Raw genomic sequence first — 72,089 nt, forward strand, 5'->3', positions numbered from 1 at the left:
ACAGATCGGGAATGTTACCGAGCATATTTACCTGGTTCGATGAATACGCAAATAGTCACCCATTCCCCGGTGGAGTGCGATCGTCTGGTTTCGAATGACACGGTGAATTCCTGACCGGGCGGCCTCTTTTTGCACAGTGGCCGAGCATCCGCAGCCATGATTCGCTGGAATTCACCAGCCAGTACCAACACGACCCAGCGCCAACATATAGGACGAGCAGCGCGGTAAAATGGACCGCGCTAATTTCAGCCGTGATTGGCGCCCCTCGGAGCGGTTTGCGGGGAGCCTGGCGGTTGCCATGACCCAATTACTGCACCATAGCTGACATGTGTGAGCACTGATGACACCGGCGTCACTGCTGGCGTCCAAACTCCGTCAGCGGGCTGAGGACGGGCTGCCAAACGTGGGGAAAATCGCCGACGCTTCTGTTTCCGGCCGTCATTTCGATGTCAGTCTCCGGGCAAACAGCACGAACGCCAATACATTCATAAAGTTATTCAAGGTCCTATTGTGAAACGTTGTCCTTTGCAATTGCAGCACTTAGCGAACGTCAGCCATCAAAGTTTCCGGCCACGGTCTGTGGTTAGAAATGGCCCGATGCCAAATGGTTCTCAATGATGCGGACCCATTACCCGGATTAGCGTTTGACAGAAATCGCCCCCACGTCACCGTTGCTCTCCCAGCCGTCTGTTCCACCCACGGCTAGTTCCAGCGGTCACCGACAGGTAGCGTCACTGTCCGACCTACCGTCAGAAGCCGACAGAGACCACTGTGGCTTACAGCACGCGAATTAATTTCTGCCGCCGACTGAGACGCCGCTCGACCGGATTCCGTCACGTGCCTGCACCGGAACTTAGGCGGCGTCCGCCCCCGCCCCCGCCCCGCTCTGGCGGCACAGCCGCGGGCGGGTCGGTCAGCTGGACGGGCGGACAGTCGGACGCCGTCCGAGGTGGTCATCTCGGCGCACGCGCGTCGAGGAGTGGCGCGTTGCATGTCGCCGGCGCAGGGTAAACAGCGTCCGGCCAGCGGGCCGCGCCTCGCCGTCCGCCACTTTCATTCATGATTTCTCCCATTCAAGAGGCGGCGCGGCGCGCGCGTGACTGGACTGGCGAGTAGCAGTGGGCGTCTGGCAGCGGACGCCCCCCACTGGGACCGCCTCCGGCTGACCCTGGGCCGACGGCCGACCGGCAGCGCACCGCTCACTCTTCGAAACAGATCGAGAGAAGATATGGGCAATGGGCATTGATTGTACTGAGAAGTTGCGCCAAGTTTTGTGTGTAGAATAATTTCGGAAGGAGTTCTATGCATCATGAGGCTAAGCTGATCACAATTGTCTTCGCTGCAAACGTGCCGCGAATTTTTCTGTCGTGCAATGTGAGCAAAAGGAATAAGGCACAGTCTTTGTGCCAATGTGCCTTATTCCTTTGTTTTACATTTGTGCGAAACAAATTTGAATTTCTTAAGCACCTCTTCACGCGAGTGAGAACGACAGCTTTGGTCGCAAGTGTGCTGCCCGCGAATAGCAGACGCGCAGAGTTATAGATCGGGAGAATCGCAAACTCGAACCGTATGCATTGTCAGGCTGATCACAACTCTCCCGGAAAAGTGGAATATCCACAGAGTGATGAAGCACTCTCGAACATCAGACTACCACGGACAACCCGGGATTGATAGAGACCCTGCTGGCGGTCGGCACTGCGGAGTTGACCGTGTCACTGAGGCGCCTGCCGGTGACGGAGGCGCCGCGAGTGATGTAGCGGCGCGAGCAGTGAGGGAGCGCTCCGAGTGATGTAGCGCGCCGCGGCCCGGCCGGGACAGCGGGCCGGTACAGACGGTACAGATCACCGCCGTGTTGGGACTGGTGTACCGCCACGGCCACCGGCAGATGATGGATGGACGGCAGCCGTCGACTCGTCTCCGTCACAGCGGCCCTGTCGTGTTCGGACCGAATCCGGCGGCGCTGAATACAGATATCTCACAGACCAAGGCAGCCCCAATGTCGCACAGACAGACAAGGACGGCCACGGCTGTACTTACAAAAGCAGGTAAAGTATTGTGAACCATAGACGACTCCGAACAGAAAACCCAGACAGGATGCAAAACAAATCACATTCATATTTCCCTTGACAGATACATTTTTCATTTTGAAGCATTATCGTATATCCAATGTGGCAATTTAACAAATCACTTCGAATTCTAAGGTTCACTTGCAGCAAAGAGAAACTACAACATTTATCAAAGGAAGGAGCCGCTCCATAATCCATTGCTTTGAATTGATCACCCATGTACTGGTATACACTAATTCGTACTCGCTGTTGATATTCGAAGCTTTTATTGGGTGACCAAATTTGCATTATTGTCTAACAATAAATCAAATTTAACACATATCAGTATTACACTCACCAACAATTAGATCCTTCGGCATTATGTATCTACGTCTGTGAATACTATTCCGCAATAGGGGAGAGTGGGGTAAGATGCCCAGGGTGGGAAAGACGCCACACCCCCTCTAGCGGCGAAACAAAGAATCGAACCTGGAAATTAATGTTCTTAGCGTAAAGCGGAAGCCTGCCTTGTTAACTGCACAAAAATTTGCGAAGCTCAGTTGGTCAACGGCTGGCTGGTGATTGCATGTTTTTTATTTGCTGCTTTCAAAAAATATTTTGGTGTCAAAACATTGTAAATATCAAAGAAGGTAGATAATTTTTGAGCCCCTTGCTATAGTGGTGATACATTAACATGCGTGTACTGTGTCCCAAATAGTTTATTTCAGGGTGTAGTTTTAACTTTTATGGCTAACAAATTGTGCTGATTTAATGTTGCTTCGGTACCTTGGGGTAAGATGCCCCCTGTCCTGATGGGGAAAGACGCCCCCCTAAATCCGTATGCTGTCCTTCAAGCAGCCCGTCAAATCATTTATTACATACTTGTGATGAGAGACAAAAGCCGATCTGGGACTATTGAGAGTCCAGTACGGTCGGGTGCTCCCCATGCCGGTCTCTCGGCACACACAGCGACTTTTTGGGCGGCATCTGACTCTGAGAGCCCTCACGACGGCCTCTGTGGGCCCCATTATTGGCTCCAGGGCCCCTCACGACATCCTTTGAGGGCTCCCACGTTGGGTCCACGGGCCGCGCTGGTATCTGCGGTCCCCACGATGGGCTCGAGGGCCCTAAAGCATCATGAAGACCTATAACGGCCCCACAGTGCTCTCCGAACGCCACCACGGAGGCTTGTTTTGCCGCGCTGGACTAAGATGGCCCTAACGATTACCTCTGAAGCCCCTTATCGACTTCTTTTGAGGGCCCTTACGATGACGTTTGGTGTCTACTGCAGGCTCGAAGGGACTACTGATTCGTTCAGGCGATTCACGTGCTCATTTATGTCACTTATAGTGCAGGGGGCATCTTACCCAACGCCAGGGGGCGTCTTTCCCACCCTGTGGGGTAAGATGCCCCCTTCACTTCTTCAGGAAAATGCTTAATAGCAAAAAAAGTTATCATATTTCAGCCACGGAAGTGTGATATTTTTGGAGAAAAATGATGTCGGCTTCCGTTGAAACTCCAAGTTTTTGCTTTCCGATCGTCATTTTCGAATAATATATGACATAGTAAAACCCTGGGCATCTTTCCCCACTCTCCCCTACAAGCGCCTGCGGTTAGACTGTTCCGCAATACAGAGCCTTAGGATAGACTGTTCCGCAATACAAGCGCCTGTAGTTAGACTGCTCCGCAGTACAAGGGCCTGTCGGTGCGAGCGACTTTAGCGAGTGTCATTTGAGCGAACGTCATTTGAGCGAACCATTTTCAGCGAATGGCAATTCAGCGATTATCAAGTTCATCGATTATCAAATATAGCGATTATCAATTTTAGCGAAAGCTATGTTTCAGCGACATCTATTTCGTCGACTACAATTTGAGCGACTGTCAGTTCAGCGAAACATTTCATCGTCCTGTAACGGTGATTTTGAATTTTTTCTTTTGCGAGCGTATGCGTACGAATGTTTCCGGAATTTCCCATGGTTATCCGGAACTGGATGGCGGATGTCGTGCGTTCAAAGGTCAGACATTGAGCTCCAAATTTAATGCTACATTTGTCAAAAATTCCAACGGTTCAATTTCACCCCCCCCCTACCCCACCCCGCCTTTTGTCAATAATGGTGACCAAACGTTTGTTCAGAGATCAATATTGCTTGTGCTTTTTTCGCGAAATTGCCCCGCTTGAATTTGGATCAGTTCCCCATGTTGTAAAATTTGTTCTTGCCTCAAGCACCGTACGAATTTCCAGATATTTGGGTGAGGTCCCTGAAAAATAGACTGGATTCCCCTGTGCCATCTCTCTAGTTTATTATTGGTCCTTGGCATTCCTTCCGTCGCCCTAGCTCTCACGTTTCACATTTTCAATTCAAATTTTGCCCGCCTCCTTCCCCTCCCATGCACCCCTTGTTGGTCGTCCGATGTATGTACATATGTGTCTTCAAAATTCAAATGATGCGTAAAGAGGTGCAATAATTTCCGAAAAGTAGCAAATGATTGACTTTCGTCGCGTTCGGTCATTCGCTGTAGCTGCATCGCTCAATTGGTATCCCACTGACCACCATATATTCGCTCAATCTGGTTTCGCTGATTCTGGTCCTCGCTTAAGTTGATAATCGCTGTGATTGAATTCGCCGACTTGACAATCGCTGAAAAAGTCAATCGCTTAAATTGATAATCGCTGAAAATGTTTCGCTCAAATGTCGTTCGCTGAAATGACGTTCGCTCAGGTGTCGCAGAACCGTCGCAGGGCCTGTAGTTAGACTGTTCCGCAATACAGGCGCCTGTAACTTGGCTGTTCCGCAACATAGACGCCTGTGGCCGTATGAACAATCACAGGTTTAAGGGTATAGGGGTAGGAGTAACGGGTAACGGGTTATTTGGGAGTGTATTTTATACAACCAATACCAATTGCGTTTTTTCACATATACACACAACCCTGCCGAATACATCCACTAACCGCTGCGTCCCACCACTTCTAGCGGAAAAAAAACGGTCCCACCACTACCGCACCCAGTTTTCACGTACATGATAGCAAGGTGTAAAAAATATAATGCCCGCCAGCGCCTGATAAGTGGGCCGGGGGGTGTTCGCGAACGAAGAAGGGAGCGACTGCGGCCGGGCGCAGGGGTCCTGGACCGATCCAGCACCCGGCGGCCGGCGCCCCTGGTCGCTGATTGGCGGAGCCGAATGACCTGCGGCGGGTCAGACCACCGCTCGACGAGCCGCGCCGTTCCGGTCACCAAGCAGCTGGTTGATGTCGATCGATGGAAAAATCGCCTAATAAGGTCTTATCAGGCATGAATTTTTGGGGCTCGATTACCCTAAATTTGAACCCGTATTCACAAAGAAAATCTCACTCTCACCCATTCGAAGACAATCAGTAGATAGAATGATCCGCGATACAATCGCCCGTGGTTACAATGTCCCGCAACATAATGGAAACAGCCCCTAACCCAAGCACCTGTGGTAAGGCTGTTCTGCATTACAAATGCCTAAAGATAACCACTGCTCCACGGGGCACGGCACATGTGCCTAGCAATAAATTGTGCACCAGTTCGTCTTTGATGTTGTGCTACAGTAACAATTGCTGATTCCCTACTGTCCGTTATTTGTGAAACCCCAATTTTCTTCCTCCATACGACTCCTTTCAGCAACAGACCCTTCTCGCTGTAACAGCATCAGGCCTTCTTGCGCCGTACCCATGCCACACCACAGGGCGTGTTGGATTTCCCCGAACTGACGTCGAGCGATGGACGCCGGCTGAAGTAGCCCAGCTCGCTCTTTATATGACAGTGGTGCTTAATAAGTGCCTCACCCAGTCCTCTGCGGACGTTGGCAGGCTGATTCACCGCAACCGGACTCTGGAGATCAGACGCCGCTCAACGACTGATGAAAATGAACAGCAAGTGGCACATCCCTTCCCTTTAGACGGCAGCTCAACATCTGAACAACATTTACGTCACCCCACTGAGCCGATTACTGCAGCATTCGAATTCATTCAGTAAACCTGGAATCTTCGCTGAGTGAATGGAGGTGCCGAGTGTCGCCCCTGGTGTCACCGTGGCGCTGAGACATGGCCTCGGAGGTGCGGGATGACGGGGAGCGGCCGTCCCACCTGTCTGACCCTGACTTCAGACGGTCGGTCCACCCTCACCCCCTCCCCAGTCCCTCTGTATCCCCCGGCGACGGAAAGTCCGGGCTGTATCCCGAGCACACCTTGTTCTACAGTGGGTTACGGGAGGCGTCTATGGGTGAAGCTGTGGCCAACCAAACTAACGCAACCGAATGTGTACCGTGTGCGCTTGTTTACGCACGGGAGGACAGCGCTCATGTTGCGCCATGGGGGCTGCCATGCGTCGATGCGGCCTGTCGACATTGTCCGCAGCCACGGACAGGCGGTCACACACGGCGGCAGAGCCAGGGGTGCGGGCCGGCGGCCGGACGCGGCCACTGCCATCACGAGTGTTGACTCGGCACTGCCGCCGGTTATCGCCTGAGCAAGCCGTCGCCGCGTACCGGGACGCGCCTCGTTTAATGAATGAAAAAGCCTGGCGCCATTGAGAAGGCGGTGGCGTCTGGCGCGCGCTCAGCGCTGTCAGTCGGCGGGGAGGAGGGCCAAATGGGGTCAGAGGTCATGTGCGGCACGACGCACGCGCTGTCGCCGGCCGGCTGCTAATTGATACTGTGCGCCGCCCGGTGCGTCGCTCGGCTGGCGCCGCGGCGGCGGGCCGAGCTGGCGGTCCTGTCAGCCGAGTGGGGTGCAACGGGCGCCGGCACACTTGTACCCACCCACCGGCGGGCCGCCCCCGTCCGCCCTCGGCACGGCACCTCTGCGGGGCGCGGATTACAGGGATGGACGATGCAGCGCCGCCCGGCAACGGTTTATTGCCCCGCTGACCTGTTTAGGACGGGCGTAATAAAGAGAGCTGATTACAGGCCTCTGTGATTATATTTAAAAACATTAGAGTAATTAGAGATCTCCCCGGCCATTATTTGCAATGTACATAACCCGCGCCGTGCTGGTGGCCTGAACTTTCCGCCGAGTGCTGGGGGGGGGGGGGGCGTTTTCACGCCCCCCCCCGTCTAACTCGGCTCCTGGGCCACGTAGCGACACGCGGTAAGCGGCAATCGAAAGAGCGTCAAAAATAAGGACGAAAACACTTCGGTCATTTTTTGGGTCAGGTCAAAGGTCAGGTCACCAGAGGTCACCAAAGGTAAAATGTTGACTATTTCAACATTTTGGAAACTGCCAACGGCTATCTCGGGAACCGATAGAGCTACAGCGCCGCGGAAAAGCGCATTCGATAGCCCTTTTACAGACCTTTCTGAGTAATGTTCTCAGATTTGACCTCAGGTCAACGGTTTAGCCTCTAGAGGGCAAAAACTCCAAAAATAGCCGTTTTTACGAAAAACGTTTTTTCGTCAATAACTTTTGACTCATAAGCGCCATGACATTACTTTTGCCAGCATCGTGTTCCTCTCGTCGAGACGCGTCGAATGAACTATTTGTTGACCTTGAAAGGTCATTTTGAAAATTTGACCTCAGGTCAAGGTCATGACCTGACCGAAAAGGGTCATGTTGCATATCAGTCGATCCGTATCGTCGAGCTGAACACATCTGACGTGTTTTCACCGCTCTAGCACGTCTCTATCAAAAGTTATAGCCAAAAAACTGCTGGCGACCGTTCATGACCTGAGATGACCTCAGGGGCACACAGAGGGGTCACAGGTGCATTTTTCCTATTCAGTGTGTCATGTTTACCTATGAACCGATGTTTGAGAGCGTTTTGAACGATATTCGTCCAAAAGAGGCGCATTTCAATTTTCTCCCATTGACTTATAATGGAGAGGTCGCAAAATTGACCTGACCTTAGGTCACAGATATCAAAAATCCGAGATATACATTTTATACATACTGTTACTCATATCAATCGCTGAAAGTTTCAAAGTGATCGTTCAGTCGGTGTAGCTATAGCGAGCCTTTGAACTTTTTCTGAGGTAAGGTCACTTGACGTGACCTGGTGACCTGACCTTGAACGGCCTAGGTCTGAAATTTTCACAACATGTGCGGAAATGATGTAGGAACACGTGTACCAAAAACGGCGGCGCTGCGCGCCGCCGTTTTTGAGATATTCGCGAAAAACCTGAGGGGGGGGGCGTAAAAACGCCCCCCCCAGCACGGCGCGGGTAAATATAAGGCAGCTAGAATGCGATTGAGTGGATCAATCGTGAGATATGTAGACCGAGACATGGAATACATATTTTCTTAATTGGTTGGGCTTTACTATGCTCGGTTGCCACTGCCCAGTGCCACATGAAATTTGTAGTAAAATATTCACGATGCATACGAGGCAACGAACAATACTTCGCTAAAAAAAACGATATAATTGAACTTGAAAAAAGAAATATCCAGCGCAGGCAAAAAAGTCAGAATGCAAAACACCCATAAGAAAAGAAAACAGAGCAACCATTAGATCCCGTGTCCTTACATGGTGTCCTATATCCATAAGGTATTTTCTAGAAGAAAATCACATCTAGCTCGCTCACGCCCGGCCTCATCCCACTCACCCGGGAGGGAGGACTGTGGCTCTAACACCTCGCCCGAGCCGGCCGCTGTAATTAAAATGCCGTTCTTCAATTCGTCATCAGGGCAGGCGGCGGCGGCGGGCCAGATTCCGTACCCCCTGCCGCTCGCGCCGTCCCAGTATTCATACTTTATAGAGCCACGGTAAATTACAGTAGCGCTATTATGTCAGAAGGGAATTAGATAATGATAGACTCCTGATGGACCACGGATTATCACGTGTAATCACGCGCGCGGGTGCACACAGAGCGTCTCGAGCCCGTCGGTCCGGCGCGTTACCGCTGTCCACTGCCGTGCGGGTCAATTTACCACTGCAGCCGGCCGGAGAGATCAGATCAACAGCCTGAGCCCCATTTGTCGGAGGTAATGTATGACGGTGAAGTCAGTTTCTCTAGCTGTCATAGACTAGTCTTAGGCTGAACAGTTGTGTTCTCCCTGGACGCAGCTGAAAGTTGGCATTTGCATTTTTGAATATCATAAAATATCTTCTTTTGTATGCAGCATGCAGCCTTCGAAATATTTAAGAGTTAATATTATTTTCTAAAGAACATTTTCAAAGGTCAGCTGGGGGGCGTTTTTAAGTTGTAAATATAAATGATGACAATTAGGCATCTAAAATGAATAAAAACTTTATGCAAACGAAAAAAGCTCGATATCGATAATCGGCGTTAAAGAAAGTGGATGTTCAAATGGAAGCGAATGATAATCGTTACATTAGCAAATGTGGAGTTTTACTTAATTTTACCTGATTAACGAACTGAGTACATTTCACACGAATTTCATTCAAGCTAAAATATCAAATGTTGGCCAAATCCCGTCGATTTTATTGATAGCGCATTATGCAAGCAAATTGTGTATGTTATGCGCTGTACCTAATACCGCCTCGAGTCAGACACGACCTAACCCACAGCTGACATTCAGCAGTCCGAAGAGAAGTGCCTGGTTCCGACCCCCAATCGTCCCTGGTCCTTCCGATCGTCATCAACTCTCTATTGGGTCGATCTACCGGCTCTGCCCTCCATTCTACCCACAACCCTACCACAATCGGTCGACAGGTGCCGTCTGTTGGTCGGCCCATTAGAGCCTGCACTGACCCCTCGGCTGACCCTGAGGAGAGCCCCATTCAGCGGCTGTTGCGCCGCGCTATCTGCGCCGGTATCGCCGCGTGTGCGCCACTGCAGCGTCACTGCGCCGCCACTGCCGCCGGCAACGGCCCTGTACCGGACAGAATCGGAGCCATCTGATCGGCAGCAGGCTGCGTGGGTGGTCGGCGCAGGGGGCAGAGTCATGGAGGTCGACCGCTGGGGCATTCCACGTCAAATCAAACACCGAAATCCGTCATCCCCTTCGATTTTTCTGAAAATTTGTAGGCAGACTGGGCATGGTTCAAAACTGAGTTACGTATAATATTTTCGAAATTTGATAACGTATCGCTGAGATATAGGTCATCGAATATAGCGAAAAATGCCACACATCAATTTTTTAAATGGCTATAACTCTGGTTCCTTTTCTGGTATCAAAATAATATTAACAGGGTCTTATAGGCAATTGATAAGGCTTTGATTTTAATTATAAAATTAAATTGAAGTGACCTTGAAATGCATTTGACCTTGAATTAAAACAGAAAAATTTAAATAGCAAAAAACACGTCACCTTCGATTTGGGTAATTTTTACATATTATGTCCGTCACAATGTTCCTAACCATCTGTGAAAAAATTGGAGTGGGCCATTCATAACTTTCGCGGCAAACGCCGTTTTCATGGATCAACATCACGCAACCGCGCGTGACCTTGAAAGACAGAGTCAAGACATGCTTGCTTGTGTACACTTTCTGAAATGAATGATTGTTGATTAGTGATATCCCAAACTCTGCGAGAATGGAAATGCATATTCATCGTAGTCAAGCATTCACGTTCCATAGTAAAAGTGTCTCAGGCAAACGGTATTTTGCGGTGAATTTTGAGCCGTGTGGAAATGCATCATGAAGTAAATTCAACGAAAACATTATCACGCAACGATATCTTCACGTCTTTTGATCTTCACTATACGAAAGAACATACATTTTTTAGTATGTATGGGGAATTTCTAGTTAATCCAATAATAAATATGGCAGTTAGAGCCTAGAGGCCTGCTAAGAGTTACATGTCGCCGGCTGAGGCGGGCTCGGCCGATGCGGGAAACGCAACAATCACAATTTTGTGTTTACACGTTCATATTTAAATTGTTTACCAACCGATTTTCAAAATTCTTTCACCATAAGATTGCCTGTACATTTCTTAGTCTTCTCACAAAATTTGACGCGAATCGAACGTAATCAGCGGTAGGGAGCGCGATGTAAAGACAGAACCGTTCCGTTCCGTCCCGGCACAGTCTACAATTCAGGCGGCGCGTAGCGGTCGGCGCCGGCTGCCGAGTCGCCGCGTCGCTGCGGCGACAGGATGTTCACTTTACACCGCTATTACTAGAACAGTTGTGAACCGATTTTCTTATTGATTGCACGATGAGATGTCCAATTCAATTCTTGACAGGTAGCCATAATTAATTTCGCATTAATCTTATGAAATATTGGCGAAAAACAGGAGGGGTGGGCGAAATTCGCTCTTCCCCCTCCACTGCGCGTGCTAACATACGTTTGCATATGTGCAATTTTCTTCAAAACTTATGAATGGCCCACTCTAATTTTTTCACAGGTTGTTAAGAATATGGTAGGCAATAAAATATATGAAAATGAGCCAAATCGAAGGTGACGTGTTTTTTGCTATTTCAATATTTGTGCTTAAGAACAGAGTTAAGCAAATTTCAAGGTCATATATTTAAGTAGGTGCAATTCTAAACAAATGCTTAAGAAATTACCTTAACAGTAAGGTTTATTTCATTCAAATCAAACAAGTACAACCAAAGTTATGGTCGTTCAAAAATATAAAGATGCAACATTTTGCAAAAATTCGATGCCCTATATTTAGAAGACCTGTGGTCAGAATGTGCAAAAAACATCAATGTAATGTCCGGGGCCACAGAGGAACTCGCTCACAAATTTATAATGAAATCGCTGACGGTAAGGTGCAAAACAGCCGATTTTTGTTCGATTTGACGTGGAATGCCCCCGCTGCGACTGGCGGAACAGACCGGTGTCCGACCGGCTCTGGCTACCTCTCAGGGCCGGTTCCCCGCCGCGAGTCGGAGCTGAGCCCGTGTTCGCAGTGATGCCCCCAGCCGCGGGCCACACGGTAGGTCACTGGGAAGCATTGCGAGTCACTGCGAGTCTCTGCGGGTCTCTGCGGGTCTCCGCGGGTCGCTGTGGGTCTCCCGTGGGCCGCCAGATTCGCAAACGTGTCCCAGACTGTCGTGACCGGTCGCCCGGGTGCACCGGCCGGCTCGACAGCACGCGTGGCAGCGCTCCTCATCATGACGCGCTCAGCAGACAGCCAGCTCTTTGTGACATCACCGGCAGAGCACAATGCCCATTCAGCGGTAATGAATTCCGGTGTCGGATTGGTCTCCGTCAGGGGGACCGCCACCGCTCGGGAGGCGGGGAGAGGCGGAGAGAGGCGGGAGAGAGGGGAGGAGAGGCGGGGAGAGAGGGTGGATGTGGCGTCAGGACGAGCGCGATGGGTGGCTGAGGTGCCAAGGTCGTCAGAGCGAACCGTCGAGTCATGAAATGGAGCACACCGACCCGAATACCGTCGGGCACGGCACGGCACGCCGGGAGCACGACCGGGAGCACGGCCGTCGGCCGGCCGTGCCGGGTCTCGACCTCGGATGTGCCGTTCGCGTGCGCTGCGAGAGCTGCGGTCGGTGGGCCGAGGGGTATCGGTCAGAGCAAGAGACGGATCAGACCAGAGCAGCTAAGCCACTTCACAGGCTAATGGTCGGGGATGAGATGAGAGGTGAGCTCTGGAACCGACTCCACAGCTCGCACCGACCACCGACTGTGTTTCAACTGGTGGCACCACGAAGACAGAGCGGACTGTGCGGCCGCATCTCACCTCCTTCGATCGAGTTAACCGCAGAATGCGACACCTACCGACCACAGCACGCGCTGATACGAATCGATTACACCTCTCAGCTGAGTCTCGGTCGGGCGACAATAAGACAATCGCCGTGCGCCGCGGCGTCCTGGGCGGCCGCAATGGTCACACTGATTGCACAACTTAGCCGGTCAATTACCACTGATTGATGTCTAATTACGTCATTGTGAGTATTCATGAGCGCCAGCGGGTCGCCGGGCGCACGACGGAGGGTTCCGGCAGCGCGCCGCCACTCCGACACCGTCATCCGTCATCTTTTCAGGCCGGCTCCACATTGTGCGGCCCGCGCCGCGACCCTGGCCGACGCACCGACCGACCCGCTGTGACGTCATCCGATTGGAACAAGCGGGCCAACGAGCCGAGCGCAGCGTCTCAGACGTGTTGTCAGTTGTCAACTGGCGCTAATGATCGTCTGGTTAGGAGCTTTTGATCATTGAGCTGCGTTGAGTCGCTGGTATCTGTATGTGCAAGTCGATTGTAGGTATTGAACGCCACGTTCCACTACAGTCATCCGATGAGCATGATGTGCTCTTTTTATTCAGCTACATGATTATTAAAAACCTCGAGAAATTGCAAACAATAGAGTCAACTTGCTGTTGCATTTCGTATACAAGAATACGGAATAACTATGCGTCAAAGTTACAAATGGTCAACGACGTTCATCGCTAGCCTGTCGGACAAAAGACGGGAGACGTGACAGCAAGCGATGAACAGACGCAATCAACGCGGAGGAAGGGTTTGTGACATTTCTCTATCCCATCATTTGCTTATACCTACGGCTAAATTTATTATGGATGCCGACTATCATATAGATTAGGTTATTTCATATTTGCAGCGAACAATCCCTGGAAAGACACGCTCTGGCTATATTTAACCCTCTCACAGATATGCGTGGGACTGGCGGATGTGTGAGCTTATTCCGCATGAGCAGCATCATGCACCCGTTGCAGCGAGCAGTGACGTCACCCGGCACCGCTCCCCCGCGGGATGGTGGAGCATTCCTAACCGCGACTCGTGAGCTTCGTCCAATATCCTACCAGCGCCGCCTCCGCCATGCCGGGAAAACCTCGTTATCGCGCAAAGTAAACCTCTCACAAACCGATCCGCTCCTTCCAACAACAAACATTCGCCGCCGGACGAGCGGCGAATGATCGGAGCTCGACGTTCTCGAGAGCGGTCCTCAGCGGACGCGGGTGCGACAAAAACAGCTCGGCTGCGGCGCCGGCGGCGCGGCGCGCGATCCGCGCAGTCTCCCATCTGTCCGAACACACGGCTGGACGGTAAACAAACACAAACCAACGCGGACGGTCACGGCGGCGGCGGTGGCGCAGCGGCGGCGGCAGCGACGCGTGTTTTTACCCCGAGATCGTCCACAATGCGGACCGGAAGTGGCGGCAGAATAGCGCTGGCCCCGCCCTGTGCTCCCCCGCCGCCCGGCACGGCTCGCACCCCCTATCGGTCATCGGCACCGGCCTGTGGCCCGTCACGTCACGGCCGTGCGCCGCCGTCACGTCACGGGGGTCCGCCGGCCGGTCGGCGGGATCGGTCGCGGTCAGGTCACTCGGTCACCGGTCAGCGATCACAGAACGAGCACGGATTAATTATGGACCAGGGCTGTATGGATTATGGAGCTTGTGTTTTCCTTCTTCACGGAAACGTTGAGTAAGTTCCAGGCCACTTGGATTGTTCTCTTTCATTCCATAAGCAGAAAAGGAATTACTGAACCGGACAGGAATGGTCGTCTGGGCAGCCCACTCGCGTTAGAAAGTACGGACTACGGATGTCCGGAGAACCTTTCTAAAGTCCACAATCCACATGAGTCAGCTACAGATGCCAAGCATCTCTCCCCGTTCGTCTGCCGCGAAGGACCAGAGCTTGGCGGATCGCTGGCCACCGCTCGCCCGACCACAGTTCGGCGCAGCACGGGCGTGTCCACTAACAGAGGATCCCAGTGGCCGGACAGGTCGGCCGCGCGGACCGGATGTATCCTCCGTTCCGGTGACGGCTCTCGGCTCGCCGGAAACAGTACCGTAAACCGTGCACGGCGGAGACACGGTGCGCGGCGCGGCCCAGAGCTGCACAGATCACGGCACGGTGCGTCATGCAGATCGGGGAGGCGCCGGGCAGCTCAGCCGGAGCGCGTCCCTGCACAGTTCCGGCGCGGGGGCACGCCTCGGTGGCCGCAGCGCCAGCGTACCAGCGGTGGCCCATTACAGGGCCATTACACGAGCCCTTTCCTGTTATGCCTCCTTACTTTTTTACGCTTCCATCGGAGTTCCTTCCTTCCGGCGCGGCGTTCCCAGGGTGGCCGAGGCACCGGGTCACGGCTGGTTGCCAGAGATGGGGCAACAGGTCGGCCGGCGGTCGGCCAACCGGGCCAAATTGCCCCCACAGGAGCGGCCAGCCGCAACCCTTCACACCCGGCCCGGCCGACCAAACAGGTATTCGAGGCGCGACACCGAGCAAAGGGGAAAGCCACCGGCTAACTCAGGGGGAAAATTGATAAATGATGCGTGCTATCAGGCGGGATGAATTTGTTTTTAGCGCGGCGACATGTTGATTAGGGCCGGGGAGGGTGGTCGTTCATCATGGAGTGGTGAGAGCACGGCTCCAGTTGCAGGTGCGACTGGGGTCGGCCGCGGAGGGAGCGATACCATCGCCGGACACGGTTACCGCGGTGTCGTACGTCTTGTGACGGTCGTCGCGGCCGACCACCGCCGGCGCCGGCCGTGTGTCGTCTTCATCCGGACCGTGTCACGTCTTTATCCCGGCCGTGTCACGTCTATATACTGGCCGTGTCGCGGCTCTGCTCCGGCCGTGTCGCGGCTCTGTCCAGGCCGTGTCTCGGCCCTGTCCAGGCCGGTGGGCCTCGTGTCCCCGCTCCGATCCGTCGATGGATCGACCGCCGGGTCGGCGCGGTCTTGTCGCGCCGCGCGCCGCGCGCAGTCCGTCTCCGCTGCGCCACAATGAGTCAATTTGTCGGCGCCGATCGCGATGGATCGGCGACGAGCGGCGATCGGGCGGCCGGCGGCGGGGGGACGCGTGGCGCGCGGCCGGCCTCTGCATGCCAACCAGCGCGCGCCGTGTGGTCCGCCGACGGCGACGGCGGCCGACACGGGAACACGGCAGCGACACGGCGCGGCGTCACCGGCCGCCGCTAATCCCGACACAGAATCCGCCGGCCACCGGCGCCCCCGGACACTGGAGCCGCCTGGTAGCCGGCAGCGGCGTGTTCGTCCGCTCAAAGACGCCGAGCGGGGCCGACCCCCCGGCACGGCCACCCAGCTGGCCACCTGTCACCGTCACCTGCGACGCCCTCACCGGATCCGCCGCCGCCCCCAGTGCGGTCAACGCCGACTTCAGAGGAGTGGTCTCACTACATCGGGCAGCGCGATCCTTCTAAAACTTCTCCATAACTACCTGCGAACGTCTGGGATTGGGAAACAGATCGAGACTCTCGTTTTCAGTTGAGAGGATAGCCGATCCTGATTTCCAGGCTGTCTCCCAGCCATCATCACAGACTCAGCCTCCGGCGACCGTCCTGTGTTCTGTTTACTCAGAGCAGAGCAGAGCCGACGGTATAGAGTCCACGCCACCGCCACTGCCGCCGCGAAACGAATTAGGATTCATTGGAATGGTGCGCCGATTCGTGAGAAACACGACGTAATGCCCGGGTAGAGGAGCTGCCGGCGCTAGCACCGTCATTAGCCGGCGCATTAATTGAGACGAGAGCGGCGCAGCGGAGCTGGTCCCGGCGTGGGACCGCGCCGGTCCGGTCAGGTGGTCCGGCGCGTCTCCGATCAGCTCTGTTTGTTCGGGGTGACACGATCGGTTAACACGTCCGATGGGACGGTAATGATTGTTTTGGTGGCCGATGTGTGCCATGGAGAGCGCGCTGTGAAAACGTGGGACTGTTCTGGGATTACGTGGGATTGCTCTGGGATTAGATGTGTAGTAACAGCGAGAGTTGCGACGGTTAGAAACGTCACTGACCATCTCACCTGTACATTCCAGTATTTGGTCGAATCAGAGTTTGAGGAAATGTTTGTTTTTCACATTATGAAAAGCAAACGAATTTCCCTCGGATTCACGCCTGCGATTGATCACAAGGAAACCGATTTAAAATATATTTATACATAATGGCGTTACACAAAGTAAGACTTTCCAATCCCGCTAAATCAGGATGTTTGGGGTCATATGTCTAAAAACCACGATCGTGAAGTAACTATCAGGGAATACCGATCAACCCAGTAGCATTCAACAACATAGCCTCCGATGCAATGCCGCATTTCCGCCGCATATAAAGATGTGGTAAGCGGCACCCTTCACAGGCGCTGTCCGAGTAAAACCTCCACCATCCGGCGAACCTGGTGGCTTGGTAAGCAGGCGAGCCACTGATCCCCCTCCCCCCCCCCCCTCCACGGCGGCGGATCTGAGACGGGGGCAGTCCGCGGGACGAGCCGTGCCGTGACTGACGAACTCTGAGCCGTCTGCACGGCAGCACGACGCGCTGAAAACACACGTCACTGGCAATTGGATCACCGAGTCGGGCTGGGCACTGGGGATTGGCGGTGATTCCGCCGGGCTCAGCGGACCGGAGGTATAGGACGGCAGCAGCGGTAGGAGCTGCAACAAACCATGGCGTGAGTGCCGCTCCAGACAGGACACCTCAGAGACCGCAGTCTGTTACCGACACCATACACCACTGACGTTCCGAGAACGCTATAATGGGCAGACACGGCCGATGTCGGATGTTGTGATGGTAAACATCGGGTTTTGGAGTTTCCCGTCTACCTTCATTGCCACCTGAAACCAGCCGGTGATAGTTCATATGAAAGAGGAATCAAATGGCATGCCTCAGGAATCCAGGATTCGGGAGAACTTGATGTCGCGCTAAACAGTGGGAGTAAATAACGACAGCGAAGGCTGATACGTTGGCCATTGCAGGATCGAGTTCATTTTTGCGTTTCGACTCTCGAGAACATTAGCAGGCATGTTGCTGGTTGCTAAATCCGTCTTTCTCCTAGACGTCTTGTCGCACCGGAAAGAGCAAGCTGATTGACAGCCACCAGTCGAGGTGCACTGCAAGACCCACAATCTCCTGTGGACGATGAACTAATCAATAAATACGTTGTGTGTACGTCAATACAAAGGCGACAGTACTCCCCTCCACACACAGACAGTCGCGTCATCTCTCCCGCGATGTCGCGGTGTCAGCGGAGAGCCGCACTATAATGCCAGTGGTTACTGGCGGCCGATGGCCAGCGCAGTCCCGTCCAACCAATCAGAGTTCTGACGACGTGACCGCGTCGCCGACCCGATCGGCCTGGTCCCTGCCATCACTCGAGAGTCGCTGGGAATCACGGCAGTGCACCACAGCAACGCTTAGAGACGACTCTCAAACCGTGCGCGTTCCCGACGACTCTCAAACTGGAGGACACTTACTGGAGGAGCCAGTGCCGAGAAAATTGATGGAAATCTGACGGGTATGGTGGTTATACAGCACAGAAACAATTTCCCACGCAGTAAAGCCAAATCAACTATGGCCTGAGCTTCGCATGACGCTGTGGTCGTGATCCCTAGAATGTGGTTGAGATATTTATCGCGTTATAGCTAAGAAAGGCGGATCAGACAGTCGCATTTTTAGCTGATAAAATAGTTATGCTTAGGTAAAACTTTTGAATATAAAGCATATGAGCTGGTTCAGGGTACACCGCATAAAGTATGCACCTACGTCCTACATTTTATGTCAACATTTGCCTTGCGGAAATAGGATATCAGTTGCGCCGAAGCATACAAGAGGAAGTCGAGCATAATGAGAGGAGTGGACCTGGTCGATGCCCAATAGTCAATTTTCTACTATCATGATTTATGACGGCTTTTATCACGCGAATGAAGGGTACCTATTTATTTCCTACATGCCGGGGTATGTCTTAAGCACAGCACGAGCCGGGCAGTAAAACTATGACCAAGAAACTGTCGGTGTCAAAATGCCATGTTATTTGATAGGCCGGGCAGTAAACAAAAGTTTACTGCCCGGGTTTACTGCCCAGGGCAATGACCTCTGAACTTTTGTTTATCGCATTAGCCCAGAGGTATAATTGACAGGGAGTGTATAATTGACATCATTATTGCATGATATTTGCCTTGTAAAATTAGAAAACTAGCCTTTTTGGTAAACAATATCTGCTCTGCTCATCAAGGGGTTTGAAATATTTTTGTTCAAAAGTTTGTAGTCCTTTCCTCGAAAAAAAAAACATGGAAAATATGGAAAATATAATGTATTTCACGAAGTTTAGCCATAGGGCATCAACAAAGTACGATTACATGAATAAAGGAAAGATTCTTGCAAGAGCACTGGAAAATTCACGTTTAATCACTAGGAATATTATACCTACTTTCTTCTTGTTCTTATGTCGTGGCAAATCATTCATGTAGGTACCTATTATGTTCCTTGCCGATATCAACTTGTTGTGCCATTCGAGTTGATGTTTTCAGACGCGATTCTTTTTGAAGTAAGGAGTTTTGATGCATTTTTTCTATCAATTTTCTTTAAAACTTTATCAACAGCAGTAGCGCAATCACTGTTAGGAAATTATGGACAAAACAATTGTATAAAAGTGTCACCAAAACCTGTCGAAACTGCTTAACAGGTATGCGGCATGTAGGAAAAATCTTACTGACCTCAGCCGTACGAAATTATTTGGAAACTCGGCTTGCAAAATTTGACTCCGGCCCTCGTGCTCCGCACTCGGGCCTCCGTCAATTTTGCAAACCTCGTTTCCAAATAATTTCGTCGGCCCGGTCAGTAATATATAATCTACACAACACGTGATTGTCTGAAACTGCTATTCACCAAGCCCGTTATCGACTGCATGGGATAGGCGAAGCCTCGAATCCTCCCTAAATCGAGTTTCACAAGAAAAAAGATTGAATGCGATACAATAAAATACCTTGGCCGTTTGAAATAAAAATGTTATCATGCGTCGCGTACCAGTTTTTTCTTTGGTGTTGTTCAGGGGCCCGGGAACGATTTTCGAGTTGGGGGGGCGAGCCTAAAATACCTGACATGATGCATATGAAGCAGTGGCGTAGTTAGGGGTCTAAGGGGACACATACCCCCCCTCCCCACCCCCCCACCCCCCACCCATCGGGTTTAAAGGGACCCTCGGGTCCGAGAGGCCCTGCGGCGCCATTTGACCGCGCGCTGAGGGTTAACAACGATGGCCATATTTCGACTCAGAAGGGCCCCATAGGTCTCGTTACAGCACCTCATGGGCCCTAAATAACCACACTGAGATCTCCACAAGGGCCCCACGCCGGCTTCTGAGGGAATCTTGCAGATTTTAAGGGCACCTCGGTGGTCTCCAAAGGCCCGTTACTGGGCTCTGAGAGTTCTTACCGGACTATGAGGGGCCAGTTCTAGGGGCATTCCCCGCCTGTGATGGTCTCACACTTATTTTTCCGAGGGTCCCATAACGGCAACTAAGGGGGCCCTCATCGGCGACTATGAGGTCCCACACCAGTGTCTCTGAGCGTTTCACACCCCCAACTCTGAGCGCCTATTAAAGCCCTATATCGGCGGCTCTGACTTCTGAGGACCCAACTGTCAACACCTGCGCATCTAAAGGCCACCCACTGGAAACTTTTGAGGGCCCACACCGGTGACTCTGAGCCCTGAGGGCCCCACCGGCGTCTGACAGTAGCCGGTCTCTAAGGACCCCACAAGACTTCTTCTGCCGGCCTAAGGGCCCCGTGCCGGTCACTGAGAACCCCCTGTTGGCTTGTAGAGGGTTCGCGTCAGCAGTTCTAAAGACCCCACACCCGTCTGTAACGGCTCCACACCAGCGTCTATATGAGGGCCCAGAGCAACGCCTGTAAGGACCCTCACCGGCGCCTCCGAGCAGTGGCGGATCCAAGGGGGGGGGTCACATGGGTCATGACCCCCTCCTTGGGGCTCGGGGGCACCACAGGCCCGCCAGGGGCACCACAGGCCCGCCAGGGGCACCACAGGCCCGCCAGGGGCACCACAGGCCTAGCAGGGGCACCACGGACCTGTCAGGGGCACCACAGACCTGTCAGGAGCACCATCGGCCTAGCAAAAGCACCACAGGTCTGCCAGGGCCACCACAGACCTGCCAGGGGCACCGCCGGCCTCGCAGGGGCACCTTGGGCCTGTGGGGGCACTTCAGGCTTGTCAGGGACACCACAGTCCTGTCAGGGCCCAGGGGCAGCAGGGGCACCACAGGCCCGCCAGGGGCACCACAGGCCTGTCAGGGACACCAGAGGCCTTGCAGGGGCACCACCGGCCTCGCAGGGGCACCTTGAGCCTGTCAGGGGCACCACAGGCCTGTCAGGGGCACCACAGGCCTCGCAGGGGCACATTGAGTCTGTCAGGGGCACCACGGGCCTGTCGGAGGCACTTCAGGCTTGTCAGGGGCACCACAGTCCTGTCAGAGCCCAGGGGCACCAGTGGCCTAGCAGAGGCACCACAGGCCGGCCAGGGGCACCGCAGGCCTGCAGGGCCCAGGCCTGCCAGGGGCACCACCGATCTCGCAGGGGCACCTTGGGCCTGCCAGGGGCACCACGGGCCTGTGGGGGCACTTCATGCTTGTCAGGGGCACCACAGTCCTGTCAGGGCCCAGGGGCAGCAGTGGCCTAGCAGGGGCACCACAGGCCCGCCAGGGGCACCACAGGACTGTCAGGGGCACCACAGGCCTAGCAAGGGCACCACGGGGGGCTTGTCGGGGATACTACGGGCCTGGCAGGGGCACCTCAGTCTTGTCAGGGCCCAGGGGCACCACAGGCCTGTCAGGGACACCAGAGGCCTTGCAGGGGCACCACCGGCCTCGCAGGGGCACCTTGAGCCTGTCAGGGGCACCACAGGCCTGTCAGGGGCACCACAGGCCTAGCAAGGGCACCACGAGCCTGTCAGGGGCACCTCAGGCTTATCAGGGCCCAGGGGCACCACAGTCCTTCCAGAGGCACCACAAGCCTGTCAGGGGCACCAAAGATCTAACAGGGGCACCACAGGCCTGTCAGGGGCACTACCGGCCTCGCAGGGGCACCTTTGGCCCGTCAGGGGCACCACGTGCCTGTCGGGGACATTTCAGGCTTATCAGTGGCACTACAGTCCTGTCAGAGCCCAGGGGCACCGGCGGCCTAGCACGGGTACCGGCCTGCCAGGGGCACCACCGGCCTCGCAGGGGCACCATGGGCCTGTCAGATGCACCACTGGCCTGTCGCTGGCACTTCAGGCTTGTCAGGGGGCACCACAGTCCTTCCAGGGGCACCACCAACCTGTCAGGGGCACCTGCGGCCTAGCAGGGGCACCACAGGCCCGCCAGGGGCAACACACACAAAATAAGATATATTAAAAAAAACGAAAGTAGGGCACCACCAAAATGAAGTGGCCGAAATCCGATGAGTTTTTAATTTTGGGTATAGGTAGGGGCACCACTTCGATTCATGACCCTCCCCTTGGAGTTTTCCTGGATCCGCCCCTGCCTCCGAGATAATCACACTAGCACCTCTGAGCGCCCGAACCGGCATCTGCATGGCGGCCCTATACCAGGGCCTCTAAAGGCCCCTTACCGGCGGCTATGAGGGCCCTATACGCCGGTGATTCTGAGGGTGCTACCGATAACCGAAGGCATCACACAAGCCCTTAGTGTCGCTTAGATTTAATCCCATAGGTACCGGCCTTCCGAGGGCTCCACGTCAGTGCACTCATTGCTCCACACCCCTCCCCCACACCCGGAGCGGGTAAACTGTGTTATACCTATATTATAGCAACGATTTTACCACCGTTGTACGCTATGTATTTCTCGAAGTTGAATCAGCATGGTCTAGTATAAAATCTGGCCTGCCAAACTCATGGCCAAGGCCAGGCCCAAACCAAACCAATAGCAGATATTGTGAAATCGATACTGTATCAGCAGAAACCATTCAGATGGCTAGGAAAATGCCGTGTGATGATGTTTAGATGTATAAAGAAAATAAGAAGGAAAGAAGTCTGGAAAAGGGAGGAAAGATCCTTTCACGCCGCCTCAATGTTGAGGGGGCGCCGCCCCCTCGGCTCTCAAGTTGGGGGGGCAAGCGCCCCCGCTGCCCCCCCTGTTCCCGGGTCTATGGTGTTGTTGCAGGATCAGCCTTACATACGAACAATGAGCACTGAGCAATGAGCATGTCCATTATCCATCCAAGCTGTGTCCAACACGTCAATGGACATATAATGATAAAGGTAATTTGCTGCTTGTTGAAGTTAATCACTGAAGTTCGCAATGCACCGTTCTTAAAAGTAAGAACTTGTTTTTGCGAAGTCCGTCCGAGTCCTCATTTCGCTTATTATTCCACTCGGGTGATTGAGAGGAATGCACCATTTTTCAACTGACCCCACACACAAAGAGAAGTAAATGGCTTAGCACATCTGTGCAATTTATAAAAAGCAGCACACAACGGCGAGGTGGGCCTGAACTGACCCTGACTACGGACGGTTTTCGTGACCTGACCTGGGCCGGCGGGACTGCAACTGCAACAACACCACGATGTGAAGATAGAATATAAACAGCAATTAACGCAGGAAACGCGAGCCAGCCCTGTGTGGACTATCAATATTTTATGACAATCTGAAACGAGCGGTTAAGCCTCGTTATGGGCCGCATAAAATGCAGATCACCGTCCGTCTGACCTCCTATTGTGTGTGGTTTATGCCCTCCCTGATCACCGCCGGAGCGTTTATTTCATTCATTTTCGTATCTGCCAAATGTACAATACTGTGGGCGGTAAAGTACCCCCGATAAATCACCGGCATCTGCTCTCAAGGCCCATGTTACAGCTGATTGCCAGATGAATAACCTACAACTTACCAGATGGATTACTCTGAAAACATTATCTGCAAAAGTAACAAATCATGCAAACTCCGACACCACCCAGGCTTTCAGAGGCTGCGCCGAGGCTGGCGCGCGGGTGGCACACGTAACGAGCTGCACAGTTACATCAGCTACATGTGCCGTATAATGGGCCTAACGACTCAGAACAAATGATTTGGCCCCATTAGAATCTAACAGCCGTGCTGCAGCATTCAGGGGGCTGACCGGAAGTCGTGGCGCCGAACAACGGTGGAAACAGGACACGTCATGCCTCGTCATACCAACGCCGCCGCCTTCGTGGGTTAGATGCCCTTCGCCGTGCATCTGTGGACTATAATTTTCATGTATGCAGCTGGATACAATTACAGATGTGGATATGTGTAGGCACCAATAGATTGTGACACGAAGCTTGAGTTTTGCCTATTTTCGAGCAAATTTGCACATCCTGCCTAACGAGCGAAATTTAGCCCTAATGAAGGTCATCCAGAAATAACGAAACGTAGCATGTTCTGACTTTTAACCCACGCACCGGCTTATGTCAGTCAACTTCATTCCTTCAGTTCATTCAGTCAACTAATGAGTGTCAACTTAATTGGCCTTTCTAACAACATCCGGTTATCTAAAAAAGCGAAATATAACGCGGAAAAGCACTTCACAAATCTAAAAGTAATTTCCGTTGGATACACACTACACAGGTCATTTGCTCTCAGGGCAGCGCTGAGGTCACTGGGGACAAATTCGCTAACCGAACATTAATTACATTTTTGGAACCAGTTAAACGTCATGGATCAGGAGCTCAGAGGAAACAAAATACACTCCACGAGAAGGCGCTATGTAAATGGCCATGTATTGTGTGCATGATAAGACCTTTTCGTTCTAAGCAGACCTTCTCAGAGCCGAAAGGATGATAGCAAATGGTTAGGGGGACACTGATCTGGGCGACCACCATGGCGTGCTATCGGGCTGAGGCCGTCTCGATAGACAGGCCAACCAGCCCCGCAAACGTCACCCCACCGCACAGGAGCCTGCCCCGAGAGGAGCTACTCACGTCGAATGAATGAGACCGCACAGCTTGGATCAGGAGGACAGAGGCATGGAGGCAAATTTGACTGTCCTGAGGATGGACAACAGGGACAGGTTAATCCAAGTGAAGCTCTTGTAAAGTCCACAAATGTGCACACTTCTCGAGGTTAGTGCGCGAAAATGAGCGAAAATATAACGCGGAATCCTCGGACAGTGCCAACACTTCCCAATAATAAGGTTTTGCAGAGGAACAGCGCCAGTGGTAGGTAACAGCAATGTGACATCTGACATGACTTCACCAATGACGCCCTCAGAAAATGTGCATTGCTTCCGACAGTGCTGGACAAGAGCTGCGGAAAAACAGAACATGTCCAGCCATCTGGCGTCAGACTTCGTACTACAGATCCGGCAAACCGCCGCCTGAAAAAGGCCACACACAACCCTAATCCACTGTAACTTTGCAAGCTGAGGTAAACTTCAATCAACGAGAGTCAAGTATCAAGACAGGGTAGCATACTTTCTAACTTTTATTTGGTGCATTTTTTCAGCACTTCTTGGTTTTGGTTATCATACTTTTGAGTTTCATTTTGTGTCCTCTTGGTAATTGTCCTCTGCAAATTGAACCCCCAAGAGTCCTTATTACTCCGAATGAATACAAGTAGGGGAGAGTGGGGCAAAGCGGCCACCCGGGGCAAAGCGGCCACCCATCGTTTTAGCCCTTCATAGCTGGCGTCAGTTCCAATTTATGGTTTCCAATTATACTTCTCTTCACGGTCGTTCGAATGAGCCAGACCGGGGTTTCAGGCCCATCACCATTGTTCTGTGAAACACGGAAAAGCATTTTTTGCCAGGTTACCAACTATGTTTACAATTTTTAAATGTTATGTTATTCCATAAACGTTTGGAATTTTTATAAGCGTTCTTGTCCATGCATTGCATGGTTATCGTACATGTATTCTACCAATTTTAATGTTTTTTACCCCACTAATAGCTAAGCTGGAATATTTTTGTCTCGGACGGTATGCGCGGGGCAAAGTGGCCGGGGCAAAGTAGCCACCCCCCAATTGGCCATAAGCTGCTTCCATCTGGATAAAAAACATTATTTATATTCAAATGTGTCGTCATGCATTCATCTTGGCAACTTTTCAGTTGCATGAGTTACCAAATAATGCAATTAAATGTTTTTTTTTCATGAAAATCCTTTCTTTGTTTACCTACAGATGGAAGATGATAAAGTAAACATCCATCTTCGCTTAACCTTGTCACCATCAAATACCCTAGTCGTACACGAGGCAACTATTTTGTTTCTCATGTCGGGACTTGAGAAGACGCCGGTGGCCGCTTTGCCCCAGGGTATGGGGCAAAGTGGCCAATATGCATAGGTTTAAAGTTTTGTCAATATCTTTCATATGCGAACGCCGTTGGAAATAAAACGCAGTTGAAATAAAAGGCAACTTAATAGGGATCACATTGGTATAGAAAGAATCTTTCCAAGTTTAAAAATCAAGCGTTGGCATCGTGAGAAGCGTTAGGGTGGCCGCTTTGCCCCACTCTCCCCTACCTACGCATTGCTGGTGGATAGATATAGACTATGAGGCATATTGAGCAAATCAGTTACCTCTATAAAAGAGCAATGTTTTCGGATTTCGTGTAAATATATTGGTCTTCATCGGTTCAGCGACGTGCGGAATCGGTGCAGGCCGCACGGTACGAGCGGTACCTCGGTACAGTACCACCGAGTGCCCAGGCACGGTACCAGCGGGTACCTGGGTCCTCCTGAGCGGTACCGAGAGGCCCGCACCTCGGTCCCGGTACCCCACCCGGGCGGGTACAAAGGCATCACCGACGCACAAGGCAAAGCGCTGGCGAACATATGCGTAGGAGCCTGCCCAGCCAATAGCTAACATAAGGACCTCATACAGCGCGCTCGGGCAAAACCACGTATCACAAAATAGACTGCAAGCTGACCGTTTCGTCGGGTACACTGAAGGCAGACTCCCGGTTCCACCAGCCTCTCGCGCCGATCAGCAGTCGAGCAGCGCGCAGATAAACATCACTAAATAGAATCTGGACGATTACACCAAAATCGAGCCACGATTACACGCTTCTCTCACGGGTGAGGTTTGTATCATTGCCGCACGATTCTGCGGGACACCAATCATTTCTCCAGTGCGGACAGAGGACAGTGCCTTCTCCAGCCGTCAGTCATGATCCGCATAGCGCGGCGCCGGCCGAGTCCCGCGCGCCCGCTGGCGGTACGAGCTCCCACCTACCGCCATCCGTTTGTAGCTGGGTTGTGACTGTGCCACGGTGATCGCCGCAGCTCGAGCGAGGACTGACCCTATGACTGGATGTTCTCATAGGTTTGCAGCGACTCCTCCAACTTGTCGGCAATCTGACGGGGGAGATGGAGCGCACGTCAGAAATAGTGTCGATGTGATCGATATGAGACAACATTACACAAATACACAGACTATATCCCACCACAAAGACATCGACAAAAAGAGCAATATCAGTATCTTAGACGTTCAAGACGCAGTGGAAGCCCTTCCCTCCCAAAAGAACAAAATAAGCATGTCCCGTTTTCAACTATGTTGCCCTGCGGCTATGTTGACAGAATACACAGCCACCCATAACACCTCCCTCGTTTCTAAAGGCTGCATTAGATCATCCCCAGGGCGCGGACCGGCCGCCGAGGTTAAGTGGCGCCGGAGGACATATCTGGCCGGTGACCCGCAAGATCAGGCGGCCCGGCGATTGGCTGCTGGTACGCCGCGCCCGGGGCTGCGGGGCACTAGCGAGGATATGTCGGGTCACCGCCTGACTGGCGGGACAGTGATTCTGAGAAGGCGAGCATTTTCCTATGCGACGAGCCGTGTCAGTGGCTTATAAATGCGATAACTCTTAGCAGGATGTTGAGAGAAGCGACTATGGTGTTTTAACATCGAGGCACCGGGTTTCTAACTCGTCCTCCGTATCTTGGCAGCGAGACACGGGTGCGGGGTTCCTTTACCTTATACACAAGGGCAAGATCAGCCGGCTCCGGCTAGCCTTGCCATCAGTGCGCCAGATTATCAGTCGATCTGTCTAATTACAGACACTCGCCACAGAGGGGCTCAAATCAGTGCATGGCGCCTTCCTCACCACTCCATTCTGGTCCAACATCTCTATCCTATCTATATCCATGGCTGACTTTTCAACTAATCAATGTCGCCGACGTATGTGAACGAAACCAGAGGACATCGCGGCGGTATCCCCACTAAACACGTATTCTTAATTACAGCGACACTGAAACTAGCCCTGGCGTATGTGATTACAGTCCGTCCATAGCACCCAACTGTTCCACAGCCCCCATCACCACCCTCACCTGTCTGTAGAAGGAGACCTGGTTGCGCAGGAAGCCCCGCATGGCCTCTGTGAAGTCAGCCACGCGCTCCTTCTGGAAGTGGCTCATCTCGGCCATCAGTGCGTAGGAGACGACGTCCGTGCGCCGGCCCACCTGTTGTACCTCGTCGTCACTCAGCTTCCCCTCTGCACCGTACCGACTGTACTCCTTTCGTTTCTGCATCGCTCCCTGAGGACAAAGTTAGACATAGGGTAGCGTACAATGACTGGACGCCTTTACCGTTGCCAGCGGTGATGTATATACGCCTTAATACCCAGCATTTTTAGAAATCCCATCCACCAATGCACCAATAGGGACGGAATAGTGTATGTACAGCAGTGGGTGGTTGGCGGGATACGTTTTGTTCCCTGAAATGATTAAAATAAAAAGTTAGACAGGGATGGTTAGCAAAAACTAATGGGTCAAAAAACTATTGCGTCTCGAGTCCCCGCAAAGAAATAACGTCACACGCTGGTCTGAAATAGCATGACTGCTATCTAGTAAGCAGAACGTGGTCACCGCTTGCCGTAGGGGTGCATCAGTGCAAAACCCCCACGCCCACTTTCAGTTCCGCAGCGTTACTTCCATGTCAGGAGTCCTAGGGGAGGCAGGCGGATCGCAAAATCATTGCAACCGCTACTCCCCCTCACGGCTCTCGCTCGATACATACTGCAGATGAGTTAACTGCGTACTATCAAACATCGTACATTGTCGCACTCTTACAGCACACACCTTCATCATGGTCTCATCGGAGTCCCCAAATTCCGTCCACGTCAGCACATAAATATCTTGTTTCACCACCAATCATCCATGCTCTGTTCACCCACCCGGCCTGCCTCAGCGTTCCACCCCGCCCCTCACTCCACCGCGCCACCCTCTGCGTCCTCCAACCTACCTTATGCATGTTGAACATGTCTGGGAAGCTGGTGAGCATGCCGCGGTACTCGTGTAGCAGGTCGTTGAAGCGCTCCCAGTCGTAGCGGGGCTGGTCTTCGTACAGCTGACCCACCTCCTGGTACACTGCTGCCGTGTGTCCGACCGCCTGGGTCAGCGCCGGAGAGTCTGACGGGGCGAGGGTTAGGGTTAGTGTTGGCGGGGGTAAGGTGGTGGTTATATGCCACATATCCTCCATCAGGACAATAGAGTCGAATGGCGGCACGGGTAGCATGTGTCAGATGACGAACGGAGTAGCTGGTCAGCGTGGGTGGGTGGTTAAAAACAACTCACAGCAGCTGGCGTAGATGGATACTAGGTGTAATATGAGCGAGAGGGCAGTTTCAGGCTTTAAGAGGACTGGGAGAAGGCACTGTAGCTGTCAGGTGACACTCAAAAGAAGGCAAGGGGTCAGTCAGGCAGAGGCTGCGTGGGCCTTTGGGGTTCTGATATGGTCTAAAATTGTGCCCAGGTGAGGTGAAGTAGTGAATGTGGTGAATGGCGTTTTAGCCAGGAGTCATCCGTCCGAACACAGAAGAGCATGGCATAGTCAGCAGTGGTGTTGAACGGGCGATGCCGACAGGCGTCCCCCAGCAACTCACACGCCTGTGTGTCGCTGCCGAACGCCTGTGAGAGTGCCTTGAAGCCGTGCGAGATCTTCTGGAACTCGCGCTTGTAGGGCCCCTGGTGCTTCTTGATCTGATCGACGGAGATGGTCTGCAGCAGCTTCACCGCCGCGTCCATGCTCTGGCTGAACTTGGAGAAGTTGTCGATCTCCGTCTCACTGTCAGAGGAGGGAGGAGTGGGTGATTAACGTCAGACCGTCAGACCGGGTAGTTAAAATTTATGAGGCGATACAGATGCCAGCTAGTTTTAGCGCCAGAAAGAGTGACTAGGGTTAATCAACTCGCCACTTTATTTGCCATATCTAAACGTCAAGTAAAAAAAAAAACTTTCCACGTGTACGACAATCAGCCAAAATGTGCTACTTTGCCAACAATCAAAGACGAACCAATGAGTCCGTCTCTACCCGCATCTGTCCTTCTCCACCCTCCACCAGCCACCTGTGAACTTACATCTGTCCCTGCATCAGCGGCTTATCGGGCACCTTGAGCGCCATGAAGAAGTTGGCGCCGACCAGTTCGTCCTTCTCAGCTCGCCGCTTCCCCGTCTTCCACTGTTTCTCGTCAGTGCACGTCAGGAAGTGGTTCCATACCTGGCGACGATTGAACTCGGGTCAAATCATGAGAGGCATAAGAACACCCACATGAATAGACACACAGAGGCACTTACATGTAATTATGCCAGGAAATTGGGTGAGGATAGATAGTCGAAGGCCAAAGAGAGGCCAGAGTGAAACTGAAACGTGCGATGACCCAGCAATCTCCCTTTACCCACCACACGAGCTGCGCTACCTCGTGCTTTTCTCAGCGAATGAAGTCCACTACGATTTTCTGGTAGCCCCCTCCCTCGAGTCGCCTTAACTCGAAAATCATCAAATCACAGTAATGAATACACCACGAGCAGCGCCATCAAGCCCCAATTATTTCTTTCTACCCCGAGCCACTCCACTCCTCCCCCCTCCCCACTCACCTCACAGCGGCTGAGCACGGGGTGGCGGCAGATCCTGTTGACCCACTGCTGCAGCATCATCATCCGGTGCTCGATAAAGTCCTCTTCATACCTCCCGGTCACCTGTTTGTCTGGCAGCGGCGCCACAGGGATCAGTGTGAACTTCTCCTCCAGACGGTCGTGCAGCCAGTCAAAGTGCTTGTACCGCCGGGACACCTGGCCGGGCACGGTGACAGGAGTGTCAGAGGGACTCTCGGGGGAGAAGTGAAGTGGTTACCGAGGCCTAATAGGGTACCCAAGTAAACGCAGTACCTACCGTAATTAAATGCGGGGCATGATGGGTTGACAAAATGCCTTCGATCGCGAACAGAAAAAAAAATGATGAGCGACTTCACAGAACACTGGATACTTCCAATATACCAACAACGTGCGTACTTTCACATAATGCATCTGAAGCCCGCGCCACCACATCATTTGTCGTGACTCGCCTTGAACTTAAATCGCATCTCAGCAGCTCTCATCCGTCTAAAAGCCCTTTCAGTTCCACTTACCTGGATATTGCTGAATGAAGGCACTAGCTGGTAGGCGATGAAGCTCTTCAGGCCCTTCATCTTGGTCTCCTTCTTGGGCGAAGTGACGGTGCACGTGTACGGTGTGAAGCTGTCCCACTCGTAACCGTGCTCAGTCTCCTGTAGGGGCGGGAGTTTATTTGTTCAAACAAGCATCTGCAGTGCATTTTCCTGAGTAAGTTGTTAAAGTAGGCAAAATAGCAGAACCCGAAGACTGAGAATCTTGCAATAACCAAGCCTTCGATCAAACGGAGGCCCGATTCTCGATATCCCACGACCGCTCCCCGCGCCACCCAGACGAGACCGCAGCAGCTCCTCACCGTGATGGTGATGAGGTCGGCGTCGGAGACGTGTATCTTGGACACGCCCAGGATGTAGTCCTCGCCGCCGGACTTGACGAACGTCGAGAACCGGTTCAGGTTACGCTTCACCGTGGCCTTGCCGTCACCCCGACCTGAGGGAGGAACGTAAGCCGTTGAAAATGACACATGCTATTATAACCGCTGTTTTATGTTTTCCGACCGAAAGCGCTGACAGATAGAGCTGATAGACCGAAACAGATAGACCGAAAGAGCTGACAACGGACATATTAACGTCGTGAAAATATAAGAAACCCGGTGAGCAGATTAACCCGCGCGGGGCTGGGGGGGGGGTAAATTTTACCCCCCCTCGCGAATTTTTGCGATATCTCAAAAACGGCGGCGCGCAGCGCCGCCAAACTTTCAGTACCTTTTCTTACATCAATTTGACACGTTCCCTGAAAATTTGAGCGAAATCCGTCGGAAAAATTTTGAGAAATTGACGTTTTAGTGACGTCATGTTCGCCATTTTCGCCTCAAAAACGGCAAAAGTTCAAACGCCGCTAACATCTTCATTTTTAAAGGAATCAAGACGTAACAAAAAAGGTTATACGTAATTTTACTTTGTCTATCAAATGGCTATCTCGGTTTTTTGAAAATTTTGGATTTTGGCCTAAATTTTTTCAAAAAACTGTCTTTTTTCGGAAAATCATTATAAAATCCAAAATTTTGAGTCTATCGAAAAAACCGGAATATATGTCAGAGAAGTGGTCTATGTGCACCCACATACCAAATTTTAGAAGAATCGGTTCAAAAATGTGGGAGTTATTCAAAATTTTATGACGTCACGACACACAAAATTTTTGAAAAATGACTTTTTTTGGAAGTTCTAGACCTCGTACGTAAACAAAAATAGCACCATTCGATTCGCCGTGAAAAACTGCATCAGATAGACACCTTTTGAGGCCTTAACAACCAACTTCAAAATTTGACCTCACTTGACCTGACCTTGACCTGACCTCGACCTGAAATTCATCCAGAGGTGGTCCATATCACTTATTGAGTGTGCCTATTGAATTCTATGAGTAAAATGACCCATAAAACATGTGTCGCACATGCCCTTTTCTATATTTTGTTTTTTGGTGACCTGACCTGACCTGACCTGACCTTGACCTTGACCTCTGAATGATATTGTATGCAACGAATATTGTCTTGGTAGCCTAAGAACACGTTTTGGGCAATCAGTCTCAGTCCATGACTCCATTCTTTGGCAACTACGGTGCAAGGCCGATACTGTAGAAACTTGCAATTTGTACCCTTGACCTGACCTTGACCTTGACCTCAAACTTTAAATTTAGTACATGTTTTTAGTAGTTCGTGATGAGAGCTTTCGATTGGCGTTTGAATTTTCCAAATCGGACCATTAGTTCGGGAGATAACAGGGGGGGTAAAATTTACCCCCCCCCCCAGCCCCGCGCGTTCGGCTGGAGACCCCAGCCCCGCGCGGGTTAATGTGCAGATTATTTTTTATAAACTCTTGCTGTGCGAGGTGTGAGGGGGGCAGGGGAGGAAGGGAAAAATTTGCCCGTTTACAAACGGTGTAAGAATCTCAAGTGTTCTTTACGGCATTCTTTGCACTATTCATCGTTTGTCGTCAACATTGCATTATCTTTCTAGTTGAGGTTTATTTGCCATTGGGTCTACAGTGCAGGGATATTTTTATCTCGCACTCCTCTGAAATGCAAAGATAAGAATTTGTTATCTCTGCATCCCTCTGAGATGCAAAGATAAGGTCTCGAGGGTTCATAGCGAAAAATCAAGAGTTCAAGTGATAATGGGTCAATAACCGAACGACATTGTTTATGGATGAAACTTATCAAATAAGAACAAACTATTCTGAATCTATTTTACATAGATGAATCCATCTAAATGCCAGTAAAACGCCTTTTGGGCGAAGAACGAGCGAGCGAGATAGTGAGCCCTGCACGTGCGGAAGGGCGAGAGGGTACTTCCAACGGGCTTACGCAAAGCACCCTTCTAACCGGTCGCTAGCATTGTACCAAATTTGAACGCAATCGGCCCAGCCGTTCCTGAGATCTGGAAGCGGCATTCTGCACGTGCGCACGTGCAAACGGGGTCCAAACTGACTTTTGCACGGCACCCTACTAACTGGTCCCCAACCGTGTACCAAATTTGAGCGCAATCGGCCCAGCCGTTCTCGAGATCTGGAAGCGCCCCCTGCACGTGCGCACGTGCAGTAGCACCTTAACCACAACACATGGGAATGCATTGTCTGATGGGTGCCTACTTGTATGCCAAGTTTCAGCGAAATCGCCCCAGTAATTACCGAGTTATTAAAATGGGAACAAATTTGACACCTCTTATTGTTGTATTTTGCACGTGCACTGGGGGTGACCCACATGCATCTAGAGTATCCTATTTTTAGTAGAAGGGATGCTGCTACCCTACAAAAATTACCGTAAGCCAATCGCCCAAGCGGCTGCTGAGATATGAGCCTCTCAAAATCACTACTTTTGCCAAACAGCTTGAACACCCTTGACTTTTCACGTGGCACGTGCCACGACGGTCACTGAGATGTATCAAAAGTAGTCAATTACGGGGTAGAAGGGATGGGGCTACCCAACAAAAAAGACCGCAGGCCAATCGGTCCAGCGGTTGCTGAGATATAAACCTCTCAAAAGCGTTACAGGCCGGGCCGGGCCGGGCCGGGCCGGGCCGGGCCGCTCATACTGAGATTTTTCCGTTATATTGAAAAGACTCACTTCGCTCGCTGCGCTCGCTCGCTCGTAATCAAGAATAAACCTCAACATAGAAAGATATAGGATTCCTCCTGGCTCACTCGTGGAAGATCGGATATATTTTCCAAGCGGGTTACAGAAAAACCTCGCTCCTTCGTCGCTCGGTTTTTCAGTTACCCGCTTGGAAAAGATATCCGTATCTTCCACTCGGAGCCATAAAGAATCCTCTATGTAGCGCACAAGTTCAACTATCTAAAAAGAGACACCTCACCCAAGATGACCTCACCAGCCTTGTTGACATGCAACAATGTCGTCTCACTAGCGGAACCGAGGGACAAAACGTCCTTGCACAGTAAACAGTACTCAACCGATAGCGTGATAAGACCACTGAGACGGCACGCACTGTCTAGCAGCTGCTATCAGTTCATTGCAGGGCCGAGTTCCGGGCATGGTATATCAACAATCCGTTTATCTCAACGGACGGAGAAATTAGACCATGTCCTTTATTCTAATTGATGTCATTTTATCCTTCACATCCGGGGGGGGGGGGGGTCGATATTGATGGAGCCTGAGGAGGCCAGCGCTGGTTGTTTGAGGCCAAAGAGAGGTAATCGACTGGGAACTGCTCAGACGACTGGCTGCGTCAGTCACAGAGCAGACAGCCCACAGAGGGTAGACTGCATGCACTGGGGACAAGAGAGACGAACTGCATGCTGTATCATGATTCTACATGAAGATCATAAGAGGGCCAACCAGCTGACTGCAAACTGTAAAGGGGGCTGAACTCAGTATGCAGACTAAACTCGGAATAAAAACGCCTGTAAAGCCTGCAATACAGTGGACCGCTCATTCTCAGCTGCGTCGTTCATCCGCCGGCGACTGACCCGAGTAGCTGACATCTGCACCGATGTCAGCCTGAAATGCTGATATCACCGGCGACTAGCCCCAGTTGCTCATGTCACCTGCTACTAACCTGAGTTGCTGACGTCGCCGGCGCTGCCGCGGACAGCCAGGTGACGGGCCGCCTCCCCGCCACCGGCCGGCCCGCCCACCTGGGTGTCGGCGTCACTGTCGTCGTCCCAATCATCGTCCCAGTCGTCCGCGTTGGTCACGCTGCTCGGGCGGCCGCCGGGGACGGGCGCCGCCGGAGGGGGCATCTGAAGGGGGACTCGAGGCCGTCAGAAGGGTGATATACGTGCGACATAGCGTAACTTGAAAAAATGAACAGACGATAGGCAAAACGTCTGAAATTGCTCCGCCATTCAGTGCGATGGGGAAACATATACCTCTCCCCCGACCAAACTAAGGTGGAGCGCGAGGCTTCTAGGAAGTTGAGAGATGAGCTCCGCTCTCGCAGGGCAGCCGGTGAACAAAGCCTTGTAATCCGCAACGGGAGAATCATTTCCAATGACAGGCCAGTTTCACATGCCCAAGCCGGTCGGAGGTTCGATAGTGCAAGGGACAGTGCCAGATCCATTACCTTGCCAGTCGTCCGGTCGTCGGCTGCAACCCATGACTTGGTTCCAGCTGATGCATCAGCACGTAACGATACCTCCCGTGTGTTATCTTTGGATGTTACGGTGTCTGATGGCTGTCCTCCAGAACCTCAGCAAGCGTGACTGCCCGTGAAGAATGCCTCTGAGGGCACTCGGTGCCTACGTATTTGGTACACAAATGCGGACCAATTGTTGAACAAGAGGGATGATTTGTGCATGACTATTTGTGGTGAAGATCCCGATATCATTTTCATCACTGAAGCGCTACCGAAGGTGCGGATGTCGTCAGTGCCCCTTGTCTTGTTCTCTGTGCCTGGTTATGAAGTGCACACCAACTTTGATGATACCAATTACCTTGTTTGTTTGTTTGTTTGTTGGGGGTTAGGGGCGCGCATACCAATTACCTTGGCATTCGAGGCATATGCATCTATATTCATCATCGACTGAAAGTTTCCAACGTACATTTTCCAGATTCAAGATTTAAAGAGCAACTTTGGGTACAATTGTGCTTGGAAAACAATGACGTGCTACTTGCCGGATGCATTTATCGCAGCCCCTCAGGCGACCCCCATCGAAGTGTTGATGATTTGTCTTGCTTACTCCAAAATGCGATTTCTCTCAAGCACACTCACCTGCTCATTGTTGGGGATTTTAACATTCCTCAGATTGACTGGGAAAACAACTTTTGCAGCGCATCTGAAGCACATTTTGCCAACAAGTTTTTGTCTGCCGTTCAGGATGCATTCCTGTTCCAGCATGTCACCAAGCCTACCAGATTTAGAGAGGGTTGTAGGCCTAGTATACTGGATTTGGTGTTTACAAATGATGAGAATATGATAACAAAGATCAAATATTGTCCTGGATTAGGAAGGAGTGATCATGTGCTACTGAAATGCGATATTGCCTGTTACAACAAAAAATGTTCTTCTGCCGGCTTGAAATGGAATTTTCACCGCGCTGACTTCACGGCCTTGCGTGTAAAACTACATGCAGTTGACTGGAGCTGTTTGTCAACCATGAGTGTAGACGCGGGTTACAAGTGGTTTAGGAGCAAACTTGAATCGCTGATGAGTGAGTGCATACCCAAAGCAAGAAACGTCAAGTCTAAAAAGAACGTTTACATGAATAGCCGTTCACTAAACCTCAAGAAGAAGAAGAAGGTACTGTGGTCAGTGTACATGAGAACGCAAGACCCCATCAACTATAGCAGATATAAGATTTGCAGAAATAAGCTTAGGACATTGACTCGCCAGTTAAGGAAAGATTTTGAAGCTAAGATATCAGCAAACATGAAAGAAAACCCGAAGGCTTTTTGGAAATATGTGAACAGCCGCCGTAAAGTTAAATCAAGTATTGGTGATCTAAGAAACGACCAGGGCCAGCTTGTTAGCGAGGAAAAAGAGAAGGCCTCGCTCCTGAATGACGTCTTCTCAGGCGCATTCACTATTGAAAAAACGGATGTCGTGCCACAACTAGCAAACCGTTACACAGGGCCGCCGCTGATCGATATACCAGTCAACCTTTTCACAGTGAAGCAAAAGCTTAAAGCACTGAACCCCAATAGTGCCCCAGGAGCTGATGACATTCACCCCGCGTTTTAAGGGAATTGAGTGGTCCTCTCTCCCTTCCCTTGACCTTACTGTTCCGAAAATCGCTTGAAACTGGGTCTATTCCTGCAGACTGGAAGCACGGTAAAGTCATACCAATCTTTAAGAAAGGTGAAAAGGAAGACCCAAGAAACTATAGACCTGTCAGCCTCACATCTGTTCCCTGTAAGATTCTCGAGTCGCTCATTCGTGATTGTTTAATGGACCATTTGCTGTCAAATGACCTGCTGTCCAAGGACCAACATGGCTTCCGCCCGAAGCGATCTTGTGATACGCAACTGCTTGACTCTATAGACTCATGGAGCCGCCTGTTGGAGGACAAGACGGAGGTCGAAGTGATTTACCTTGACTTCCGAAAGGCGTTCGACTCCGTCCCACACAAGAGACTGATAGGCAAGCTGCGCTGTTATGGTATTGGTGACCGAGTGTTGTCTTGGATTGAATCATTCCTGGAAGACAGAATGCAGCAAGTGTCCCTATATGGAAACCTGTCAGATTTGGTCCCTGTGCGCAGTGGTGTGCCCCAAGGCTCAGTGTTGGGCCCATTGCTCTTCTTGCTCTATGTCAATGACTTGCCAGATGCTGTCACTTCAAATGTGCGAATGTTCGCAGATGACACAAAGCTGTTCTCAGGCATCTCTTCTGAACATGATGTGCGGACATTGCAGGCAGACCTGAACGCCCTCGTGGAATGGTCTAGAACTTGGCAGCTGCCATTTAACGAGAATAAGTGCAAAGTGCTTCATGTTGGTGCAGCCAAGGACCACCACTCATTTCAAATGGGGTCGGACAGACTGACAAACACGTCAGTCGAGAGAGACCTGGGTGTGCAGGTCGACTCAATCTTGAAGTTTCGACAGCAAGCGTCTACGGCGGTCTTCAAAGCGTCTCAAGTTCTTGCGGTCATCCGCCGGTCCTTCGCCTTTTTAGATGAATTTACCCTGCCTCTTCTGTTCAAATCTCTCGTGCGGCCTCACCTGGAGTTCAGCAGTCTTGTTTGGGGTCCGTTCAATAGAGCTGATCAGAAGGCAGTCGAAAGGGTTCAAAGAAGAGCCACCCGGTTAGTGGTGAGCATCCGCCACCTTCCATATCCTGAAAGGCTGAAGAGACTGAAGCTCCCGTCACTGTACTATCGGCGTAGACGCATGGATATGATCCACGCATACAAGATGCTGCACGGCCACGTTGATACTGATCCTTCAGAGCTTCTGGCAACGAATCCTGAAAGGCGAACTCGGGGTCACACACTTAAACTACGGAAGCCTCGTGCAACCTGCCGTGCCAGACTGAATTCATTTTCTGTGCGGTGTATTAACGATTGGAACGGGCTTCCAGCAGAAATTGTACATTCGCCCTCAGTCAACGTCTTTAAGAACAGGCTGGATGCACACTGGGAGTCGATCTGGTACTCCACTCCTGTAACAGACTGAGTAGTGAGTACTAAGTGAAGTTATGGAAATCGGCGAGAACGGGCCCTACAGGACATCGTGCCTCTTGCCCCGATAACACGAAGATGAAGATGAAGATGAAGATGAAAACGAGATAAAGACGAAGGCTGCTGCGAGAGAGGAATCAGTCTTAGTGTTGCATAAGAAAAGTGGCATCATCGACAATGGTAAGACGTAGTCAATCGACCATCACAACTATAAAAGTTCAGATAAATCATTTTACATTCTGACAAGACTCCACCTTAATCGTATGGTGGCATTCTCTTAGCAGAATGTTATCGTGACCTGAGCCGACATTCGTGCACTGAACTCATTCCAGTCAATTTGCCATGGATTTGTATGGTTTGTTTGAGCAGTCTCGCCCTGACATGACTTGGCCCTCGCGGACTGTCCCTTCTCTCAGTCAGTGCTTCAAAGACTTATTTGACCCGGCCCGAGCCAACCCTCGCGCACTGACCTTTTCCCGGTCGGTGCTCCATGGGTCGGCCGGCGTCGGCTCCTTCCACGGGTCAGTCCAGGAGTTGCGCGAGGCGGCCGGGGTGGTGGCCGTTGGTGTGGGAACCGACCAGCCAGGGGCAGCCGGCGGGACGACTGGCGGCGCTACTGGCAGTGCAGCTGGCGGGGCCACCGGGGGAGGTGGCGGAGACACTGCCACCCGCTGAAACCCGGCAACAGGGCACATCAATCAATATCATGCGGATACAAAAAAAGACATAAAGAGGAAAACTCAATAATAGCGATAGTTACGATATGACTTAATACAGTTTCCTTCTCTGTTTGCCAAATGAATGAGAACTTTTTAGACATCGTTTACGTAAAAATCTCAGACTTCATCTCACCGAGAGCGACTCTCGCACCGCATCTCACCATTGCTCACCCACTCACCAGGAGCGCCTGTAGTCCCACATCTCGCCGGTCCTCACCTCACAGTAGGCCTCCGGGAAGAGTCCGCACTGCTGGCTCTCATTGACACCCTCCCACCATCCCTCTCCGACGTCGGTGCGTGTGATGGTGAGCAGCTCACCGGCACGCAGGCGGATCTCACTCGTATCCGGCTGGGGCTCAAAGTCGTACAGCGCAGTCGCCTGCCGAAACGGAGCGCTGTTGTTTATGAGGGCTATACGGCGCACCGACTGTCAAGGACATCTGGCGCCGCCGAAACGGGACGGAGATGGGAGAAGGTGTAATGCGTGCGTACAACACACGCGAAACGAGCGACGTGTGTGATGGTTGATAGGGTTAAAAACAGGTGACATACCGTTGCACGTATGCTTTACACGATGATACAAGACAAGTCACGTGAATGATGTGTGGATCGACCAGAGCTACCATGGTGTAATAGGTCCAGGGTCTCACCGTCGCAGGGAAAACGCCGGAGCATACATCAGTGTAACAAAATACAGAATACAGATACTTTTTCAACACACACCTGCAACCGTATCACCAACGATACATAGCGGAAATGCGTGAGGGAGAGAGGGGGAGAGAGGGGAAAGGAGGGGAGTCTGAAGCAAGGAGTGCCCTGCAGGGAGTGCCGTTCCTGAGTCACATTCCAGGTCCGTCTGGCTCCGAGGCCGCCGGTGAGTCAGTTGATAGTGGCCCGCGGGCTGGCTCACACGGTTATCGGTGAACGTCACGCCCCGCGCGGGCCTCCTGACGGGTGCACGCGTCGGACGTGGGCCGCTTCTGACATTACCACCGGGCACAGAAGGGCGACCGAAAGGTCACAGGCCACTGGGCCGCTCAGAACAACCTACACTGACTCTGCTCCCTTTATCTAACGAATAGTGTTTGTCTTTTCAAACAACCTGCGGTTACAAAGATGCCAAATGTCTGTCCTGAGGTGATCCACTTTGAAAAAGCTTGTTGGATTCCTCAGGTCTTGGATTCGTCTTGACACCATCACAAGCTTCTGGACGCCGTCGCTGGAGGTAGACACCAGGGTGGGCAATGGCTCGGCGGTATCCTCACCAGACAACGATTTTCGTAACATTTATAGATGGGCGGGAAGAGTCCCAGTGGAGAGACAGGCGCCTTGCACTTGCTGCCCATTCGTAAGAAGCTGTTTCCTACATCAAGGGTTTGCTTCAGTCTACCCAACGAGCCACACTTCGTTGACATTTTGTGCGTCTTGCAGCTGTCGCGGCCATCTCGAGCGCAGGCACGTCCACAATATGCAAATGGGTAGGTCATGTTTATGTAAGCAACTGCACCATGATAGACCATGACATTCAGAACAAATGGTGCTCCAAAGAGAAGCCTTGGCCTGGTAAAAACCCTCAGAGATTACATGGCACTGAGGCTAAGCTTGAACCCAGTCTGTCCATGTTTATGCCTCAGTGACCACTCACGACTATCAAGCACAACAGGAGGACAATAGTGACGTGGCGAGGCCTTCAAAAACCAAAATTGTGGGGCATCTGCCTAATAAAATAAAGCATGGGTGCACTGGGAAATGCATTGGAAATTACTTGTTGAAATGACCCTTTTGATTTTTATCTGTCACCTAACAACAATTCCATATTTAGAGCCTTCATTTAGCGCCTTCACTTGAGCCAATTAGTGATAAGGTAGGTGCAAAGCTTTGAAATATTGGCCACAGACCAGGTCCAGGATGTCTTACCAAGACAACTTACCTACCTGCTGCAAGGTCTAAGAGTATTCACTAGTTTCACCAGCTGGATAGATTCATAAGCTGGTGCAGGTAAAATGTTGCATGGAGCAGTATAGACACCGCAGTAGGTACCTAACATACTGCACTAAAATTACAACTCTGATGTAGAGCTGCCAAGAAAGTAATGCATCAGGCAGCAGGAACATTTTGGCCCTCTGGAGGCCAAACCCTTGACCTGATGTCAAATCTGAAAGTCTTTTCGAAAAGAGCGCTAAAAGGGTTATCGAGTGCACTTTTCCATGCTACTGTAGTTTTATTGGTTCCCAAATTATGTGCTGTGCCGGTGATTCAAAAACCTTGAAATAGGCAAGCAGGGTGTGGGTTAAAGTGGCTTTGAGGCGCCTCTTAAACTAAGTCCGATTGATGTGAAACCCACAGAAAGTGTTTTTGCGTGGTTTCACACCATTTCCAGGCCTTTGCTGGTTAAAATCAAAAGTTTGAAAATAAGGGCCACACTAATGTTGACCTTGACCTATTGAGGTCAACAAATATATTATCTCATGCAGATTGACAAGTGAATCTCAATGTTACTGTTAGTTTTGCTGTAGCTTGATTTGTTCAAGAGTATTTGGAAAAAAACTTTAAACATTAAAGGCCACTATTTTGACTGGGAATGTAAGTACCTAGTACCTAGTACCTACCTACCTATTTTGACCCCTGTGAGGTCATTTTTGACTTGAACTGAGGATTAGCTTAGTAAAAATTGTAGAACTTGTCAGCTTGTAGCAATGCACCATTTATCATTTGGCACTAAGTTGCTTTATTTTCAAGATAACAGGGGCAAGTACCTAACTGTCCCACAATCAATGCAAATTTGGTCCCTGTTTGGACAGCGCATCCTGCAAAATTTTGCACCACACATGCGCAGTAGGGTACCTTTGGGTGCCAGGCTCTGCCCTTCAGCATATGATTTAACATGTGTAACATCTGATTGCACAAAATCTTTCTAAAAAAATAAGTGTTTGGTATGTTTTTTTGGGGGGTATCATTAACACTCTTTTCAGTGGCACATTTCTATTAACCACATTTGAATACATTTCACTCAGGTATTGAGCAAAAACCGCCAGTCCAACCTCGCCAGATAGCCACTCGCCGAATAATGGCTGCCGCGGCCCTAGCTCTGCGGACTTGCAGAGAGTGGCAGAGCCAGGTGGCTGACATTATCCAAGTGTGCTGTCCCATGCTTCAAAATATTTTGTCCTGTGGCGAGCGACATTTTGGTGTAGAGCCCTGTTGGCAATCAGGTTAAGTTGGGAAGCATGCATACCTTCAGCCCCACTGATGCAGCCAGGTAGATATCTATGTTCTCTGCTAAAAATTCCAGAAAAAAATCATGCAATATGATACTGCCAGCTGTACCACAACTTGAAATCAAACAAAGATGGAACTCCGGTACCTAATTTGCTAACAACACCTACTCACATTTAAAGCTATACTCACCTTAAATTCTGACATTTTCTTGGAAGGCGATGTTTGTTTTGGCAGCTCAACACATAACGATTTCCTATCCCAATACTGGAATTACAAATATAATGTCAGACCGATGGCTATACAGAAGCCACACCTAAGTTGCGCACTCCCCTCGCTTTGTTATAAGAAATGACAGCAAGGGTTGCATTCTAAATATTTATTGCTTTGACTGTTATTATTTTTGCACGATTAAATGCTGTTTATTATACTTTTTGGTTTCTATCTTGGGCCCGTCAACTATCATTCACTCAAAAACAAAAATGAATATCGTTCAACTTCGCACAAAAAATTGCCGCGGAGCGCCACGAAATGCCGCAGGCCATTCAGCTGATTGACCGCCAACTGTTGATTTGTTTTCTTTGACAGGGTTCCTCATATTATTTGCGTTACTCATGACTCATGAGTAAACTTCTACCCGCTGCCCTTTGCCTTTTGGAGAATTTATGCCATAACCCGAATAATTGACCGGGAATGAACTCGGTTCCGGGTGCTAGCTGTGAAAACTGATGCTTAGCATGACCGAAGCGACTGCACAGCGTATTTATGTAGGTACATTTGCACGAACCCATCACACGACCTTCGCTCCCACCCGTTTCACCGAACTGCAATGACTGCTTATCCAATTGTTTCTCCCCCAGATTTGCGCCTCTAGTCTAACCAAACAAATGTCCATCATTCGATTGGGTTTTATTACAAAAACACTGGCCGACAAACAGCAGCGCGTAAGACACAGACCCGGTACGGTGGCGCCACCTGCGCAGGAGCGGGCGGGCGGACCTCACCCATGCTCCGCGAGAGGGGCGCTGGGACGGACCGGCACAGCGGACCTACATCATGGGGTCGTACAGCGAGCTGGGCACACGGTCCACACTGAACAGGCGCTACTGGTCATGTCATCAGGTGCAATAGCAGTGGTCCCGGGCCGGCCAACACCAACAGTACGTCCAGATTCGTATAAAACCCGAATGTATGAACACACGTAAGCTGGAGGCCTCATCAGACAACTCTCAAAATATGTCGTATGCGAGGGCGGTCTTTGATGCACAAATGGACTGATTTGAAAACGAACTATTATAGCTCACGTCGGCAACATTCGAACCAAAGCGACATGACGTTCGACAGCGGTACCCGTGTGAGGTGCGTCTCCCGACACAATAAATTTCTGCGCGGAAAAGATCCAGCAAATATGATGCAGCACGTACCACACTGATCTCGCCTGAACACAACATTAGCTACGAGCGACAGAAGAAAACAGCATCGGTCATAACAAAGTAGTAACTGGAGCACATGGTTTGATATCGGCACATTATTGGTCATTGTGCGTTACAGCAGCTTTGGCGGAAAAGACAACCCCGGTTAGGAATGATGTAGCCCAAAGGCACAGTCCGTGTCAGCTGAATAGCGGCCCCAATAGCCTCTCCCCGGGCTGCCAACGAGGCTCGGTGCACACTAACACAGGCTGCTGGGCAGTGGCTGAGGTAAGCGGGGTCCTCTGTGACCTGGCTGACTAGAGGCACGACTACCCGGCCACCTCTACCGACATCAGCTGCCGTGGATACGGACACAGACATACACACAGGTGTTCGTACTGCGGCAGTGACTCATTAATCTCCTTCGTAACACCTCGTTGCCCCGCCCCGCCTCCATTCAGGCACACGGCGAACACATTCATCCACACACCAGCGGTAGCTCAAAATAGCGCCCCGGTCCCCAATCACTGACCCCGTTTGTACACGATCATATTCCATTGAGGCAGCGTGAATGCCACCGACACCAGTGGCCTGTAAAGCTATCGATTATGGACTGGTAGGCGGTCAGGCCGACAGAAGATTACACGGACTACAATCAAGGTGTAAATCAGGTGGGTCGATGTAGACGAGTAGCTAGTGATTGTAACATAAATAGTGGTCACCCATTTAAATACAACAATAGACAAAAACTACGTGATCAATTATCAAAATGGACATCGACACATTATATAACATCAACATGTCTTAGTAGTCAGAGTGGTTCGCACAATTATGATTCACGATACGTGGATCTACGGTAAACATTGATCCCTGTCAATACACATGGGCAACAGCAGTGACAACTACCATGATTATGACGTGATTGATACACAGTGACAAAACACTCCATATAAAACATACACCTCTCTCCGTAACACCACACAGATCGGCAAACACCTCTGGCTGCTCGAGTCGCCGGAGATCTGGACACCCGCTCCCCGCAGCCGGCCGTAGGAGGGAGGCCCAGCCCCACCTCAGTCCGTCTTCCCAATCAAAACCTCCTCCTCCTCCGTGCCCCGGACCAGGCGGCGGATCGTCGACTGAATCCTGTCCGACGGGCCGCCGCCAGAGGCCGACGGGCGCGTCGCAGCGCCCGAGCCGTCGCGCTTGGCCTTCCTGAAGTCGGCGTACAGGATGCGGAAGAAGAGGACGATGTTCATCACCATCAGCGTCGCCAGAGCTGCGGGGAAAAGGGTAACATCAGTGGTCTGCGATGGCCAGTCGGTCGTGAGCAGATAAAGGTAACTGGGTGACTCATGGGTTAGCAAGGACAGTTGGTGTTGCCAAAGATCATGATCAAATGACTGACCACCAGAGATCAGGTGGTACACATTGACCAGCTGTTAGCCCGCCAGAGGTCCACAATCAGATAGTACCCATCGACCAGCTGTCAGCACGCCACGCCAGGGGTCCGTTGGTGACCGGGTTCGGCGCACATGACCAAGTGGAGTGTCCGATTATATAAGCCAGTGGTCTGATCATCGCCTGAGTCGCGGGCGGTGGAATTTAGACCATTCAGTCGGCAGTCATATAGGGCCTTGAGTCAACCCAGGGACCCAGCACGCGATGGACTGGTGCCCCAGGGGCATCCGCCCCCGACACGGCGTCATTCGGCATAGTCTGACAGCGGGGGGGGGGAGGGTAAGGCTGTCAATACCAGAGTCCCGGCCGGCAAACAAAAGTAAATAAAGTATGAGCACGGTAGGCGGCCAAACAAAACTCCAGCCCAGATCAATAGAATCCCACATAATGCATAATGCCGTAAAAAGCAACGATCTATGGCTCAGTGTTGTACGGCAAACACATTCCCAAAACGACAATCTTTAGTCAACATCACATTGACGCTCGACTTAATATTCTCAAAGTAAACTAAAACACCTTTCATCACCCCGCTACACATGTGTCTCAGGAACAACACAATTAAATAAAAATCTGACATCCCTGCACGTGTAGCCGGGGATCTGTCAATACCGGCCGGGGAAGCGGGGATCAACGGAAACCAGTACCGTCAGTCCGGGCACAGAAATAGAGTCATTCGGACCGGCCAGCGGCCATCCAACACAAACACGGAGAGACGGAACGGACACAGGGCGGCGTCTGAGACGTGGACGGTGGAGGGGGAGGGTGGAGGATTGGGGGAGATTCAGAGAACTCGGCGGAGAGGGGCGTGTGACGTGTCAGGCCTTCATTTCTTGCCAGGCAGTCTGGGCATCGCGTTAGCGGTTAGACTATTGTGTTAAGCTGTTGTTGCCTTCTCGGTTAGACTATTGTGTTCAGCTGTTGTTGCCTTCTAATCTACATCTACTGTGTTTTTTCGTTGACACGAAGACATAGCATGAATAAAACAGTACAGCAGGCATGATGAAGCCGGCCAAGGTAAATATTGAGTTCTACATCGCGTTGTGCGGTGCGTCATCGGCGGTCGCCGGTGGGGGGAGGGGGGGGGCGTAGACTGCGTGACCCCCCCCCCCCCCTGACACCCGATATCTAGCATAGCCCTATGATAATGTATAAAAAAATCGATTTCTCAACAAGCAACCTTGACGCTTGGCCTTTACTGAAAATATGCGGTGCGCTGGGTAATGAAAATAACTTCTTCACAGGACAAGACATTTAGCATTATAATTTAGGTACACATGCTGTGCAGAAAATATCTGAATACGTATTGCACTGCCCCTGCCCGGGTAAAGCTGGCAGAGTCGCGGCAGTCACGGGCCACTTACCGACGCTGCCGAGAGTGTAGGCGGGCAGCGGCACCACGTCACGGTTGACGACCAGCCAGCGCGTCATCCAGCCCATGGTGGTGATCCGGAACACCAGGAACGTCGCTGTGGGCGAGACACGGTCAGGTCAGCTCAGAGGTCAGGTCAGGTCAGAGGTAAGCTCAGAGGTCACGTCAGAGATAAGATCAGACCAGAGGTCAGGTCAGATCAGGTAAGCTCATAGGTCGGGTCAGGTCAGAAGTCATGACATACTCGTAGGTCAGGTTAAGCCAGCGGTCGTCGGACATGAGATGGAAGCACATACGTACCAGACACCATACGCGCTTAAGTCAGCTCTCAGGTAAGGCCAGGTCAGGTCAGGTCAGCCAAAAAGTCAGGTCAGGTCAAACCAGGTCAGCTCAGGTCAACAGCGGTTAGAACATAGGTGGGCACAGAGATCGAGCCTGACGTTCTCTCAGGTCAGCATTAAGGCAAGACACAGAGGCAGAGCGATCTTGTTTAGCTCAGCAGCTATCGGGCACGATCCGCCGCCAGACACACACTGATCAACACCGTAGGGAGGCTGCACAGATCACGCTTAAAACACGTGGAAAGCCGTCGTCAGCAGTCGTGGCTGAGGCCCGTCGTGGCAGCACGGGTCACGTTCAGAACATGAGAATATCCACGTGGGGCGGTGGGTAGTAAGTGCCTACGCGCTAGGATAGGCTATCAATGATAGCGGCGCACCGCCTGATACCCTAATGCGTTAGAAACAAGGCCGGTCGATTACCTCAGTAAAGGCGCAAGTCGATACGTGAGTTGATTACTGGGTCACCAAAAAATGTTGGCGATAGCCCATGTAACTTTTTTAGTGCGACAGAAAGGAGACTAATATCATTTTGACTTTATCCAGCCAGTAGCATTAAAAACAGTTTTGCTTCATAACATGTGGTACATTTAAGCGCATAATGCCGGAAAGACCAAACGGTGCATGGTATTCGCACGAGCTCGACAGGCATCGCCGTGACGGCCGCACTTTGGGAGTAGTTCCCAGTCTCACGGACAGAACCGCATGCCATCCGTAAACTACGTCCAGTAGCGGCGGAACACCTTCAATCAAGGGGGGGGGCACTACCGACTTTTGGTCCCATTCCTTCCATGCAACGCCCATAGAGCTCATATTAAAAAGCAAAATCAAAGGGGGCACGGTGCCCCGGTGCCACCCCCGTTCCGCCGCCTATGACTACGTCCAGGTTTTTGGAGCCGCAAATAAAGGTTTACGAAGTTTGAAATGAGTGGGATAAAACCATTCTCTTGGCGCTTGGGCAGACAGTTACTTTCAATATTTCGCAGCCATCTGCCACGGTGCTCATCTGTCGGTCACAGACATAGCCCTGACGACTGACCGACATCGAACCGAATGGCTGGCGGTAACCAGTCACCGGCGGTCAGCGCCAACGCCAGCGTCAGCCCGCGGCGGGGCGGGGTACAGGATAAGGCGGGGTGGGGCAGGTCAGGACGGTAACACCACCTCGTGCTCAGCACCGCATGCAGTATGGATTGACGCGCCGGCCATCGGCGACTGGCACGGCGGCCATCGGCAGCCGGTCGGTCCGAGCGCGTCCGAGCCATCGACCGGTCCGTGATATCGCCGATACGGCCGATATACAGTTCGGCGAACGGTACATACTGCGGGCGGAATACGGCGGACGGGAGAGGGGGAGAGAGTGGGTGCTATATGACGGTAAATAAAATGGCTAGTAGGCAACAACACATTCTGAATACGCATGGAAACAAACGGGAGACAGTCTTAAACTTCGCTTACTTTCTAGCAAATGTTCTAATGAATGCCGACGAAAGAACTTCATTGAAATATAGCTAAGCATGGGTCAAACAAATTACGTCTTAACTTCTTGGATTTATTTTTTTCGGGCGCAAACGCAGTTACTTTGCATAACAGTGCTAATGCCATAAGGTCTACATTCACAGTCATCAGCCATTCGCTCTACACTGTCTTATCTTCAAGCGCGTCTCTCCGGATTTCGTGGTCGGTTTGGGCTCCCGGTGTATCAGGCTAGCGCGTTTACGATAGGAAATGTACGGTTTTGCGCAGCAGTAAAACCCAGAGTGAGACAACAACACAGATAACGCATGTCTGGACGCTTTATCAAAGCACATGACCACTCGAAAGATGACCTAACATCATCGCACTTAGTTCAGAATACCAATCGTCCACGACTCTCCTCTCGAGGATTTGCGTTATGTAACGCGCCACACCTGAATTTATTACATAACCAGCACAACGAAAACCAATAAATATCCGATAAGCATGTCGGCACATACCAGGCGCTGAGAACCAAGCAAACACAGGACAGGCTTTAGGACTTCGCGGCAAATCGGTAGCTTCAGAAATGTGATGCGACGCCAACTGCCAGGGTTGTGCTCGACTCAAAAAAAAAAAAAAATGCCGACTCGACTCATCATTCAACTTCAGAAAGCCCTAACTCAACTCTGACTCAAACAAGGAGCTGATTTTTTCCCTTGACTCGACTCGTGACTCAAGCGGCTCAATGAAAATATGAGTCGACTCAAACTTCACTCAAATTTTTTGATGAGTCAAGTGAGTTGACTCAAAATTGACTCAGATAAAAAAGTGCGGGGGCCGGGGTGAAAAAAAAAATCCGGCAGCAGGGCCAGGGCGAAGTTGTTAGGCGGGGGGGATGAAAAGCTTGTTTCTAGAAAGTTGAGTCAGCTGACTCATGTTCCTAAATGTTTGACTCAACTCAACGTCAAAAGTTACTTTACTGACTCAACTCTGACTCAACTCAACAGCTCAACATTTTATCTGACTCTACTCAAATCTGACTCATTTGAGTCAGAGTTAAGTCGAGTCAGATAAAATGTTGAGCTGTTGAGTTGAGTCAGAGTTGAGTCAAATTTCTGACTCGACTCATGAGTCAAGCACAACCCTGCGGCAACTGCAATACTGGCCGTCTCGGGTCTCGTTCATTTCCCCAGCTTTATAATTTTACTGCACTCATCGGACACCGCCGCTCAACGGATATTCAATTTCTAACAAGCCGCAGTCCAGTGTAATCCATCCCCATGTTCGCAATTCCGGTGTCGGGTCCGACCCCGCCCCGCTGCGCCGGCCCAACAGCGGAATCCCTGCTCTGGTCTGAATGTCAGCCACTTTCAGTCAAGGTCCCGCTGATATTCAATTCAGAGAGAGATGGAGAGTTCGGAGGGCGAGGGGAAGAGAGGAGAGAAAAATAGAGGAAGAGAGAGGCCGCTGTGCTATGCCAGTATGCCATGAGCTTATTCTTTATGCCTAACCCGGTGGTACTGTCTACTAGCACAGGGACTCACAATTCCGTTTTATCTCCAGCACAGTAAACACTAGTCCGAACACCCCATGCGCCGTCGGCACCAGCTGCCACAAGCAGTACTCGTCACTGACAGCGCCCGGAGTCCATTACCTGCCCCGCTGGTGGTGGCAGAGCGATGACAGGAGGCTTTCAGAACCGTTTCACGGAATACTGTCCCCAGTAGAGATGTCAATCGGATACCAAATTTTTGGTATACCGATACCAAACCGATACCAACTCGGTATTTGGTATTTCAATCCTAATGTGCTTGGTATTTTGTTGGTATCATGAACCCTCGCTAATGTTTAAGAGGCTAAGGAATCGGTAAAAAGTTGGTATTTTCCTCATGTTCCCAAGTTGGTTTGGTTCCGGTATTTCTCCACGGTTTTGGTTGGTTTTTGGTTTGGTATCGGTATTCCGATTTTCCGTAATTGACATCACTAGTCCCCAGGACAAGGCGAGGACGGCAGCAGCGCAGACGCGATCCTATTCCGAACGACATGTTACCAGCAGGATATCAGCGATAGCAATCCCCGCTCCCGCATCAGCCAATGGACCATTCGGTCACCCATATTAGATACCCAAACGGAGGCGACCGGGTTAGTCTGAGATCGATAGCCATCCGCTGCGGCAGTTGTCCAGTCGCTGCAGCTCAGCGATCGTTAGCCGTGGCCCGTGATTCCTGTCGCTCAAAACTCGCCTAGCTGTACACTTTGAGGACCTCACAGACTGGCAAAACTTGAGTCTAACTGCCGGTTTCTTGGAACTTATCCTCATACACGTCGGCCTCAGAGCGGTGGAGTGGAGGGTCCCACTTCTGGCGCCGACGGGGGTGGGACGATGATGGGTCGAGAGGAGGATGGAGGACGGGGCGGGTGGACTCTGTCCCGGCCATTCCGAGCTGTTTGCTCGGCCGCCGCTATCGTCGGTGAGGGCAGTGTTATGTAACCGGCGCGGCGGGGGCGGGGCGGGGGCGGGCCGCCCGGGCAGAATGACTGGGCGATACAGACGACGACGGCCCGCCTCACGGAGACGGATATCCAATGCGTCATTTGCATATATCACTGCTTATCGAGTGAGCTCACCAGATCAAACTGGTAGCCAAGTATGACAGCGGCCGAAAGTTTACAAGTCTGAAGAATGCGAGTCATTTCAGCAGGTTCGGTTTCACCAAACATCGCTTCTCACTAGTTTTTATCGGGCTTCAGCCAGCTCAGCTTACGTGTTATGATCAGCGACACCCGGACGACCACGGGTAGGGCGGGGAGTCGGGGGAGGAGAGAATCGAGCCACCGCCTTCCCCAGTTCACGTTATGTAACGTATCAGACTGCATACCGCTCGAACCGGTGCGTCGGCACGGCCGGTCCGCGCCGCTGTTGGGACACGACGGCAGGCTGAACAGGTTTTTGCGGGTGCACGTGCGAGGTCGTAACTGGGGCGACTCGGCAAACAGTTGCGCTGGGCGAGGAGAGAGCGATAGCGAACAGACACAGCAGGTAAACTCGGAGATTTCGGAGTCGAACGCGAGCCAAACTCTCCAGCTTGAACAAAAGCGACCGAGCAAACCAACGATCTTTTCTTTCAAAAATTTCGTTAAGCTTTTCACAAACCAAGAAAAGCATGAATATAGAAAATCTAAGTTCTGCAAAATAATCAGCTGAGTGCTGAGGTGTGGCAGCGTGAGAGATGCAGATAAGCCATGGATGTTTTCAACCGCGGTCGGGTAAAGACAAGCCATTATTTGATGATGGCTGGCAACACGCGTGTGGAACATGAAAGTAGCAGGCTGACATGCTAACATCACACCACGAAAAACATCACTAGCTCCCAGCCTAAGAAAGAAAACACGTCCAACCCAGCAGTGCAACGTAAGTGTCCAACATATTGTCTGTAGTCCGCTTGGCATACACCAAAAGGGGGCTACAATCATGATATGAGCAACATCAGGGAGGATATAACGATCATTGTTCATACCCAATTCATGAACGCCATGCCACTGATCAGCAAGCAATGACCTTTATACCAGATCGGTCAAGGCATTGCTCAACCGCAAGTCGCAACACAGCTACCCCGCACATGGCCCTTTCTGCAGGGATGCCTTCCAAAAGCGGCGGCTCATGAAAGCCAGACGGCCAGCCGTGTCCCCCGTCCGTCGTAGCCCGGTTACGTAAGCAGCGGCGACGGAGAAGTGGACCCGACTTCAGCCACCTGCATGCCTACCTTTTCAAGCATACAGATAGATCACAATACGCCCGAACATACGCCCCAAAAATAATGACCCAATTTACCCAGTTTCGATCCAGCTAAAATATTGACTACCTGAGCACTCACAAGAAAGCGAGGGTGTGAAGGAATATAACACTTACCGACATTGAGCAGGCTGTTCAGGCGGTAGGGTTTGGCGTGTTTGGCCATCCCCTGGACGATCAGCATCTGACGCACGTGGAGGAACACTGAGTTGACCTCGATGACTAGCGCTACCAGGGCGTACCCCAGGTACTGACCGGAGACCACAGCCAGACCAAAGCACAGGATCACCTGTGAACATGGTAGGGGACGGGGTAAGGTGCATGGTAGTGAGTGAGTGAGTGAGTGAGTGAGTGAGTGAGTGAGTGAGTGAGTGAGTGAGTGCTTGAGTGAGTGCGTGAGTGAGTGCGTGAGTGAGGGAGTGAGCGAGGTCAGTCAGAGTAAGTCACAAAGTCAAAGTGTTTAATAGTCAGAGAGAGAGTCAGATAGTGAGGGAGCGTAGGTCGAGGCCCTTCACATTCGACATGCCAATCAGAGGCGACTGATTCATCGATGCGTCATTCCTATGCAGCTCCTAACGCGCCACGGGTTCAACAGTCAATGTCATGTTGAGTGGAATGTCTTGTACCGCCTCGTTATTCATTCACCAGCACTCAGCGCTGCGACACTCCCATCACCCACCGCCGCCTAGTCACATATCGCACGGCACCGGCCACCCACGGCAGCTCCCCGCTTCCCCATATTTCATCTCGGCAAATTACTCCGCCATCTGAGATCAGCGGCTCAGGACGATCGACCGGCGCATGTCGCCGCCCTCGACCACCACCCAGCAGGGCTCACGTCACCGACCTGACGTCATCCGTGCGCCGCCCGCCGCGCGGTCGAGGCCGGCGCACCCACGGGACGGGCGCCGTGCGAGTTGCGACACCCACGCGCTACCGGCGCAACGCGGTGGCCAGAGCCCTGTCCCGCAACTCGCCGTTGCTTGACGGTATTGGTGCTCGATTTCTTGGGAAACGTAAGCAGAAATGCCCATTTATGTCAGCGCCCATTACCTAAAAGTGCTTTCTTTTCAAAGATAAACATAAAACATGCCACATGTTACATATATGCATTGATATACCTAGTGAGAGCCCTGTTTACGTTGTCAAATAAGCTAAATACCTGTTAAGGAATGACTACCTAAACGGACTTTTACTCATCCCGAGCCAACTTATTTAAATCAAACACGGCAAAAGCAAAGCCACCATATGCAACGTAACTCAGTACGATGCCGCGCTTTCAGGGCCTCTCAGTTTGTTAACCCGCGCGGGGCTGGGGTCTCCAGCCGAACGCGCGGGGCTGGGGGGGGGGTAAATTTTACCCCCCTGTTATCTCCCGAACTAATGGTCCGATTTGGAAAATTCAAACGCCAATCGAAAGATCTCATCACGAACAGCTAACAACTTGTAGTTAATTTAAAATTTGAGGTCAAGGTCAAGGTCGGGTCAAGGGTACAAATTGCAAGTTCCTACAGTATCGGCCTTGCACCGTAGTTGTCGAAGAATGGAGTCATGGACTGAGGCTGATTGCCCAAAACGTGTTCTTAGGCTACCAAGACAATATTCGTTGCATACAATATCATTCAGAGGTCAAGGTCAAGGTCAGGTCAGGTCAGGTCAGGTCAGGTCAGGTCACCAAAAACAAAATATAGAAAAGGGCATGTGCGACACATGTTTTATGGGTCATTTTACTCATAGAACTAGATAGGCACACTCAATAAGTGATATGGACCACCTCTGGATGAATTTCAGGTCGAGGTCAGGTCAAGGTCAGGTCAAGTGAGGTCAAATTTTGAAGTTAGTTGTTAAGGCCTAAAAAGGTGTCTATCTGATGCAGTTTTTCACGGCGAATCGAATGGTGCTATTTGTGCTTCCGTACGAGGTCTAGAACTTCCAAAAAAAAAACATTTGTTCAATTTTTTGTGTGTCGTGACGTCATAAAATGTTTAATAACTCTCACATTTTTGAACCGATTCTTCTAAAAATTAATATGTAGGTGCACATAGACCACTTCTCTGACATATATTCCCGTTTTTTCGATACACTCAAAATTTTGGATTTTATAATTATTTTCCCCCCAAAAATCAGTTTTTTTGAAAAATTTGGGCAAAATCCAAAAATTTCAAAAAAACGAGATAGCCATTTGATAGGCAAAGTAGAATTACATATAAACTTTTTTGTTACGTCTTGATTCCTTTAAAAATGAAGATGTTAGCGGCGTTTGAAATTTTGCCGTTTTCGAGGCGAAAATGGCGAACATGACGTCATTAAAACGTCAATTTCTAAAAAAGTTTCCGACGGATTTCGCTCAAATTTTCAGGGAACGTGTCAAATTGATGTAAAAAAAGGTACTGAAAGTTTGGCGGCGCTGCGCGCCGCCGTTTATAAGATATTGCAAAAATTCGCGAGGGGGGGTGATATTTACCCCCCCCCAGCCCCGCGCGGGTTAATCCGGCATCCATAACAAACGCCGAAAAGCACCACCAACAGAGACGGAAGAAAGAGTTGCAGTTGGCTGGCTTTGGCGGACCGTGATACCGACATATACCAAACGGTAGGTATTTGGTGTAGGCGGATATTCTACTGTTGCTGCTAATAATCTTCTTGAAGCAGCTAGGTACGGAAAAGCCTGGATTGTTCACGTGATGCGTGGTGCATGCATACAGAATACAAATCATGATTGAGTCACAACGCATAAGGTTCATAAGAGCGTCGCTAAATGAGCGCCATGAGATCTATCTTATTCAATAGGTAGAGAAAAATAATTCGGAACTTAACCATAACAGATGCGATCCAAGTTGTCAACCCTGTATGTCTGAAAGCTTTCCTCCAAAACCTAAATATCTATCTTGTCGCAACTTTTAAGATAAAGCTACAAAGATGAGTTTCATAATCCACATACAAGTATGTAGAAGCATTCATCTTTAAAGAAAACATGAGTTAGGTTTGAAAATAATAGAATAATATTACAAGTAAAGTCCGTTCGTCGGTCCTTGTTTGTCCGGAAACGCATGTGGTGGGCTCAATTTTCCTTGCCTGAAAGATGGTGGAAGAGGGATGAAATTTGCCCAACGTGCAGATGACGTCACGTGAATGTGCCACAAGTGATGGGTCTCGTGTACAGATAGCACGTGGCATGCACAGGAACAGATGCACAATTTCCAATAGCTTTAACATGAGAAAAAAGTCGACCGAATATTGTCGAAACGCCGAAAATCTAGCCTAATGGGTTGATTCTCCGGCTCCTATCTCGGTAACCGGGGTTCAATCGGAACGGCGTCAACACTGACGTGAAGAGCCTTGATCACGCTAGAGAGTCAATCTATCAAGAAGAGCGTTTAACGCGCAAAGTTCCAGCAGGGTGCTACTTTATAGACTGACAATAGACCGGGCCTGTTGCTGGCACTAGTGCAATGGTATGCATTGCTCTAGTACCTAACTGTAACGTTATTTTAAGCCTTGAGTATGGTCAAATGGTAGAGCTAGCCGGGTGGCGGGTGATGCGTGCGTATTGACACCTGATTCATGGTATTGATAACTCAGAAGCAGAACGTTCGATGACACATATTTACTACTTGTGTTGAAAGGACAACAGAAACCTTTAATATACTATTTCAAGCGTCTATAAATGTAACAATACTTACCAAGACGTGATGGACCAAAAGTTCGTAGGTACTCTTCTTCATGTTATTCAGCGCCATGTCAAGAGCGTCGTGTATAAAATAACCTGCGAAATCAACATCATCAGAAAAGTGTTTGCAGTCATATCAACAAAAATTACCGTACCAAGGAGCACCAACTCGAGCCATTTCAGCCGCAAATGCCGATATATGTATATCATACCCAAAACTATTATTCATGGGTTGTAAACGAAAAATTCACAAAACCTAGAGCAAAGTGCAAGCCATGTTATGCAAGGTTAATTATCTCCGAGAAGTATTGGTGCATGGGTTAAGATTTGGATAAATCAAGACCTTTCTATGCATTATTTAAGAAATTACAGGACCCATTAAACTCTAGCTATAAAAGTAAAACACTTGGCAATATGAAGGGAAAAAATCAGAACTTCATGGCCTAAAACACTTAAGATCACCATAACAACTACTTATTGTTTTTCAACCATTCACAGTTTCCAACTTTTCTATTAGAATGAACAAAATATCTTCCAGCAAACTTACCAATTGAGAATGACACCAGAATGTGTGAGCTCATGGAGTAGCTGTGAATAACATCAGCAGCCATTGCTGGATAGAAATAAAACCTGCAACAAAGAAGATTGTTATGGATACTTAAGACATAGAAACCATCTAGTGGACTACCTGTTTAGTGACTACCTAGTGGACTATCTATTTATTTAAGAAAAAATTGCCATGAAAGAAAGAAAAAAAAGATTATGAAAGAAAGATTTGATGTTGCCAGCACCAGTGGTCAAATTTCAAATGGCTGCTTAGGAGTATAGGTACCTATAATATAGCTTATATATTGAAGGGCTCACAAGTTTTGGTTCCAAAATAAAAATGGCATTAGTGAAGATGCCATCTGTGTCTGTGTGGTATGTGGGCTGGTAGATTGAGATTGTAGGTTGGTAGGTTGTAAGTAGGTAGGTATGTGGGTCAGGGTTGAAGGTTAGTAGGTTAGTAGGTTAGTAGGTGAGTAGGTAAGGTTAGCTCCGGTTAGTTTATGGTTTTATTCTACTTTGGCTTCCTCTTCACATTTACAAAAAAAAATGGCTGGAATTGTGATTCACTCAGGAGATGGTGATTCACTCAGGAGATGATTGATCACCAGTTATTGAAATTGACATCAAAATCAAAGGCAGATCAAATCAAACAAATGATATAGTGGCAAAATATTGGTTCCTACCATCATTTGATATAAAGTAGGCTGATCCATTTCTCACTGTTGTCAGTCACACAATACAAAATAGCGTTCAAAACAATTAACACAAATTCATAGTAACAACTGAAATGGAGCAAGGTGAGTTGACAAGGTGAGCTGATAACAATCCCATGTTCACAGCTCAATAATGATACTTGAATATAGCTGGACATTTTATAAAGCACTATCAAATGATAGGTTTACATGAGTAGCCAGTCCCAATATCCATTATCAAAAAGACTGATACCGTACCTCATGTTGAAGAGAATAATATGGCATAATGGCTGATGGCACTATGAACCATTACATAATAGTAAAATTGAAATAACTAGGAGGCTCACAAACACAGCAGAAATAGGGAAATACTTACTCAACACAAGCTCCAGTGCCAGTAATCAGTGAATGCAGGAAGGATACAGATACATTCTTCCACTTCCAGGCTTGAATGGTCGTTTTTCGCGCCGAAGCTGGAACCAACAGGTAGCTGCTGAAACGTCCAGCGCAGTGGAAGAAGGCCCAGCCAAGCGCCACGCAGACAGGCCAAAACCGGAAATACTCCATCTTGAGAGCGCCAAGGATGACGAAGTTTTCGGTCACCTCTCTTCACAGTGGCGTGCTGGCTTCAGCTCAGAACAGCACTGGCGGCACGTGCTCGACGAGGCCAGGCGGCGAAGTGGGATGGGTCGGCGGTCACAGTCCACTCACGACGCCGCCCGATCGCGTCACCCCCGACAGGCTCCGCCCACAACCCCGCCGAGGCACGCCACAGCGCCGCAGCCTTGAATGGAGCGTCTGCGCCGTCAGCGTACTCCACTTGGACCGTGAGAGCGCTGCCATATTGCGTGGGAGTGATACCAAACACCGTGAGAATGCTATTTTCCTTCACTAGTGGTCGGCGTTAGGTAAAGCTTTTTTACTCGCAAATTTGAAGCACAAAACCTCGTCTTTTTTCGAATATCTAATGGATCAACTAAATAGCAGCTGCCCTTCAACACTGCAAAATGTAAAGTAATGCACATTGGCAACACAAACCTAAAGCTGGACTACACCATGGCGAGACACAAGCTGGAAAACGACCCACTACCCAGAAAAGATATCTTATACTCGTAGTCAGTCATAACTTACCGCCTACCGGGTGTTACTGTTCATTAATGAACGGAATAAAGTAGGTAGGCACCAGAAAGATATGTATTTATCTCACGTTATCAAATCACACAATGCATTTTCAGGAGGGTTTATCATTTATGATGACATCACCGCGATCACCGCTTGCCACTTGTGTCTCCTACAGGAAGTGCTCAAAGTAACACCTTCACTCCGTCACGCACGGCTCTGCCCGGCGCTGTGTGTGCCGGACCATCTTCCTCAGCTGCTCCTTGCTTATGCTCTGGCGAAGTCCTCCACGACCTTCTTCAGTTCTTTGATTGTTTCCGGCTCCGATTCCATCACGCGATCCAAAGCTTGGGTCCAGAACGAGAAATCCAGGCAGGACAGGTGACAGGTCGGGACTGTATGCGGGCCAGTGCAGATGGCACTTCCGCGCGAGATCGTTGAACTTCGATCGAGGGAGGCCATGACAGAATTAGGATCTTCAATACCTTTCCAATGGACATTTCAAGCTCTTCGCACGCCTGCCGAGCATGAGCTGTGACATTGTTCAGGAAGAAATCCTTGACCTGTTCCATTTTACCAGGGGTCATCGCGGCTGGCGCCCGGAGCGCACACATGGCCGTGTCGCTGCAACCATCCTATTCCTAAATCTTTCCACCAAACGCTGAAAAGCATTCAGATGTGGTATTGTATATTGTATATTGTATATTGTATTAGCGAAGCATTCCAATGATGGATTAGTGTCAGCTTCTAGTCAATGACAATAGTAAGAACATATAAAACACAAGCACACACACGCATACACATTGTACTAAAATACCAAAACGCTAGTCACATGTCGAGTTTAAAAGTCGTAAAAACTCCGCTCTAGTTCGAGAGCCGGTGGTGGCAGGCGGCAGGCGATTCCAGGACGAGGCCGCTCGGTACGACAAGGCCCGGCGCGACATAGACAGCCGGTAAGCCGGCAGCTCCAGTACACCGGCACACGTTGCCCGCGTTGAGCGCTGCGACACAGGCGGCTCGCCGAGTGAATAGGTAGCGGATCGCCTCCGGAGCGCAAGGGTCACTCAGCGCCCTGAACACAGTGGAGCAGTCACGGTGGACGACAAGATCAGCAATATCATGCCAGCCGAGGGCTCTCAACACCGGTGAAATATGTTCAGAAACCCGCGCTCCGGAGACGACCCTAGCACCAAAATTCAGGATCTTCTGCACCTTATGTAAATGACAGCGAGCGGCCCCGCCCCAGACGGAGAGGCATCAGGCAGTAAAGGATGTGGGGGAAAACATGGCACTGGATAAGGAGCTTACGGGTCTCGGGGGTAAGATGATGACGAATTTTATACAAACATAGAAGGATCAGGGTGGAATTGCACTTTTTGACAACATTTGAAATGTGCTTTTCCCAGGATAGGGTTGAGTCGACCGTCACTCCCAGCATCTTCACAAAAGGAGATGGTTGTAGTGTGTGACCGGATATGGTAAGGGAAAAGGATGAGGTTTTCTTGAGGTTCTGGCCAAGTGGCCAGTACCCACAAGAAGCAGGGTGGTCTTACTAGGATTCATTTTCAAGGAATTGGATGTGTAATAGGACTGGACAGCGAGCAAGGTGTCTTCCTGTTGTTTTTTAAGGACAGGCAAGTCAGTGGGAAGAGCGGAATCGAGGAGTTGGGTATCGTCTGCATAGGAAATGAGCCGTCCATGAGGAAGGTAGGAAGGTAGGTCATTTGTGAAGATGCTGAAGAGGATTGGGCCGACCAGGGAGCCCTGCGGAACGCCATGGGACATAGGAAGGGATAGGGAGCCGCCTCTCACCACCTGCCGCCGGCCACCGAGGTAACTCGCGAACCACCCGGGGTCAACACCGTACCAGCTCAACTTGGACAATAAAATACCATGGTCAACACTATCAAAGGCGCGACTGAGGTCCACCGACGTGATGGCAACAATGTGACCCTTGTCGACGCGGCGCGTCACCCACTCGACAGCGTCGGTGAGAGCATCCTCCGTTGAATGATTGCTGCTGGTTTTCTCGGAGAGAACTTAAGGCGGAAAGCCCGCCTAACCACGGTAAGACTTTCCAACCCGGTACACTTCTCCACAACCCAACCCTCTTGTTCATAATTGAACGGCGAGTTTGTCTTGAAGTGTCGATTTGGGCTCTTCGAAACCAGAGCCATTCACAAGCGTTTGGATGACGCCGTGATTAAAGTTATCATGTATTAAAAAATGATAAAGCCTATGCTTCATATTTACAAGGCAAAAAATGCGCGTAGGTGATTTATTGTTATCACGTGACGTAGCTACTTTATTCCATTCATTAATGAACACCCGGCAGTAATAAAGCGATAATAAAGGTATAATCGACGATTTCCATGCTCATACCGACGCAGTGTTAGCTACTAGCTAGAGACTATAAGCCCCCAGGCATAATAAAGCAGTGAAGAGTATCCTACCTACTTTCCTGAAGCTTGATGAATCATTGAATCGGTCCTGCCACTGGTTTATAAAGCGATGGTACGGCCAGTTCTCTCAAGTACTCGAGAACTTCTCGAGTACCTATGTGCAAATATTGACCACCTGGGGAGGGGGACCTATATTTATTGGAGACCAATGGATGGTTGAAAAAGTCTTGAAGCGAGTAACAAGAATGATAGCAGCTATCAGGCACCTTCCGTACAATGAGCGACTCAAGAGACTGAGATTACCCATTCTGCAGTACAGGCGGGACAGAGGAGACATGCTAACTGTATACAACTTGTTCAATGGCAAAATCAGAATGGACTGGTCCAACTTCTCCTCAATGGCTCCAGAAGATGCCCCAACCAGAGGCTACTCCAAGAAACTGAGAAAGCCAGCAGCAAGCAAAGCTCTCCGACAACGTTTCTTCTCCCATCGAGTCGTCGATCTCTGGAACAGCCTGCTTCAAATCAACTAAAAAAAGTATCAACTAAAAAATAAAGCCTGCGAGGACGTTATCAACTCTAGCACAACAAATGACTTTAAAAAACAACTTGACAAACACTGGAAGGACAGAATTTACGAGGTACCTACAATACAATGCATGATGGAACAGAGGAAAAGAAGAAAACAATGCCAACTCAGTAATGAGCGGGAAAACCAAAGGTTCTTGATCCTAATTTCTTCCCAATATCCCAGCTGATACCAGTATATCAGAAATATGTGGCAGCGCAGTTTTCCAGGTACGTACGGCATCCAACATCTTCCGGGCCCGGTGCGTAATCCCAACCACCGCAGCCCGGGGGCATCTTTAGCCCCCCTGTCTCACTTTTTAGCCCGCGCCCCACTGGGGGGCTATTCATAGCCCCTCCCGTTTTTCTGCAATAACTTCCAAACCGCTTGACGTATCGACGCCAATCTTTCAGTACCTTCGGCTGCATCAATTTTGCACCTTGTGTCAATATATGATTTTCGTAGCTACCATAGGTCGGCCGGAAATGACGTCAGAGTGACGTCATGTTCGGCCGATTTCGACGCAAAACATTGAACCACGGCAATCGCTCCCAAGAGCTTAGTTTTTAAGTTAGATCCAATTTCTTTGCATGAGAGGACTCAGCAGGGGCGTAGGAACAGTTGGAAAATTGTGGGTGCATGGGTGCAGAAATCCAGCCATGGCCGTTGAAGCGTGTGGGGGGGGGGGGGGGAGAGCGAGCGGCACGGAGTCTCATTGCGAGCCTTGAGGGTGTACCATGTCAAAAAGGTACCGATAAGTGTATTTGGAAGCATTGATATGTCACTATTGACTACTGCAAAAAGTAAAAGCTGCTAACTTAGCCATTTCCGAAGATATCGGCTAAAGCTTTTGACAGTGGGTCATCGGTAATCGGTAGGTATGTGTTCAATCCCATGGGCCCCATTTCTTCTCTTTTTTTTTACTTGATCATAAATGTAAGTTTTGAAGACTATCACAGCAGCAAATTCTTCGAAAGATAGATAGTGGACAAGATAGGTATCCTAAATTTGTCGTGCTGCATGGGAAGTAGATATACAGTGTACGGCCCTTCAGCAAAAGAGTGGTTGGTTAGCCTATGCGCTTTTGATGCAATAATTTTGAATGACAGAGACATTCCTGTAAAATGACTCAATAGAAATGAGAACAGGGTTCGTGCACACACTTCGGCAATGGTTTTCAACAGCCATTAGGCGTATTCATCAATGCAGGTCGATTATTGTGATGGTGGCAACCAACCACTTGATGCCTGGATGATGAGAAAAGGGGGTTTTGTTCCAGATTTTTGTGGGTGCAGAATACATTGTCTGCACCCACTGGAAAATTATTGTGGGTGCAGCTGCACCCACTGCACCCATGGTTCCTACGCTTATGGGACTCAGAATAGACTGCGCTATCAAACTGCTATCTCGGATTTTCAAAAGTTTGAAAATTTTGAAAAATATATAATAAAATTAAAAATGTATATTTTTATATTTTTTTTCAAAAACTTTTGATTTTTCGAAGAAAAAAAAAACAGAATAAATGGGATAGAACACATACTTATGACATACTCTAGCAAGTTTTAGCTGAATATCTTCAAAAATGGCCAAGTTATACGCATTATTGCAAAAAATACACAAATATATTTTTTTCAAATCAATTTTTTAGTAGGTACGTATTTAACATCTTGCACCAATATAAGTCAAGGTCATTCAAACGGCGTCTGATAGCCCCGGAAAAAATGTCGAGCGAAACCTAATTTCATTGACCTCAAGGTCACCGATGACGTCACAGGTCAGGTCAAAGTAAAAATTATTAGCATTTTGGCTTCTTCACGTTTTGGGCTATGGCCGCCGTCTTACAAGTCAGATCAGGCTCATTTTTGGTTCACACACTCGTGAACAGATGCTCTAGATACTCTGAGGGTACCAAACTTGTACTTTGATTTTAAGGTCAAGGTCCGGTCATCACAGGTCACGAAAATATTATATCATCCGTCGGTCACGTGACACATGTTTTATGGTCCATTTAGGCCAAAAAATTTAGAATTTGATGTCGTCTGTGTCATTCGAGGTCATTTTGAGTCAAATTTAGCTTAGGTCAGGTCACTTTCAGGTCAAAAAAGATCAAATTTTGAAGTTAAATTTTTCAACAAAAAAGGAATCTATTGGATGCAGTTTGAGCTCAGGAACACGATGGTGCTATTTATATTGGCGTACGATGTCAAATTCGTGCTGAAAAATTGATTTGAAAAATTAATAATTGCTAATTTTATGCGTATAACTTGGCCATTTTGAAGATATTTAGCTAGAACTTGCTAGAATTAGTCATAATAATGCGTTCTATCACATATATTCCGGTTTTTCGAAAAGTCAAAAAGATTTTGAAAAAAAATGTAAAAATATAAATTTTGAGTTTTATTACATAAAATTTTCGAAATTTTCAAAATTTCGAAAATCCGAGATAGCAGTTTGATAGCGCAGTCTATTCTGAGTCCTCTCATGCAAAGAAATTGGATCTTGCTTAAAAACTGAGCTCTTGGGAGCGATTGCCGTGGTTCAATGTTTTGCGTCGAAATCGGGCGAACATGACGTCACTGTGACGTCATTTCCGGCCTACCTATGGTAGCTACGAAGTTCAAATTTTGACACAAGGTGTCAAATTGATGCTGTTTGGCGTTTCAGTCAAAATTGACTGAAAGTTTGGCGTTGATACATCAAGCGGGTTGGAAGTTATTGCAGAAAAACGGGAGGGGAGGCTATAAATAGCCCCCCCAGTGGGGCGCGGGTTAAGGCCTACAAAGGTATCTATCTGATGCCGTTTTTCACGGAGAATCGAATGATGCTATTGTTGCTTCCGAACGAGGTCTAGAACTTCCAAAAAATCATTTTTTTTCAAAAAAAATTGTGTGTCGTGACGTCGTAAAATTTTGAATAACTTTCACATTTTTGAACCGATTCTTCTAACAATTGGTATGTAGGTGCAATGTAGGTGCGATGTAGGTGCACACTGCACATAGACCACTTCTCTGACATATATTCCGGTTTTTTCGATACACTCAAAATTTTGGATTTTATAACTATTTTCCCAAAAAAAAAATCAGTTAAAAAAATGAGTCAAAATCCGAAATTTTCAAAAAACAGAGATTGCGATTTGATAGACAAAGTAGAATTACTTATAACCTTTTTTGTTACGCCTTGATTCCTAGCCGCGTTCCCACTACGACCGTTCAACATCGTAAAGTAAAATAACGGGAGAAAATCGACAAGAACGGCAAAATCACAGCATGCATTTTTACGATCTCTGCCGGTGGTGGTGGGAACCGGGTATTTGACACGTGTTTTCGGGTGGAGGCATTTGTAAGGTTTTGAGTTTGCTCCCCATGTTGGTTGGTTGGTGAGGTCGCCAAAAAGTTGAACAGTGTTCAACTTTTTGAACGTTCTTGAAGGTTTGTGCAGATATTAAATGACGCTAATAAGCATTTTTAGGCAGTGCATAGAGCAGGAAGCCCTTTTTGGGAAGTTTCTTGATATTCAAAGTGAGAGGACAAGCAGCAAGACATGAAAGGTGGTGCATTTTTGCGGATAAAAGCTACATAACTCTAATTATATACATACCTAGATGTAGGCGAGCGCTAAGTGGCGATGAATAACTTAACTTTTCGGCAGGTTTACCGTAGGTCTAGTGCAATTTATTCATTTACCTACTTATGACCTCAAGCGGCCGGCCACTCCTCGTTCAACACACGCAGCTTCCGCCGTCGGATCGTCACTGAGGGCCTCATTCGACTTTCGAGGCTCAAACAATCACGGTGTCTTCTGGATCAAGGCCATCTGGACCGCGCCATGTGATTGGGACGACCACATGCGAAGCATGCGATTGTCATTGGGCTGTCTGGTCCTTGTTATGCACATCGCATGCGACTCTTGAGTGAATGATCCTCGCTATGTCAGAACAGGTGCGACTTGCACTTCATCTCCCTCTTTTCGTAGCACCGCTCCGGAACTCAGAATCTCGGAGATAAACAAAGTAGCCATCCGATTGCGCGCCAGCTACCAAGAGTTGCATCGTAGATTCAGGTAGACAGACCTGGGATCTCAAACGTTAGACCAAGTTCTCCTCTGGAAGACCGCTGCATTGTGATGCCACGCCACACTGCAGAGCTGTCAGACAAACGTCGACAGTTGCCACCATCTGCTGTGAACCGTTGTGCTCGAATGCACTCGCTTATCTTCATTGAGCACACGGTGTCAGTTTCCTTGCTGAACTCATTAGTGTTTTTCGTCTGTTCGGTTGAGGATATGTCCTCAGGTGGACCAAATGGTGTCTCGTAAATCCGTTTGCAGGACGCACACCTGATGTTTTTGGTCCACAATGAATTGCCACAATAATTGCCTTCATACAATTCTAGCATCGCCTGACGAGATGGCGTGGTCACATGACGATGGTGACATGAGCTGTGACACTGCTGTAAGCTGAATGCCGGCTCAGTATACTTGTACTCGTATACCTAAATCGCTGAACCTGTGTCGGCAAATTCAGTTGCATTGCAGCCTGCTTCAATTTGCTAAATGTTTTATCGAGGATTGCAATAATAAACTGTTAAGAAATCATCGGAACTTGCAGTTTATCGGTTACAGCATCCCGAGGGTATTCACAGCAACACCACAATGAGTTATATCAACTGCACACATTTTCTCTTCAAAAGTCAATAGATTGTCGTTATCACAGAGCTGTGAATGCTTTTCGCTCGCATTGTTGATATATTTTCTAATGCTCGCTTGCTTTTAACACGCTAATAAATTTAAACGGTTTTCTAATTTTATCATTCATTCAGTTGCAAGGGATCTTTTACCACGTCAACTACCTATAGGTATTCTGAACTTCTTTTTTTACAATAGCTTATTGTGCCGATCCCTCCTTCATCATCGCTCCTCTCAATTGGCTTTGTCCAAGCCGTTTGCCGATGTCTTACGATGTTTCCCCATCTTGCCCCGTATACCAGATCTAGGGAAGTGTTCAACTTTTTTAGAAAAGTCTCTAGATCAACGATCTCGTCCGTTTGCTCCCGTTCTTGCAATTTACGATGTTGAACGGTCGTAGTGGGAACGCGGCCCGGCGTCTAAAATTTTGCCGTTTTTGAGGCGAAAATGACGGACATGACGTCACGAAAACGTCATTTTCTCAACAATTTTCCAACGGATTTCGCTCAAATTTTCAGGAAACGTCTTAAATTGATGTTTGATAAGGTACTGAAAGTTTGACGTCGCTGGCGTAACGCGTTTAGAAGTTATTTCTGTCCCCCCCCTCCCCCCAGCGGGGCACGGGTTAATAGAGCCGTCCGGAGTCGGAGTCGGAGTCGGAGTTGGAGTCAGAGTCGGAGTCGATTTTTGAAGCCCGAGTCGGAGTCGGAGTCGGAGTCACCCTAAATCCATCGACTCCGCAGCCCTGGTATATCATTCGATGCGCACGGACGTCCTGAGTTCACTGGCGCCTTTATTTTTGCTTTATCTTTACTAGGTAAAAAGTTATAAGCGAAAAACTTTTGACATGTTTAACCCGCGCCCCGTAGGGGGGGGGCCGAAACGGCCCCCCCTGTCCTTTTCGGTCGATATCTCCTAAACGGCTAGAGATATCGCCACCAAACTTTCAGGACCCCTCCGGGCATCAATTTTACACATTGTGACCAAAATTTTTTCCAGAGGCTATGATAGGTTGGCCACAAATGACGTCAGAGTGACGTCATGTTCTGTCATTTTCGACCGAAAAAAGACCTTCGCGAGAAGACCTGTCAGGACTACAGCTTTGAAGATACAGAAAAATGATCAAGACATAAAAGGTGTAGAATTGACAGGGCTACAAAACTGCTATCTCGAATTTTTGAAATTTTTGAGTTTTGACCCCCAAAAATCAAAAAAGCATTTTTTGGATATATTCGCCAAAAAATCCAAAAAGTTTTTTGAGTTTCGAAAAAAAACGGAATATATGTGATAGTGGCTACCGTCTTCTATCTACATACCAAATTTCAGATCGATACCTCGTTTTTGGGCCAAGTTATAGCGAAAAAACTGTTCAAAAATGATGACGTCAAATTTTCAAACTCAATTTTTGGCAATTCTAGAACTCGCAGAGCAAAACGAAGACCACCATTAGACTCCCCGTGACGAGCTGCATCGAATCGCTACCCATTTTATGCAAAAATATCAACTTTGAAATTTGACCTAATTTGACCTGACCTTGACCTGACCTTCACAAAAACGTGACCTAGGCTGGCCCCAAAGGCTGCCTAACCCACATAATCGCATTTGTCATGTAAAATGGACCATAAAACATGTATCACACGACACATTCATATTGTGACCCCCGGTGACCTGACCTCGCTGTGACCTGACCTGGTATCAGTGACCTCAGATAGCAAAGTATGTGTTTGACGAACAATGTACCATCGATGGTTTTCAATAAATTACCAATTTACTCGCTTTCACAGCACATTTCTTGAATTGCCTGTGAACGGTGAAAATCTCACCTTTGACCTGACCTGTGACGTCATCGGTTTGACCTAGGTCAATGAAATTTGGTCACAAGGTAGTTCCCGGGTGGGGCTATCGAACGCCGTTTGAATTTTGAAAATCGGCCGGTAACTTTCCGAGATCTTAGGGGGGGGGGGTGGCCGAAACGGCCCCCTCCCCTCCCTACGGGTGGTAGGGTCCGCCGGTAGCCCTACGGGGCGCGGGTTAAGCAAAATGTTTGCACTCATACCCCCTAAAAAACCCTGAATATTGACCCTCGCCCTGGCAGGGGGGGGGGGTCGATGCGACCCCCCCCGCCTAAGGTTTTTCGAAGATAGCGTAAAAACGGCGGCGCGCAGCGCCGCCAAATTTGGCACAGCCTATGGCGCAACCTTTTTACATATTACATGAAAATTTCAGGTCCAGGTGACCTTGGGTCAGGTCACCAGGTCAGGAAAACCGGTACAAGGTCATGGTCAAATTTCAATTTTCTTTTTGCACCTGTCCAACTCACAGTTTTCGACTGATTTCCTTCAAACTTTCAGGATGTGTTAAGTTCACCGAGTCGTATAACATATATTTCGGGTTTTTTGAGGTCACTGACCTGAGGTCAGTTAGAGGTCATTACGCCGTAATGTTAAGCCTATGGGAAAATACTAAAATCGGAAAATACTGGAGATATCCGCCTCGTTCTATCACTTTTATGCTTTGAAACCACAGTACTTTACAGCAGGTCACTTGGTGCTCATTTGTTTGGTGTACTTATCCATGGGTCAGGTCAAGTGAGGTCAACTGAGGTCAAATGACGTTTTTGCCAATAACTTGGCACATAATGACGCTAGAGCTTAAAAAATGGTGTCATTGTGTTCCTTATGATCAGCCGAATCGAATGATATGCGATATGATGCAATTTGGTTAAGTTGAACTTAATTAGTTAATTAAAGTTTACTTAAAAATTAAGAAAAACTTTAAGTACACTTAAGCAAGCTAAAAAGTATATCATTCGACGCGCCTTGACGTGCTGAGTTCACTGGTGCTTTTCTTTTTGCTCTATCTTAATTAGATCAGAAGTTATAAGCGAAAAACTTTTGGCCTGTTTTTAGCGAAATTTTTACATTTATACCCCCCAAAACCCCCCTAAATATTGATCTAGAGCAACCAAATTTGCACAGGGGCGAGAACTCCAGGGGGCCCACCCACCTACCAAATTTGGTGTTTCTAGGTGCCATAGGAGCCAATCGCGAGGGGGGGTCGCATCGACCCCCCCCCCCCCCTGCCAGGCCGTGTTATGAAAAATGCCCTGCCAGGGCGAGGGTTGACTTAGAGTCACCACACTTTCACAGGGGCGAGATCTCCTATGGATCCACCTACCCTGTAAATTTGGCGTTTCAAGTGTCATAGGATCCAATCGCGACGTGGGGTCGTACCAACCCCCCCTCGCCGTCCGTGTTATGGAAAAGGCCCTCGCCTGGCGAGGGTTAACCCTCGCCCGTATTGGTGTTTTCGCCCCTAATCAAGCTATAGCTTCGCGGAAAAAACGAGCGTGTTGCCCGTGACGAGAGGAAGCCGATGATATCCAATTTTAAGGTCGTAGGTCATTGGTTGACCTTGCAGGTCAGGTCAATGACCCCAAAGGCGGGAAAATCGGGACCTGTTAGAACGTCGTAAAGTGTGGCTGCTATGGAGTTTTTCGGGGTGCCATGATCACGAATATCATGTTAGTTTTGATCACAGATGATGTCTTCATGTATTTAGGCCAGGTCGGGTCAGGTCAGGTCAGGTCAACCAGTAAGGGTATTCGTAGTAGGTGGCAACCGCCTCTGACAGCTTCGTAACATGTTACGAAGGCACCAAAACTACTTCGTAAATGTTCATATGGTTGCTAAATTCGAATTCAGCTCCAAAAACTGGCCTAGAAACATGTAAAACTCGAAAAAGTGAACCGAGGTCATCAAAGGTCAATGACCTGACCTGACCTTCAGATGACCTTGACACCCACCCTAATGCATGGGGGCAACATCATATCACATGTTTGAACGCTTGAAACCACGAAAAGACTGCAAACGCGCGGCTAATGCGAGCCGACATACGCCGAATCGCGATTCCAGCCAAACATGGTCTCGAAAAGTAGGTCACAGGTCAAAGGTCATTTGGGTCAGGGTCATGAAATTTTCAGGGTAGGTGTGAAATTGATGAACGCGAGGGTACTGAAAGTTTCGTCGCGATCGGCTGCTTTTTACGCGAGTTATTCGCGAAAAACCATGGGGGGGTCCGTTCGAACCCCCCCACCTATACGGGCGAGGGTTAACCCTCGCCCGCACATGGGGGGGGGGTTGCCACCCCCCCCCCCCAGGTAGTCTTTCTGCTCTGCACTCAACATTTTTAGAGCTAGAAAGCTGATTTTTCGTATAGCTGCTCGTCTATCCTTTTTTGATGTCTACTGAAAATTTCAAGTTTCTGTGTTTTTTGGTTTCGGAGATATGACCTTGTTTTTCAGGTCATGTCATGACCCAAATGGCCAATTCTCAACATCTTGCGTTTGCCATGGGCCTTGTGAGCTTTTGACACCCTGATTTCGGCCTTTTTTGCCAGTCTTACCTCCCACCTATCATGGAACATGTTGTTCGACGATGTACAGGGGTCAAGGTCAGGGTCAAGGTCAACCTAGGTCATCTAAGGTAATTGCGTTTTAGGCAAGCTGAATTTACTTTTTGTGAAGTTTTTTGACTGCATTTTTGGTAAAGGCTTCTCAGCTCATGATTTCATGTGATATGGACCCAAAAACAATCGGTGCACACATCAGTATACACACAGACACACACAGACATACAAACACATATAATTGACCTTGACCTAACTTGACCTGAAATGACCTCAGCAGCAAAATTCTGGTCGGATAGTGTGACAAAGAGGTTCTAGCTGGCTTGGCACCAGAAAACAGCATCGTCATCGGTATTTGATAAGCAGCGCACTTGATATCCAACGGTGACCCAAAACAGCAACATTTTTTAGTTTGACCTGACCTGGAAGGTCAATGACTGACCTGAGAAGGTAAAACTGGGTATCATTGGATTCGTCTCTTCCGAAAGAATCTTTTTGGTCTTTACTGCTAAGCTCTATCTCCAACAGGAACGAAATGGCGCGGGGGGGGTGTGGCAACCACCCCCCCCCCCCCATGTGCGTTCTAGGATGGGAAAATGGCATGTGCGGGCGAGGGTTAAGTGCACCATATCTCAGTTTTTAGCTAAAACCCCTAAAAATTTCATTTTTGCTCTATAACTTTAACAATATGCAATTTTTGTTAGCGTTATTTTTTACGCTGGCGTTACCTCAGCTGCCACGCTGAAAGGACAAACACTTAAGCATTTTATTATGAATAATTTAGCCGGAAACGGGGTGGCCGGGCTTCCCTCGCGCCCGGGGTTACCCCGGCTTCCCCTATAAAACGTATTCACGAAACGTAAGATTCGGAATTTCTCGGAAGTGGCACCTAAAACAATGCGGTGCACTGCCCATACCTGCACTTCTGTTGACGTCACGCTGCCAGAAGACAGTAAGCTGTCACCCTAGATCTTTTCATATTTCAGATATCGGGGTGGGTGGTGTTCCCCAAAGGGCGGTGTTCCCCCATCTTCCCCTACCTATTATGACGTCATAGCTCGGTGACTTGACCATGGGCCTGATGGGTGGAGAATGTTTGAAAAAGTTACCCCGGCCGGCGACCGATAGTCGGAAAGATGATATCCCGCGCACCGACGGGGGTCTGCGCCAACTTCGCACCGACGGGGGGGGGGGGGCGGATGACCGCCCCCCCCCCTGAGATCTCGAGAACGAAGCAAGATAGCGACAAGCGGTAAACGGCATCGGATACGCACGGTCAAGATCTACAATTTTTACAAAGGTCATTTTCAGGTCAGGTCAAAGATGACGTCACAGGTGACAGCCCGGTCGAAAAAGTCAAAATGGCGGCGCTAGATATGGAGAGAGTTTTTCTCGAATAACTTTCGAATTAGTCAAGATAGGAACAAACTAAGGGCATCATCGTGATCCTCTCGTCAATCCGCATCGAATGATTTATATATGTTGACCTCGAAAGGTCAAGGTCAAAGGTTGACCTCAGGTCACGTGACCTCGAGGTCATCATGTATATCATTCGATGCGTCTTGACGAGCTGAACACAATGAGACCATCCACGCGTCTGTATCTTGTTCCTGTACGGAGTTATTGGCCAAAA

General features: G+C 49.8%; 2 protein-coding genes across 3 annotated transcripts; both read right to left on the bottom strand.

Moving 5' to 3' along the window:
* Positions 1-26,181: 26,181 nt before the first annotated feature.
* Positions 26,182-43,029, bottom strand: LOC122371090 (sorting nexin lst-4-like). 2 transcript variants are annotated; one of them, XM_043347180.1, is made up of 13 exons: positions 42,967-42,985; positions 42,728-42,802; positions 39,537-39,698; positions 39,071-39,271; positions 35,036-35,219; positions 31,325-31,458; positions 30,987-31,124; positions 30,457-30,651; positions 29,940-30,079; positions 29,466-29,647; positions 28,826-28,992; positions 27,913-28,119; positions 26,182-26,940 (listed from the first exon to the last, which is right to left on the bottom strand). In XM_043347180.1, exons 2-13 carry the CDS (start codon positions 42,740-42,742, stop codon positions 26,887-26,889), a joined length of 1,779 nt encoding a protein of 592 aa, XP_043203115.1. In that variant the 5' UTR covers positions 42,743-42,802; positions 42,967-42,985; the 3' UTR covers positions 26,182-26,886. The 2 variants fall into 2 exon arrangements, with proteins under 2 accessions (XP_043203115.1, XP_043203114.1); XM_043347179.1 differs by having other exon boundaries at positions 42,728-43,029.
* A 398-nt stretch (positions 43,030-43,427) lies between these two features.
* On the bottom strand, positions 43,428-58,063 carry LOC122371097 (TLC domain-containing protein 2-like). The gene is made up of 6 exons (XM_043347187.1): positions 57,654-58,063; positions 56,584-56,666; positions 56,050-56,132; positions 52,484-52,655; positions 46,770-46,874; positions 43,428-45,226 (listed from the first exon to the last, which is right to left on the bottom strand). Exons 1-6 carry the CDS (start codon positions 57,842-57,844, stop codon positions 45,021-45,023), a joined length of 840 nt encoding a protein of 279 aa, XP_043203122.1. The 5' UTR covers positions 57,845-58,063; the 3' UTR covers positions 43,428-45,020.
* Between the last annotated feature and the right edge of the window lie 14,026 nt (positions 58,064-72,089).

This window comes from Amphibalanus amphitrite, unplaced genomic scaffold, assembly GCF_019059575.1.
Source record: "Amphibalanus amphitrite isolate SeventyFive unplaced genomic scaffold, NRLGWU_Aamphi_draft 001204F_arrow, whole genome shotgun sequence".
Taxonomy (NCBI): domain Eukaryota; kingdom Metazoa; phylum Arthropoda; class Thecostraca; order Balanomorpha; family Balanidae; genus Amphibalanus; species Amphibalanus amphitrite.

Excerpts from the sequence above, each read along its gene's own strand:
- LOC122371090 (XM_043347179.1), bottom strand. Across the intron at positions 30,652-30,986 it reads CTTCATTCAGCAATATCCAG|GTGTCCCGGCGGTACAAGCA; the intron begins GTAAGTGGAACT and ends GTGCCCGGCCAG. Across the intron at positions 30,080-30,456 it reads CCGTGCTCAGCCGCTGTGAG|GTATGGAACCACTTCCTGAC; the intron begins GTGAGTGGGGAG and ends AATCGTCGCCAG.
- LOC122371097 (XM_043347187.1), bottom strand. The coding sequence starts at position 57,844 with ATGGAGTATTTCCGGTTTTGGCCTGTCTGCGTGGCGCTTGGCTGGGCC. Across the intron at positions 56,667-57,653 it reads GGCACTGGAGCTTGTGTTGA|GTTTTATTTCTATCCAGCAA; the intron begins GTAAGTATTTCC and ends TCTTTGTTGCAG. Across the intron at positions 45,227-46,769 it reads CTACACTCTCGGCAGCGTCG|CTCTGGCGACGCTGATGGTG; the intron begins GTAAGTGGCCCG and ends TTTTCCCCGCAG.